This window comes from Coregonus lavaretus, assembly GCF_964263955.1.
Source record: "Coregonus lavaretus genome assembly, chromosome: 10".
NCBI lineage: Eukaryota > Metazoa > Chordata > Actinopteri > Salmoniformes > Salmonidae > Coregonus > Coregonus lavaretus.
In genome coordinates this window covers 15,566,442-15,638,530 of record NC_139997.1, presented here as the reverse complement: position 1 = coordinate 15,638,530, position 72,089 = coordinate 15,566,442, and positions in this window count along the sequence as shown.

The following is a 72,089-nucleotide window of genomic DNA, read 5'->3' as shown; positions in this document are numbered from 1 at the left end:
GGTAGGTTTATTTGAACAGTGAGAGACAGAATAACAACAAAATAATCCAGAAAAACGCATGTCAAAAATGTTATAAATTGATTTGCATTTCAGTGTGCCTGTTTGGACTGTGTTGACGCTTTATTGCATAACTGTGTTCCGGAATAAATCCTGTTATTCTGTGATTTACCCTCCTGCGCCTGACTCCTTTAAATCACCTCATCACAATTCTACAATGTAGAAAATAGGCAAAATAAAGAAAAACCTTTGAATGAGTAGGTGTTCAAAACTTTTGACCGGTAGTGTATAGTATCACCGGGTTATTTTCCCCGTGTGCCTTCCTGGTTTCAGTGCGCCTGTTTTGCGCAAAGGACTGTATTGACGCTTTATTGCGTAACTGTGTTCCGGAATAAATCCTGTTATTCTGTGATTTACCCCCCTGCGCCTGACTCCTTCAAAGTTTTAGGTGTTCTAAAACTTTTGACCGGTAGTGTATATGCATTGATAACGAATTAAACACAGGTGGTTTGGACATAACAAATAACCTACTAAAGGCTCCAATATTTCCAAAGATTATAGGGATCATGTAATCTCTTAGTGCTAAAGCTATAAGCTTGTTCTACCACACAATTCAACTCCAGATTCAGTGACATATTATCGCATTACCAGGTGTGGTTTAGGTGAGTGGATTTACTATTTTATCCCTTGCTGTACACAGTTGGTCATGGTCACCAATCTCACATTGGATCGATCTAACATTTGATTGTGCTTCCAGCCCCAAACTCACTTTCTCATAACAATAGAGATCTGTATACTGCACAGTAGGTTCTACTTTTGTCAAATGCTTGTGACTAAACTGGAATATGTTTGCTTTGTCAAACTAGAACAGGGGTGACTGAATAATTTAATTACAAACTGTTTGCATTCATTTGTTGATTTTCTAGGGCACAATCTCACATAATAATTGAATGAAGAGTTTATAATGAATGTACTGCCCTTTATTAACACAAACTTGTTATCAATGTCAAGCTATTCTTTTTCATAGACAAAGTCAAAACATTATCTCCCATTTAAGGGAGGATAATTACACAAATCTTGATTGCGCTGCTTAATACAAATAATGTATGATCATGGCTGAATCTGGACCAGATGGGCTCGCTTACTCCCTTGATGCTCTAACTCATTATGACCCAATTGTGAGTAGCTGTAAAACTGATGAGTGCGCTTCCAAAAATCCCCATATCTGACATTGAGATTGAAATGAAGAATGAGCCCTGTTCCATCCCAAAGTCCTACCCTCAAGGTGGAGTCATTAATTCAATTATATAATTAGGAGGTGATGGCTCTGACTCCTGGCCTGACACAAAACGCGACTCAACTCGACTCAGGTTGCTCTGTCATCGTCACTGTCAGCTATGCGTCCCTGGGTGGTGTGTGCAAATTGTAACCAAGAGGGTAAAATCTAAATTATGAATATAGATTGCTGGGACAGTGAAGCTTGCGATATGTTTAGGGCAATGTGGTGTATTTGGTGTTGCACACAAAAGGCCCTCTGACTTCACACGGCGATTCAAAATGAACACAGTGAAAAACATCTGGAAGAACGACAGCAACCAGCAGAGCCATTGGCAAAGATAAATAAATAATGCCGATCCTTTGTTTTATTGCACACTGTTCAAATGCACGCCATCTTTTGCAATGATATCTACTGCTGATGGACTTGCGCATTCCAGAATGTATTCGATGCTTGAAACCTATTACTTAAACATTTCACAAACCTCTCCATCACACACTATTAGTGTTAAATATTTATCTTTGATCAAAAATATATATTTTTTAAATCATATTTTTTTGTGTTATGCCATAATAGTCTTTCATTACTATGAATATCTGAAATAGGATGTTGTGAACAACTGCAGACTTCAGAAAAGGAAGAATCTTCCCCTGGACATGTGTTTCCTAAACAAGCCATGTGGATGATATGAGAGTGGGTTGGAGGAGTGTAACTTTACAGGGAAAGGTGAGGGGAGATCGCTTGCAGACAGGCCTTGGGAAAACAAAAAAATTTACACACTACAGAGGCAAGAAGCTCTCTCTACACAGCTAAGATAACACTGAAACGTTCACAAGGTGATGGGGCATTGTCAATCTTGTATGAAAAAGTGTCTTTATAATGAAATTGGTGGATTTAGCCCAATGGCAGTTGCCAAAATCCTTTGATCGCCTGCCGCAAAGGTCCTGGGAGAGTTGATAAGAGAAGGTGGGCTGAGGTATGGCCATGGGCCAGAAGATGCAGGGTTTCATGATTAAAGAACATGGCTGGCTGGCACTGGCTGTGACCATGGCAATGTCATTTCAGCCATTTGTTGCCTCTCACTACTGAGAGGAACCCCAGATTCTCAGGTTGCATTCCAAATGACATCCTATTCCCTATATACTGCATTACTTCTGACCAGGACACATTAGGCTCTGGTGAAAAGTAATGAAATATGTAGGGAATAGGGTGCCATTAAGGAGGCACCTCTTATTCGCTCTAAAGGTGCATTTTGTATTAGTATTTGAACTGGGCCCTTGTTCTGCTCGTGGATGAGATCATTTATATGGACTGTAATCACTCCATTGGATCATGCTGTGATGACCGACAGAGCTGCCAATAACCAATAGGCATGACTCCCGACGAGAGCAGCACTCCTCATTGGCCCACAGGCTCTACTCAGACACTTTCTCATCAAGAGGGTAATCAAGAGGATAAAAAAATTAAAAACGTAAAAGTTGCAGTTTCACATGTTGAGCTTAAATATCACACATTAAACCATATTTTCACATGTATCAAATTCAGAGTTCACATGTTAACCCCATCTTTTCACATGTGAATTTCAGTTTCACATGTTAACTTTTACATGTGAAAATTGGATATGCAGTTTCACATGTGAAAAACATTTGAGTATTCAGACCCCTTGACTTTTTCCAAATGTTGTTACATTACAGCCTTATTCTAAAAACAGGTTTTTAGAAATGTTTGCAAATGTATTAAAAATTAAAAACAAATACCTTATTTACATAAGTATTCAGACCCTTTGCAATGAGACTCAAAATTGAGCTCAGGTACATCCTGTTTCCATTGTTTCTACAACTTGATTGGAGTCCACCTGTGGTAAATTCAATTGATTGGACATGATTTGGAAAGGCACACACCTGTCTATGTAAGGTCCCACAGTTGACAGTGCATGTCAGAGCAAAAACAAAGCCATGAGGTTGAAGGAATTGTCTGTAGAGCTCTGAGACAGGATTGTGTCAAGCCACAGATCTGGGGAAGGGTACCAGAAAATGTCTGCAGCATTGAAGGCCCCCAAGAACACAGTGGCCTCCATCATTCTTAAATGGAAGAAGTTTGGAACCACCAAGACTCTTCCTAGAGCTGGCCGCCTGGCCAAACTAAGCAATCGGGGGAGAAGGGCCTTGGTCAGGGAGGTGACCAAGAACCCGATGGTCACTCTGATAGCTCTAGAGTTCCTCTGTGGAGATGGGAGAACCTTCCAGAAGGACAACCATCTCTGCAGCACTCCACCAATCAGGCCTTTATGGTAGTATGTGTGAAAAACATTCACATGTGAAAATCACATTTGCAGTTTCATATGTGAAAAACTCCCACATATGACTGTATTTTCACACGTGAAAATGTTTCACATATGAAACTTAAAATTCGATTTTTTTTTTTACATGTGATTGTTTTTAACATGTGAACTTGCAATTCCACATGTGATAGTTACAATTCAATATGCAGTTTCACATGTAAGAAAACTCCAACTGTGAAAATCTCACTATCACATGTGGAATTGCATATTCACATGTGGGGTTGAAATAATGTTATTGTCCTCACAAGTAAAAAGATGGTGTTAACATGTTGCAGTAGCAATGTTTCCACCGGTGGAATTAGGGTGACCACATCTAAAAAGCCCAAATGCGGGACAAGGGAAAGATTTTGCGGGACATTCACGGAACAGTGGACGGAATAAGTGTTTTGGGGCAGGTTAATGGATCACGTTCAAATGGCGACATAGTTCTGCTGTGTGAAGGTCACTGCCTGTTAAAGGGGCAATCCTTAGTTGCTACATCAATTTTTTGACTTATTAATAATGACATGCACCCATTTATTCTTGAATAATATAATGTAGAAATGCCTCATGAGCTTAGTTCAGCTGTCGTACCCCATCAGAACTCAAAATATAAGCTTGTTTTTACTCCAAAGTAAATGTTAACAATCACTGTATAGCCTAAAAACATGGTTAAAACTATCATTTTGATATGGATGGTCAGTCCTTGCATCCATAGTGTAGTCTATGGATTTGAGAGTCCTTGCATTTCTCCAGCCCCATCCCTCAGCTTTTTATTGAAACTGTAGCAGGGAGACCACTTTGTTAATGTTTCAATTAAGGATTGCCGCTTTAAACACCTTAAATAGAGCAATAGTGTTATTATATGGTGCAATCCTCTACTGAGTGAGTTACTTTTGTGCCATTAAAATCAAGAAAAACTTCTGAAGTCGAGAACAAAATATTGCAAACAAAAATAATGATATTGAAAGCAAAACATAAACCCAAAAGTATTGATAGTAAAACAAAATATTGCAAGGGAATAATTTCGAAATGCGAGAACAATTGATTTGTAAATGGATGCAAATAAATAGTTTTCAGTTCATTTTTTAAAATGATAACGCAATTAAATAAAATGCCTCCCTCTTTGGTTATATTACCCTGGCCTTTTTCCAGTTGCAAGTTTTAGTACATTCATTCCAGCAACAAAGCACCCTGCATCCCACTGCTGGTTTGCCTCTGAAGCTAATCAAGGTCGGTCCTAGTCAGTCCCCGGATGGGAGACAAGATGTAAGGGTAATCATTTGAGATACAATTATTTTTGGTTGTGATATAGTCACAACCAAAAATAGAAGATAAGAGAGGATCTCATGTTAAATACTGTTGAAGTAATATGGCTACAGGTTCATCTGCCTCACCTGAAGCCCATTCTGGTGGGAAGCTGCTATAGACCACCTAGTGCTAACAGTCAGTATCTGGATAACGTGTGAAATGCATGTGATATCAATAGAGAGGTATACTTTCTGGGTGATTTCTGCTTTCATCAGGCTGCCCACTCAAGAGAAAGCTTCAGATTGTAACCAGCGCCTGTAACCTGGTTCAGGTTTTCAGTCAACCTACCAGGGTAGTTACAAACAGTACAGGAATTAAATCATCAACATGTATTGATCATATCTTTACTAATGCTGCAGAGATTTGATTGAAAGCAGTATCCAAATCCATTGGATGTAGTGATCACAATATAGTAGCCATATCTAGGAAAACCAAAGTTCCAAAGGCTGGGCCTAATACTGTGTATAAGAGGTCATACAATACATTTTGTAGTGATTCCTATGTTGTTGATATAAAGAATATATGTTGGTCCATGGTGTGTAATGAGGAGCAAACAGACAAAGCACTTGACACATTTATGAAATTGCTTATTCCAGTTACTAATAAGCATGCACCCATTAAGAAAATGACTGTAAAAATGATTAAATCCCCATGGATTGATGAGGAATTAAAAAATGGTATCTGTTGAGAGGGATAGGCAAACGGAATGGCAAATAAGTCTGGCTGCACAACCGATTGGCAAACGCATTGCAAACTGAGAAATCATGTGACTAAACTCAAAATACAGTGGGGAAAAAAAGTATTTAGTCAGCCACCAATTGTGCAAGTTCTCCCACTTAAAAAGATGAGAGGCCTGTAATTTTCATCATAGGTACACGTCAACTATGACAGACAAAATGATTTTAAAAAATCCAGAAAATCACATTGTAGGATTTTTAATGAATTTATTTGCCAATTATGGTGGAAAATAAGTATTTGGTCACCTACAAACAAGCAAGATTTCTGGCTCTCACAGACCTGTAACTTCTTCTTTAAGAGGCTCCTCTGTCCTCCACTCGTTACCTGTATTAATGGCACCTGTTTGAACTTGTTATCAGTATAAAAGACACCTGTCCACAACCTCAAACAGTCACACTCCAAACTCCACTATGGCCAAGACCAAAGAGCTGTCAAAGGACACAAGAAACAAAATTGTAGACCTGCACCAGGCTGGGAAGACTGAATCTGCAATAGGTAAGCAGCTTGGTATGAAGAAATCAACTGTGGGAGCAATTATTAGGAAATGGAAGACATACAAGACCACTGATAATCTCCCTCGATCTGGGGCTCCACGCAAGATCTCACCCCGTGGGGTCAAAATGATCACAAGAACGGTGAGCAAAAATCCCAGAACCACACGGGGGGACCTAGTGAATGACCTGCAGAGAGCTGGGACCAAAGTAACAAAGCCTACCATCAGTAACACACTACGCTGCCAGGGACTCAAATCCTGCAGTGCCAGACGTGTCCCCCTGCTTAAGCCAGTACATGTCCAGGCCCGTCTGAAGTTTGCTAGAGTGCATTTGGATGATCCAGAAGAGGATTGGGAGAATGTCATATGGTCAGATGAAACCAAAATAGAATTTTTTGGTAAAAACTCAACTCGTCGTGTTTGGAGGACAAAGAATACTGAGTTGCATCCAAAGAACACCATACCTACTGTGAAGCATGGGGGTGGAAACATCATGCTTTGGGGCTGTTTTTCTGCAAAGGTACCAGGACGACTGATCCGTGTAATGGAAAGAATGAATGGGGCCATGTATCGTGAGATTTTGAGTGTAAACCTCCTTCCATCAGCAAGGGCATTGAAGATGAAACGTGGCTGGGTCTTTCAGCATGACAATGATCCCAAACACACCGCCCGGGCAACGAAGGAGTGGCTTCGTAAGAAGCATTTCAAGGTCCTGGAGTGGCCTAGCCAGTCTCCAGATCTCAACCCCATAGAAAATCTTTGGAGGGAGTTGAAAGTCCGTGTTGCCCAGCGACAGCCCCAAAACATCACTGCTCTAGAGGAGATCTGCATGAAGGAATGGGCCAAAATACCAGCAACAGTGTGTGAAAACCTTGTGAAGACTTACAGAAAACGTTTGACCTGTGTCATTGCCAACAAAGGGTATATAACAAAGTATTAAGAAACTTTTGTTATTGAACAAATACTTATTTTCCACCATAATTTGCAAATAAATTCATTATAAATCCTACAATGTGAATTTCTGGACTTTTCTTCTCATTTTGTCTGTCATAGTTGACGTGTACCTATGATGGAAATTACAGGCCTCTCTCATCTTTTTAAGTGGGAGAACTTGCACAATTGGTGAATAACTAAATACTTTTTTCCCCCACTGTAAATAAGAAGAAACTACACTATATGTTGGTCCGTGGTGTGTAAAGTGCTCCCGAGTGGCGGAGCGGTCTAAGGCACTGCATCTCAGTGCTTGAGGCGTCATTACAGACCCCCTGGTTAGATTCCAGGCTGTATCACAACCGGCCGTGATTGGGAGTCCCATAGGGCGGCGCACAATTGGCCCAGCATCGTCCGGGTTTGGCCGGTGTAGGCCGTCATTGTAAATAAGAATTTGTTCTTAACTGACTTGCCTAGTTAAATAAAGGTTAAATAAAAAATTAAAATACAACTATGAAACAAAGATAAATGACATAAAGAATGACAGTAAAAAGCTTTGGAGCACCTTAAATGACATTTTGGGGAAAAAGGCAAACTCAGCTCCATCATTCATTGAATCAGATGGCTCATTCATCACAAAACCAACTGATATTGCCAACTACTTTAATTATTTTTTCATTGGCAAGATTAGCAAATTTAGGCATGACATGCCAGCAACAATTGCTGATACTACACATCCAAGTATATCTGACCAAATTATGAAAGACAAGCATTGTAATATTGAATTCCATAAAGTGAGTGGGGAAGAGGTGAAAAAAGTATTGTTGTCTATCAACAATGACAAGCCACCGGGGTCTGACAACTTGGATGGAAAATTACTGACGATAATAGCGGACAATATTGCCACTCCTATTTGCCATATTTTCAATTTAAGCCTACTAGAATGTGTGTGCCCCCAGGCTTGGAGGGAAGCAAAAGTAATTCCGCTACCTAAGAATAGTAAAGCCCCCTTTACTGGCTCAAATAGCCGACCAATTAGCCTGTTACCAACCCTTAGTAAACTATTGGATTTTTTTTTTGACCAGATACAATGTTATTTTACAGTAAACAAATTGACAACTTTCAGCATGCTTATAGAGAAGGACATTCAACAAGCACAGCACTTACACAAATGACTGATGATTGGCTGAGAGAAATTGATGATAAAAAGATTGTGGGGGCTTTGTTAGACTTCAGTGCGGCTTTTGACATTATCGATCATAGTGTGCTGCTGGAAAAACGTATGTGTTATGGCTTTACTCCACCTGCTATATTATGGATACACAGTTACCTGTCTAACAGAACACAGTCTGTGTTCTTTAATGGAAGCCTCTCTAACATAATCCAGGTAGAATCAGGAATTCCCCAGGGCAGCTGTCTAGGCCCATTACTTTTTTCTATCTTTACTAATGACATGCCACTAGCTTTGAGTAAAGCCAGAGTGTCTATGTATGCGGATGACTCAACACTATACATGTCAGCTACTACAGCGACTGAAATGACTGCAACACTTAACAAAGAGTTGCAATTAGTTTCAGAGTGGGTGGCAAGGAATAAGTTAGTCCTAAATATTTCTAAAACTAAAAGCATTGTATTTGGGACAAATCATTCACTAAACACTAAACCTCAACTAAATATTGTAATAAATAATGTGGAAATTGAGCAAGTTTAGGTGACTAAACTGCTTGGAGTAACCCTGGATTGTAAACTGTCATGGTTAAAATATATTGATACAACAGTAGCTAAGATGGGGAGAAGTATGTCCATAATCAAGCGCTGCTCTACCTTCTTAACAGCACTATCAACAAGGCAGGTCCTACTGGCCCTAGTTTTGTCACACCTGGACTACTGTTCAGTCGTGTGGTCAGGTGCCACAAAAAGGACTTAGGAAAATTGCAATTGGCTCAGAACAGGGCAGCACGGCTGGCCCTTGGATGTACACAGAGAGGTAATATTAATAATATGCATGTCAATCTCTCCTGGCTCAAAGTGGAGGAGAGATTGACTTCATCACTACTTGTATTTATGAGAGGTATTGACATGTTGAATGCACCGAGCTGTCTGTTTGAACTACTGGCGCACAGCTCGGTCACCCCACAAGACATGCCACCAGAGGTCTCTTCACAGTCCCCAAATCCAGAACAAACTATGGGAGGTGCACAGTACTACATAGAGCCATGACTACACAGAACTCTATTCCACATCAAGTAACTGATGCAAGTCGTAAAATTAGATTTAAAAAACACCTCATGGAACAGCGGGACTGTGAAGCAAAACAAACATAGGTGCAGACACATGCATACACACACGATAACATACGCACTACACACACATGTACACATGGATTTTGTACTGTAGATATGTGGTAGTGATGGAGTAAGGGCCTGACGGCACACAGTGTGTTGTGAAATCTGTGAACGTATTGTAACGTTTTTAAAATTGTATGAACTGCCTTAATTTTGCTGGACCCCAGGAAGAGTTGCTGCTGCCTTGGGGATCCATAATAAATACAAATACAAACACAGATGCTGATGCAATGCTTGGTGTTTAAAGGTCTGAGATCAATGAAGACTTGAAAGGGAAATATGACCGCAAATTCTCTGGAGTGCTTGGCAACAATAGTTAATTAATCCTCAGCCTCGACTGCAAAACCAACGTCTGACTGTCTCGATAAGACCGCCAACACTATCAATCACCTCCATCAAATTTGTAAAGCTTTTTTTTACTCCTCAACTCCATCTGAATAAATCACTTGTCTAGTAACGCTCAGTACTGTCATTCAAATAGTTTTATACGGGGAGTAAGTGCACTTTCTTGCTGGATGGAGGGGTTGAAGTGTGTTGTTGTTGTTGTTTGTCACCCAATTCTTGCTTGACCTTTGTGGCCATGCGCTGAACACATACCAAGACTCTCATCACATCATAATTTCATGAGAACATTTTTCTCCCGGCCACTTTATGTCTTATAATAGTAGCAGGGACAGGAATCTCTGGGTTATCTCTGTGGCTCAGGATTGGTTTCCGGATTGGTTTGAACCAAACAATGTCCTGACAGTGTTTGTTTGTTTATTAAATGGACATTCTTGTTTTTTGTTGATACCCGACTCAACCATATGCATGATTATACCAAGAAATATTTGGAGATACTGCACGTCTAAGATAGAGAAGAATCCTATTTTGTACAAAGAAGAGGTACCACTTCACTATGTTTGCCAGCAGCATACCACCCTGCATCCCACTGCTGGCTTGCCACTGAAGCTAAGCAGCGTTGTTCCCTGGATGGGAGACCAGATGCTCCTGAAAGTAGTGTTGGAGGTCCAGTAGGAGGCACTCTTTCCTTGGCCCTAAATAAAATATCCCAGTTCCCTAGGGCAGTGATTGGGGACATTGCCCTGTGTAGGCTGCTGTCTTTTGGATGGGACGTTAAACGGGTGTCCTGACTCACTGTGGTCACTAAAAGAGCCTATGGCACTTATCGTAAGAGTAGGGGTGTTAACCCCGGTGTCCTGGCTAAATTCCCAATCTGGCCCTCAAACTGTCATTGCCAGCTTCCAATTGGCTCATTCATCACTGTAACTATTCCTCAGGTTGTTGCTGTAAAGGAGAATGTGTTCTCAGTCAACTTACCTGGTAAAATAAATACAAAAATGTATTGTTGCTAAAACATATAATAATATTTGCCACTTAGCAGATGCTTTTATCAATAGCGACATACAGTCATGCCTGCATAGATTTTTACATAAGGGTGGCCCCGGGAATAAAACCCACAACCTTGTTACACATTGTTACATCCAACTGTTATACCACAGAACCAAACACAGATGCTACGAATACAGGGGAGCGTAGCATCATGGATAGCCCAAGCTCTGTTGGTCTGATGAGGGGGTTAGCTACCATCCCTCCAAAATGATAGAAGAGGGCTGTATTGCAAATGTCCCCCTATTCCACATATATACTGAAAAAAAATAGAAATGCAACATATAAAGTGTTGGTCCCATGTTTCATGAGCTGAAATAAAAGATCCCAGAAATTGTCCATACGCACAAAAAAAACTCTGTTAGTGAGCATGTGTCCTTTGTCAAGATAATCCATCCACATGACAGGTGTGTTATACTGGACATATTGGCACTGGCAATATATCATATGACAAATGGACACTGTCCATTTCCAATATGTTTCAACAGGGATTTACCATCACCAAATTGACAGGCTGAAATCAACACCAATGAGCAAGGGAGAGGGACCACTATCACTGCTAGGCCATTCGGAGTTCAACGAGCCAGACAATTTGGCATTTCAGCAATGTAACAGCATGTCCAATTCATGATGGTAAATGCCCATTGTAATATATTGCTAATGGACAGTGTCCATTATACACAATACATTGCCAGTCTTAACATGTTATGATGGACACTGTCAATTTCCAATATATTTAAGCAGTGAATTACCATCACCAAATGGACAGGCTGAAATTAACACCCAAGAGTGAAGAAGAGGAAACACTATGTCTGTTTGACTCATACTTTAGTCCATTGGCAATAAATGACTCTGCTAATTGGACAGTGCATGTGTCATTGCTCAGAATCATCATAAACAATGCAAGGACAGCACAGATAGAGTGTACGTGCAAACTGTCCATTTCCAATATGTTTAAGCAATGATTTACCATCACCAAATGGACAGATTGAAATCAACACCAACGAGTGAGGGAGAGGAACCACTATCACTGCTAGGCCATCCCGAGTTCAACGAGCCTGACAATTGGGCTTTTCAACAATGTAACAGCATGTTACAGCATGTCCAATTCGTGATGGTAAATGCCCATTGTAATGTATTGTTAAGGGACAGTGTCCATTACACATAATACATTGCCAGTCTTAACATGTTATGATGGACACTGTCAATTTCCAATATATTTAAGCAGTGATTTACCATCACCAAATGGACAGGCTGAACTCAACACCAACGAGTGAGGGAGAGGAACCACTATGTCTGTTTGACTCATACTGTATATTGCTAATGGACTTTTGTCCATTGGCAATAAATTACTCTGCTAATTGGACAGTCCATTACACATAATACATTGCCAGTCTTGGATGGTGTCCATTGCCAATGTATATCAATAAGGACTTCCCATTACGAAATGGACATGCTGAAATTAACACCAACAAGAAATTCTGATTTCCTATGACTTCCTATGATCAAACATGACAAATAGACCTTATTGGTTGATTCAGGACTTAACATACTGATATATACCATTTGGTAATTATACAGGCCATTTGGACATGGTTCACTGACTTTTGGGTTCAGAACCCGACTTCCTTTGATCATATATGGCAAATGGACATAACATCCTGCTTTAGTACTTTCAATACTTACATATGCCATTTGGACATTTCATATGCCATTAGGACATTATACATGCCATTTGGACATGGCTCTGTGACTTTCGGGTTCGGAACACAACTTTCTATGATCAAATGTGACAAGTGGACACTTTGCCCATTTGGAGTATAATATGCCTGATATGGACATAACATAGGCCTTGTGGACAAACTCGCATAAAATAAAACATCTATATCCATACGGTTCTTTAATAATGTATAATTGGTCATTTTACCCTTGAGATTTGACTTTGGTGTCCATATGCAGTATACTGTCCGACAGTGGAGCACACTCGCCCTCCTTAGGATTTTTGAATTATTACACTGGCATTTGCCATATACAGTGCCTTGCAAAAGTATTCATCCCCCTTGGCATTTTTCCTATTTTGTTGCATTACAACCTGTAATTTAAATAGATTTTTATTTGGATTGCATGTAATGGACATACACAAAATAGTCCAAATTGGGGAAGTGAAATGAAAAAAATTACGTGTTTCAAAGCATTCTAAAAAATAATTTTCTAAGAAGCCCCTAAATAATTGGTTGCACCACATCTTACCTTCAGAAGTCACATCATTAGTGTGCAATCTAAGTGTTGCATGATCTGTCACATGATCTCAGTATATCTACATCTGTTCTGAAAGGCCCCAGAGTCTGCAACGCCACTAAGCAAGGGGCACCACCAAGCAAGCGGCACCATGAAGATAAGGAGCTCTCCAAACAGGTCAGGGACAAAGTTGTGGAGAAGTACAGATCAGGGTTGGGTTATAAAAAAATATCAGAAACTTTGAACATCCCATGGAGCACCATTAAATCCATTATTAAAAAATTGAAAGAATATGGCACCACAACAAACCTGCCAAGAGAGGGCCGCCCACCAAAACTAGGCAAGGAGGGCATTAATCAGAGGCAACAAAGAGACCAAAGATAACCCTGAAGGAGCTGCAAAGCTCCACAGCGGAGATTGGAGTATCTGTCCATAGGACCACTTTAAGACATACACTCCACAGAGCTGGGCTTTGCTTAAATAAAAAAATAAGCAAACAAGTTTGGCGTTCGCCAAAAGGCATGTGGGAGACTCCCCAAACATATGGAAGAAGGTACTCTGGTCAGATGAGACTAAAATTGAGCTTTTTGACCATCAAGGAAAATGCTATGTCCTCGGCAAACCCAACACCTCTTATCACTCTGAGAACACCATCCCCACAAGGAAGCATGGTGGTGGCAGCATCATGCTGTGGAGATCTTTTTCATTGGCAGGGACTGAGAAACTGGTCAGAATTTAAGGAATGATGGATGGCTCTAAATACAGGGAGATAGTCATGCACGCTCAAGTTCAGTTTTTTGTCTTATTTCTTGTTTGTTTCACAATAAAACATATTTTGCATCTTCAAAGTGGTAGGCATGTTGTGTAAATCAAATTATACAAACCCCCCCAAACAATCCATTTTAATTACAGATTGTACGGCAACAAAATAGGAAAAATGCCAAGGGGGGTGAATACTTTCGCAAGTCACTGTATCTCTCAAGGCAACTGGAGCACTGGGCCAGCCACTCTTAAATATCACATGGGCCAGCACAGGTGAAACACCTTCTGACTAACGAGATGGACAAGCCAGCACAGGTGTAACACATACTAACGAGGCGACACCAATCTGTGCGCCCCACATGCTAACGTGCTAACGTACAACCTCAAAATATAAATGGAAAAACCAAAGTCTGTAACACACCCAACTCTACTGATTCAGTATTCAATTATTCCTCTCTCTCTCTCTTTCCTTCTCTCGCTCTCTCTCTCTCTCTCTATCTCTCCCCACAACATGATTCTGCTCATATATCTGGGGCCGTATAATCCCAACATACTGCAACACCACCAATGTTCTTCCTGTGGCCTTTGAGTGGTTACAAGTCCGCCTCCTACTGTGGTGAGCTGGAGATACAATTTTCAAAGTGCTTCATGTGTTATTAAAAGCAAAAGTGAATGGCCAAAATCTTGACTATGGATATTGGCGGTAGTGTATTAGATATTAAGAATACACTCTGTTAAATGTTTTTGCGATTTAATTAATGGAACATGGGATTTCCACTTGTACCGCAATCTGCCTTGCACAGGCAGTCCTTCCTTACAGATTTAACTCTTGGAGATTACTTCTGGTTCTGCCCTTGCTGTAGGTCTCTGGACCATCTCTTTATTTATTTATCATAAGAATGAAGTGGCTCTGATTAAAATTGTATCCGTTGGCTGTCATTTGACTTTGCTGTCCCAGCAGAATGCAGAATTCTCCGACTGCATGTGTTAGTTAGAAACTGTCAGTACAAGACAAGTAACCAGCTACAGTGAGTTGGCCACTTCTATACTGTAGGTTTTACATGCCAGAAACCACAGGCTGAAATAACAATTTTGCATCTACAATTGTTTTGTATTTTTGTCCATTAGTATGAGTCACCCCGAGAACCCCATCCCTCACTGTTTTGTTTTTCATCGGCAGGGACTGGGAAACTGGTCAGAATTGAAGGAATGATGGATAGCTCATAATAGTTATGCACGCTCAAGTTTTCTGTTTGTTTCACAAGTTTTTTTATTTTGCATCTTCAAAGTGGTAGGCATGTTGTGTAAATCAAATGATACAACCCCCCAAAAAATCCGTTTTAATTCCAGGTTGTAAGGCAACAAAATAGGAAAAATGCCAAAGGGGGTGAATACTTTCGCAAGTCACTGTACCATTTGCAATTTGTTTTGCACCATTTGGCATCCATTTGAGTGGTATTTTAAATTGTGTATATGTTTTGTCCAATTGCAATAAGCTGCCATTAATTTTTGTCCATTATGCATATACTTTCCTTTACCGAGTTACAGTATTTCATTCATTACATTTTTAATGACATCACAGAATAACAAACAAAATGACCTTAGTCATAGATCGCCTCTGACCATTCCCCACGTTCTATGTTAGAAATATTGTTCCAGTATTCACTTTTGAACGTGTTAGAGTTTCAGCGGGAAAAAGTCTGTAGAAACAAAGAACATTCCTTTGGTGAATCTTGAGAGGGAGAGCCTGGATCGTCTCCCTTGATTTACAACAGGACGTGAGTTTTTAATACCCAGAAGTTCTTTCCTTCCACCTCTACGGGTGAGAGGGGGTCTGATTGTAGTTATTAATTGCAAACCTGATCTGACCTGTTTGGATTCTCATGGACAGTCATGACAATAACGAACATGAAACGATACAAAACAAGAGAAGCGTCTGACATGGAAACACAAACAATACTACCTGATGACTGACAAAACAGAGTGCTCAATAAATAGTAAGTAATGAAGGTGGTAATGAAGTCCAAGTGTGACTGATGATAGGGCGCAGGTGTGCGTAATGATGGTTGCCAGGTGTACGTAATGATGGATGCCAGGACCGGTGGTTAGTAGATCGGTGACATCAAGCGCTGGAGCGGGAGAGTGAGAGTAGACGTAAAAAGTGTAGTAAGTAGTCTTGTCTGAGCCGGAACGTCCCATAGGGCAGGAGCCTGTTTATGTAGGGTAAGGCAGCTTGATGGACAAGTAAACCCCCTGGATAGGATTCTAGTATATCATAGGGCCTTAATCCCAAACCTTCTGCTTAATCCTGAGTACCAAGCAGAGACGTTTCGGGTCCAATTTGAGTCTTTCGTATTAATCGATTAGGGATTGAACCCCCAAACTTCTCATCTCAGGGTGGGCGGTCTAACGACAAGGCCACAGAGCTGGTTAAACAGCTCTAGTCAAAAGTAGTACATTATATAGAGAATAGGGTGCGATTTGGGACATAACCTACAAGAGGAGCAGTCAATCACGCATGTTGTGTTGGGATATTTCTTTTTGAAGGTATCGGGCATGGTGGCATAGATAGTTTCCCTTGGGAGCCATGAAACAAGCATTACACATTTCTCTGCCATAACATCTATCCAGAAAGCAATTACCTTGCTTACCACACCCTGTGACACCTTGAAATGGCGGGCTAGATCGTCTAAGACAAGATTTGGTTTTAGTTTCATCAGTGTCATTAAGATCCGGTCAACCACACTCACGGTTACTGAATCACATTTCAAAGGCTCCAAACAGGAATCCAGAGTCTTGAACTTCAAGAGGGAAAGTACTGTGTAGAGCAGTGAATCAGATTAATCTGTCAACATGGTGGAAGCTGCTGGTATAATACTGTCGTCATATTGTGATGCTGTGTCTGTGGTGGTGTTCTCAGGACCATTCTTTGCATAAGAGTAGTCTGCCAAGGTTGGATGATTTTTTGTATTTATTTTATTTCACGTTTATTTAACCAGGTAAGCCAGTTGAGAACAAGTTCTCATTTACAACTGCGACCTGGCCAATATAAAGCAAAGCAGTGCGGGAAAAACAACAACACAGAGTTACATATGGAATAAACAAAACGTACAGTCAATAACACAATAGAAAATCTATATACAGTGTGTGCAAATGTAGTAAGTTATGGAGGTAAGGCAATAAATAGGCCATAGTGCAAAATAATTACAATTATAATTTAGTATTAACACTGGAGTGATAGAAGCAGTGCAGAAGATGATGTGCAAATAGAGATACTGGGGTGCAAATTAGCAAAATAAATAACAATGTAAATAACAATATGGGGATGAGGTAGTTGGGTGGGCTAATTACAGATGGACTGTGTACAGGTGCAGTGATCGGTAAGCTTCTCTGACAACTGATGCTTAAAGATAGTGAGGGAGATAAGTGTCTCCAGCTTCATAGATTTTTGCAGTTCGTTCCAGTCATTTGCAGCAGAGAACTGGAAGGAATGGCGACCAAAGGAGGTGTTGGCTTTGGGGATGACCAGTGAGATATACCTGCTGGAACGCATACTACGGGGTGGATGTTGCTATGGTGACCAATGAGCTAAGATAAGGCGGGGATTTGCCTAGAAGGGATTTATAGATGACCTGGAGCCAGTGGGTTTGGCGACGAATATGTAATGATGGCCAGCCAACGAGAGCGTACAGGTCACAATGGTGGGTAGTATATGGGGCTTTGGTGACAAAACGGATGGCACTGTGATAGACTACATCCAATTTGCTGAGTAGAGTGTTGGAAGCTATTTTGTAAATGACATCACCGAAGTCAAGGATCGGTAGGATAGTCAGTTTTACGATTGCATGTTTAGCAGCATGAGTGAAGGAGGCTTTGTTTGCGAAATAGGAAGCCGATTCTAGATTTGACTTTGGATAGGAGATGCTTAATGTGAGTCTGGAAGGAAAGTTTACAGTCTAACCAGACACCTGATCATTTAGAATCCCACCGTACCTTCTCCGCTATGCGGAGGCACCGATTGAGCAGGTCTCCGCGTGTGTGGGGGGTGGGACAAAGGATCTATCTGAGACAGGTTGAGCAGGACTGGGGGTTCTACATTAAAAAAGTACAGTTAGAACTAACCGAAACAGCAATAGGCAAGGCATATTGACATGGGAGATAGGCATAAAGCAGTCACAGGTGTTATTCGAGAGAGCTAAGACAACAGCTGGTAATGGCGACGAAAGTTTGAGCTGAGGCTAAACAGATAAACAGGATGGGGTACCATTTAAAGGAACAGCCCAGCAGGCATCAGCTGTGTAGCTGAGTGATCATAAGGTCCAGTGAACAGCAATAAGTAAGTCCGGGAGCAGTTCAGTGGCTGCTACGCTACAGGCGAGCTGGAGGCACGGCTGTTGATTGAGTGTGCTAGCGGGCCGGGGCTAGCAGATGGATCTTCGTGGTCGTCGCAACAGGAAGCCTGTTGAAACCAAATCAGACGATTACGTCGGTAGACCAGTGCTAATGACACTGATGAAGGCTGAAACGTTAGTCTATCTACCCACCTACCCCTGAATTAAATAAATAGTGAAAATAATTATATCACATAGTGGTCGACGCATCTGTTCTGAGCGCAGTGGTCACACAAACTAACGTTAGCTATAACATAACTACAATTACCTGTTGATCCCGATTCTGCTGGACAGACTATAAAGTTTCTGCCTCTTCTTCACAACGAGTTGTTCGTACCCAAGGTACAATTCAAGGTAGGGGTGTTCCATGGTGGGTTGCTTGTTGAGGAAGTAAAATGAGCAAACAAACAAATGTTTTGGTGGCTTCCGCAGATATAAATCCTTCAGCCATTTTGTTTTGTCGACTTCAGTCACAGGCATCTTGTGCAAAGTAAACCACTGTGTACATGAACATTGTTCCTTGGGCTTTGGCTTGTGGTTGAGACATTCCTGTCTCGATTACTCCTGTAGTTTCTTCCAGGAGATGTGGCACCCACGAACTGCACGTCTTTCCCAAAAACCCTGGGGGCATAGCTAGCTAGCTAACTACTGGCTAACACACAACTGACGTTATTATCACATCAGAACTACTAGTAGCTAACGTTAGTGGACTTGAAATAAATATACAATTATACTTATACATTTATACACTACATGACCAAAAGTATGTGGACACCTGCTCGTTGAACATCTCATTCAAAAATCATGGGTATTAATATGGAGTTGGTCCCCACTTTGCTGCTATAACAGCCTCCACTCTTCTGGGAAGGCTTTCCACTAGATGTTGGAACATTGCTGCGGTGACTTGCTTGGCTTGCAGTCGGCATTCCAATTAATCCCAAAGGTGTTTGATGGGGTTGAGGTCAGGGCTCTGTGTAGGCCAGTCAAGTTCTTCCACACCGATCTCGACAAACCATTTTGGTATGGCCCTCGCTTTGTGCATGGGGGCATTGTAATGCTGAAACAGGAAAGGGCCTCCCCCAAACTGTTGCCATAAAGTTGGAAGCACAGAATCGTCTAGAATGTCATTGTATGCTGTAGCATTAAGATTTCCCTTCACTGGAACTAAGGGGCCTAGCTCCAACCATGAAAAACAGCCCCAGATCATTATTCCTCCTTCACCAAACTTTACAGTTGGCACTATGCATTGGGGCAGGTAGTGTTCTCCTGGCATCCGCCAAACCCAGTTTCGTCTGTCGGACTGCCAGATAGTGAAGCGTGATTCTTCACTCCAGAGAATGCGTTTCCACTGCTCTAGAGTCCAATGGCAGCAAGCTTTACACCACCCCAGCCGACGCTTGGCATTGCGCATGTTGATCTTAGGCTTGGCCATGGAAATCCATTTAATGAAGGTCCCAACAAACAGTTCTTGTGCTGACGTTGTTTGCAGAGGCAGTTTGGAACTCGTTAGTGAGTGTTGCAACTGAGGACAGACGTTTTTTTACGCGCTATGTGCTTCAGCACTCGGCGGTGCCGTTCTGTGAGCTTGTGTGGCCTACCACTTCGCCAGCCGTGGTTGCTCCTAGACGTTTCCACTTCACAATAACAGCACTTACAGTTGACCGGGGCAGCTCTAGCAGGGCAGAAATTTGATGAACTGAATTATTGGAACAGTGGCATCCTATGACGGTGCCACGTTGAAAGTAACTGAGCTCTTCAGTAAGGCCATTCTACTTGCCAGTGTTTGTCTATGGAGATTGCATGGGTGTGTGCTTGATTTTATACACCTGTCAGCAACGGGTGTGGCTAAAATGGCAAAATCTACACATTTGAAGGGGTGTCCACATACTTTTGTATATATATATAGTGTACTTGTTAACTCTGGCGCGCTGCAGTAGGGAGGTTAAGTGGAAGTCGAATCACTTCCGTTTCGCTGTGCCCATAGCAACTTTAGAAAATGAGGTGGATAAGGTACATACAAAGGCATTTATTGCACACAGTGATCTAATACATCTCAACTTTAGTCTTACATTTTACATACAGTACAAACTGACTTAAAGCTTGATCTCAATCTATGCCTACTCACATAGTGCATTCGGAAATATTCAGACCCCTTGACTTTTTCCAAATTCTATTACGGCCTTATTCTAAAATGGATTCAATTAATTTTTTTCCTCATCAATCTACATACAATACCCCATAATGACGAAGCAAAAACAGGTTTTTAGAAATGTTTGCACATTTATATAAAAAAACTGAAATATAACATTTACATAAGTTAAAAAAAATAAAAAATATATATATATATATATATATATATATTCAGACCATTTACTCAGTACTTGGTTGAAGCACTTTTGGCAGCGATTACAGCCTCAAGTTCTCTTGGGTATGACGCTACAATCAAATCAATTCATAAAGCCCTTTTTACATCAGCAGATGTCACAAAGTGCTATACAGAAACCCAGCCTAAAACCCCATACAGCAAGCAATGCAGATGTAGAAGCAAGGTGGCTAGGAAAAACTCCCTAAAAAGGCAGGAACCTAGAGGAACCAGGCTCTGGGGGGTGGACAGTCCTCTTCTGGCTGTGCCGGGTGAAGATTATAAGAGTACATGGCCATTTAAGGCCAGATTGTTCTTCAAGAAGTTCAAACGTTCATAGATGACCAGCAGGGTCAAATAATAATCACAGTGGTTGTAGAGGGTGCAACAGGTCAGTACCTCAGGAGTTAATGTCAGTTGGCTTTTCATAGCCGAGCATTCAGAGGTAGAGACAGCAGTTGCGGTAGAGAGAGAGAGAGTTGAAAACAGCAGGTCCGGGACAAGGTAGCACGTCCGGTGAACAGGTCAGGGTTGCCTAGCCGCAGGCAGAACTGTTGAAACTGGGGCAGAAGCACGACCAGGTGGACAGGGGACAGCCAGGAGTCATCAGGCCAGGTAGTCCTGAGGAATGATCCTAGGGCTCAGGTCCTCCGGGAGGAGAGGGAGAATTAGAGGGAGCATACTTAAATTCACACAGAACACCAGATAAGACAGGAAAATTACACCAGATATAACAGACTGACCCAAGCCCCCCGGCACATAGACTATTGCAGCATAGATACTGGAGACACACCTGTATTTGGCACACCTGTATTTGGGGTGTTTCTCCCATTCTTCTCTGCAGATCCTCTCAAGCTCTGTCAGGTTGGATGGGGAGTGTGGCTGCACAGCTATTTTCAGATCTCTCCAGCGATGTTCGATCTGGTTCAAGTCCGGGCTCTGGCTGGGCCACTGAAGTACATTCAGATACTTTTCACGAAGCCACTTCTGTGTTGTCTTGGCTGTGTGCTTAGGGTCATTGTCCTGTTGGAAGGTGAACCTTCACCCCAGTCTGAGGTCCTGAGCGCTCTGGAGCAGATTTTCATCAAGGATCTCTCTGTACCTTGCTCCGTTCATCTTTCCCTCGATCCTGACTAGTCTCCCAGTCCCTGCCGCTGAAAAATATCCCCACAGCATGATGCTGCCACCACCATGCTTCACCATAGGGATGTTGCCAGGTTTCCTCCAGACGTGATGCTCGGCATTCAGGCCAAAGAGTACAATCTTGGTTTCATCAGACCAGAGAATCTTGTTTCTAATGGGCCCTGTGTAGCTCAGTTGGTAGAGCATGGCGCTTGCAACCCCAGGGTTGTGGGTTCGATTCCCACGGGGGGCCAGTATGAAAACAAATAAAATAATGTATGCACTCACTAACTGTAAGTTACTCTGGATAAGAGCGTCTGTAAAATGGTCTGAGAGTCCTTTAGGTTCCTTTTGGCAAACTCCAAGCGGGCTGTCATGTGCCTTTTACTGAGGAGTGGCTTCCGTCTGGCCACTCTACCATAAAGGCCTGATTGATGGAGTGCTGCAGAGATGGTTGTCCTTCTGGAAGGTTCTCCCATCTCCACAGAGGAACTCTGGAGCTCTGTCAGAGTGACCATCGGGTTCTTGGTCACCTCCCTGACCAAGGCCCTTCTCCCCCGATTGCTCAGTTTGGCCAGGCGGCCAGCTCTAGGAAGAGTCTTGGTGGTTCCAAACTTCTTCCATTTAAAAATGATGGAGGCCACTATGTTCTTGGGGACCTTCAATGCTGCAGACATTTTTTGGTAACCTTCCGCATATCTGTGCCTCGACACAATCCAGTCTCAGAGCTCTACGAACAATTCTTGTCTGACATGAACTGTGGGGCCTTTTATAGACAGGTGTGTGCCTTTCCAAATCATGTCCAATCAATTGAATTGACCATAGGTGGACTCCAATCAAGTTGTAGAAACATCTCAAGGATGATCAATGGAAACAGGATGCACCTGAGCTCAATTTCGAGTCTCATAGCAAAGGTTCTGAATACTTACAGTTGATGTCAGAAGTTTACATACACCTTAACCAAATACATTTAAACTCAGTTTTCACAATTCCTGACATTTAATCCTAGTAAAGATTCCCTGTCCTACGTCAGTTAGGATCACCAGTTTATTTTAAGAATGTGAAATGTCAGAATAATAGTAGAGAGAATGATTTATTTCAGCTTTTTATTTCTTTCATCACTTTCCCAGTTGGTCAGAAGTTTACATACACTCAATTCGTTTTTTGGTAGCATTGCCTTTAAATTGTTTAACTTGGGTCAAACATTTCCGGTAGCCTTCCACAAGCTTCCCACAATAAGTTGGGTGAATTTTGGCCAATTCCTCCTGACAGAGCTGAGTCAGGTTTGTAGGCCTCCTTGCTCGCACACACTTTTTCTGTTCTGCCCACACATTTTCTTGAGGTCTACAAGGTCTATTGAGGTCAGGGCTTTGTGATGGCCACTCCAATACCTTGACTTTGTTGTTCTTAAGTCATTTTGCCACAACTTTGGAAGTATGATTGGGGTCATTGTCCATTTGGAAGACCCATTTGCGACCAAGCTTTAACTTCCTGACTGATGTCTTGAGATGTTACTTCAATATATCCACATAATTTTCCTTCCTCATGATGCCATCTATTTTGTGCACCAGTCCCTCCTGCAGCAAAGCACCCCCACAGCATGATGCTGCCACCCCCCGGCTTCACGGTTGTGATGGTGTTCTTCAGCTTGCAAGCCTCCCCTTTTTCCTCCAAACATAATGATGGTCATTATGGCCAAACAGTTCTAGTTTTGTTTCTTCAGACCAGAGGACATTTCTCCAAAAAGTACTATCTTTGTCCCCATGTGCAGTTGCAAACCGTAGTCTGTCTTGTTTATGGCGGTTTTGGAGCAGTGGCTTCTTCCTTGCTGAGCGGCCTTTCAGATTATGTCGATATAGGACTCGTTTTACTGTGGATATAGATACTTTTGTACCTGTTTCCTCCAGAATCTTCACAAGGTCCTTTGCTGTTGTTCTGGGATTGATTTGCACTTTTCGCACCAAAGTACGTTCATCTCTAGGAGACAGAACGGGTCTCCTTCCTGAGCGGTATGATAGCTGCGTGTTCCCGTGGGGTTTATACTTGCGTACTATTGTTTGTACAGATGAACGTGGTACCTTCAGGCATTTGTAAATTGCTCCCAAGGATGAACAAGACTTGTCGAGGTCTAAAAATAATTTTCTGAGGTCTTGGCTGATTTCTTTTGATTTTCCCATGATGTCAAGCAAAGAGGCACTGAGTTTGAAGGTAGGCCTTGAAATACATCCACAGGTACACCTCGAATTGACTCAAATTATGTCAATTAGCCTATCAGAAGCTTCTAACGCCATGACATCATTTTCTGGAATTTTCCAAGCTGTTTTAAAGCACAGTCAACTTAGTGTATGTAAACTTCTGACCCACTGGAATTGTGATACATTGAATTATAAATGAAAGAATCTGTCTGTAAACAATTGTTGGAAAAAGTATTTGTGTCATGCACAAAGTAGATGTCCTAACCGACTTACCAAAACTATAGTTTGTTAACAAGAAATGTGTGGAGTGGTTGAAAAACGAGTTTTAATGACTCCAACCTAAGTGCGTGTAAACTTCCGACTTCAACTGTATGTAAATAAGGTATTTCTGTTTTTTATTTTGAATACATTTGCAAAATGTCTAAAAAAATGTTTAACTTTGTCATCATGGGGTATTGTGTGCAGATTAAAATCAATTTTAGAATAAGGCTGTAACGAAACAAAATGTGAAAAAAACTTACTGTAAGTTAGCTACATAGATGTTCCTGAGCTCACGTCACTCTAAACTTTAACAAAGGATGTCCTGAGTGCTTACATATTCCTCTACACCCCCTGGTAAGATCACAGTGTAGCCTTAATTGCAACCGGGGTGGCACAAAATGGATGTTACAAATAATAATCATTTATTCAACTTCTATAGTGCTTTCGTTACAGAAAGAATCTCAAAGCGCTTGAAAAGGAAAAATAAACAACAATCAAATAAAACTGCTTCATGACAGAGTATGTTTCGGCAACAGTTAACATTTTTGTTATTTCAAGCCTCCAACAGATGGAGCGACAGTCAAGCGGGAACCAGAGGGAGGAGGTGGTCAACGTGGGGAGATGAGTAGGTCCTCCAGAGGCAGGCAGGCAGCACAGTTCACTCTTCATTTAAGGCATCTCACCGGCGCCTCGCCATCTGACTGTGTCTTCTCTGTAGCCATTAACTCTCTATGGTCTTGTAGAACTAGATGAAGTACATTTTGAGCTCCCCACTCACTCAGAAAAAATTGCCCGCTCATAACTTAAGAGGAAACCTCCTTAGTGATGAAATCGTCACTGTCAGCTCGCCATGCATTGTAGTCTTCCTCAATGGGTCAGGAGACTGTAGAAACCACATAAATACTAATAGGCTGGTGTAATCAAATTAAAATACACTAGCTAGCTTAGTAGCATCGCTAGCTAGCTATCTTGAGAAAGCTGATTTGTGAATTAACGGGCAGGAAACAAATATATGTAATCCAGGCTTCATCTATACATATTTGAAAGTGAGTCAAACAAAAAACACTTAAAAATTAAGAAATGTAAAGAGGGCTCTCTGTCTAGGTGACCTCACGGTGACATTTTAGTAATTTAGCAGATGCTCTTATCCAGAGCAACTTACAGTTAGTAAGCACATACATTTTCATACTGGCCCCCCGCAGGAAACGAACCCACAACCCTGGCTTTGCAAGCGCCATGCTCTACCAACTGAGCTACAGGGGACCTCACATGGCAACCACAGAACAAAGGTATGACGTTACTAAGCGAGAGAGCATTATTGTGAAAGCATCCAGAAGACTCATCAAGTGCATGTACCTGGGGCTAAGGATTGTGATTGTGATTTCAATGGTTTTTCTACATAGCTAACAATATCACACTGATTGCAAGTTTGGCATTATCAAATAACAACAAGCTTAATGTTCAGTCAATACTTTCACATGTAATAGAATGAAAATGTAAGAAATTGTATGGGTGCCGAGTGGCGCAGTGGTCTAAGGCACTGCATCGCAGTGCTAGCTGTGCCACTAGAGATCCTGGTTCGAATACAGGCTCTGTCGTAGCCGGCCGTGACCGGGAGACCCATGGGCCGGCGCACAATTGGCCCAGGGTAGGAGAGGGAATGGCCGGCAGGGATGTAGCTCGCCAGGGTTGTGGGTTCGATTCCCACGGGGGGCCAGTATGAAAAATAAAAAAAATATGTGCACTCACTAACTGTAAGTTGCTCTGGATAAGAGTGTCTGCTAAGTAATGTAATTGTGTATGTTTTAGAGAGCTATTTTTATAATTACAGGCATAAAACAAGCTTTTCAGAATGCCAATCAACAAACTATTCTTCCCAGGATAATTTAATTCAAGAGATAGGTAAACACTTCACAGGACAACCTGGGATGGAAGGCTCTTCTATATCCTTGAAATTAAACCATGGTTGAAACAAATCAGATAAACCTTAAGATCCAATTATTTCAGCAGAGTAGTTTATGAATTAAACTTGATTAGACAAAAAACCTTGTTTAAGAGCTCTTAATGGGGAAAGGCATTGAAAAAGAATTATAGAAATGAATGGATGAAAATGTTAGACTTCCTCAGTTTCATCGGCCCATCCAACTAGTAATACCATAACACTGTTAGTGTGTTACATGAATAATCAGGCGTAGTCTCTTTATATGACTTGTATTCACACTGTTCAGTGGTGTAGTGCTATTTCCTTAGATCACATACACCGGATAGCTGCAGTGAAATGTGTTGTTTTACAGGGTCAGCCATAGTATATAGCGCCCCTGGAGCAAATTAGGGTAAAATGCCTTGCTCAAGAGTGCATCGACAGATTTTCAACATGTCGGCTTGGATATTCAAACCAGGGACCTTCCAGTTACTGGCCCAACACTCTAAAAGCTAGGCTACCTGCCACCCAAAATTGTCGTTACAATACATTACAAGTGAACTTTCAATTCATATCATTTATTTGCACAGATTAAATATGCTATCAAATCAATTGCCCAAGTAGTGAACATAAATCACTACTATATAGAATTGCAGGAAATTATTTTAAAAACAGACATAAAATCAAGCTTTTGGTGTGGTGTATTCATGCATCTAGGTAAACTATAATCTAAATGCATTCTTACCTCCAACTTGGCCCAATTCACATTTCCAATTGCGCACCCTGACATACCAATCTAGAATGGGCTCTGCGTCTCAACCAACAGCCAACATAGACTAAATATCCCAAGCAGGGCTATAGCAACTTCCAGAGAGGGTCAGGCTCCTTGGGCTTTGTGGTAGCCACTCTGGTTTGGGTGTCCTCGACAGAACAGAGTCGCCGTAACCAAGTGGTCCCATATCATTCTGGTTTCCACTGCGCAAGAGGGGGTCCATAGAGTTTTGTAAACGACAAGGCAGACACAGTGAATTGGATCCTAGATCTCATTGGTGTGATGATAGGGTTCATGTGGCTAAACCCCCCCCCCCCCCCTGACACTCCACCGGTGCTAAACGTGCATGCTGCAAAGGGACGTAATGATGACGCAAATCTAAGGATTCTTTGTTTGGCCAAAGTGGTCAAGCCTCTGACGGGCTTCCGCAGTGCACACACGTAGCCTACAGTTCTTCACAATTATTTCCACTGCCAGAGAGAAGACAGGGAAGAAACCACCATTTACCTACCTCTAGGCTGCTATACATATTTATTTGGTTTGTCATTCTATCATTTCTCATGGAATTTTAGTGGTAATAGGCCACCGACACTGCAGTTTGGTTTCGTAGTGGAAAGAGATTCACATGTTTGGAGTACAAGCCCATAACAACCAACACATAGCAGTTACCTTTCCTGGAACGTGGCAGCTCTATGATGTTGGCAACAATCATCTGGAAGGGTTACGAAGGTGAGATCGGGACCTAGGGTGACTGCTGGCGTGGCACAGGGGACCGTCTTGACTGACAAAGGGGGCACTGTTGACAAAAGGCAGATATATCAGCTGACATATGGGGCCAGTAGAAGGACAGGACGGCCCGATCATGTATGTTAAAGTACTCATAATGTCCTACTGATGGGTGACCATGAACATATTCTAGAACAAGTGGGATTATCCCTTGTGGGACCACAACCTGAAGCTGAATATTATGTGTGCATCTGTGACGAAACCTGCGCCAAAGGAGGCCATCCTCAATAACAAGTTGAGTGAACTGAGTCCATAACTTACTGTATCTAAGAGCAAGCATTGCGAATCTCCCTATTAGATGGTTTCTGTCCATCTGTTAGCCACTGGAAAACACTCAGTAGCTCAGGATATGCCTGTTGTGCTTCCCGTAGGCCCCAGTCATCAGCTTGGATATGGATGAGGTTTGATGTAATCAGTGGTGTACGTTCCTCCACAGCGAGGTTGCCATGGCTGTTGGAGGAGCCCTCGGTAGGGTGCTGCAACGTTGAGGAGGGGACAGGAGCCAACTCAGTAGAGCTCTGCTACCTGACCCAAGCCCGACGGGCCCCAACATTATACATTGGTTAGGGCCGGGTAGGGCCTGTTTTTTCATCAATAACTAAGGTACGGGCAGGGCTCGGTATCACTAAATTGATCACAACATTTTGAAGCTGAGCCATTTGCGCGTGCTCTGCTGCGCAGTACAGTCATATCTGACTAAGATCATAACATGGTATCAGAAGTGCTTCAACCTCGTCAAATATAAAACAAGGGAGATTATTTCACAGAAATTAATAATGTTCCTTGAGTTTTGTCTGAGTTTAGAGTGACGAAAAGTATCTAACAGTTAACTGCTCTCTCATGTCTCTTCATTGTGCAGAGCAGCCCAAGCGGAACCATTGCTATGGATACTCACATACTCAAAGCGCCATAAGCAGAGCGCATGCAGAGCAAGCTGCGTGCAGGGAGCAAGTGACAGACAGAGAGGAGCAGCTAATGGGTTTACTAACGGAATAAGTTATTTCTGATTTTGGGTTTTGGGCAGGGCCTTCAATTTGACAGAAGCAATCAGGCCTGGGTAGGGTAGTGCCTTATCAGTCTCTGGTTGTGTCACGATCGTCTGACGAATGAGACCAAAGCGCAGCGCGTTGAGTGAACATGACTTTATTAAATTAAAGTACTCAATGCCAAAACAACAAACAATGACGATACGTGAAGTCCACAGTGACAAAGACTGAATACGGAACAAAAACCCACAACACTAAGGTGAACACTGACAGTTTAAATATGGCTCCCAATCAGAGACAACGAGCCGACAGCTGACACTCGTTACCACTGATTAGGAGTCACACGACCAAACAAGGAAACACAACCAAAACCAAACCAAACACAACAAAACGAACACACCCTGGCTCAACATACAAAGTCCCGGAGCCAGAGCGTGACAGTACCCCCCCCTAAAGGCGCGGACTGCGACCGCGCCTCAAAAACCCCAAACAGGGGAGGGCTGGGTGGGCATTACTCCTCGGAGGCGGCTCCGGCTCCGGGCTTGACCACCACCCTTCTTCAATCCCCCCGTAGCGCCCCCGGTCCGATCTGACCCAGCTGGTAGGATCTGGACTGACGACGCGCACCCCTGGCTTGGCGCGTGAGGCAGGAACGGACCGGACCTGGCTGACGATACGCACCCTAGGCTTGATGCGTGGAGCCGGACCGGGCCTCACCAGGCTGACGACTCGCATCCCTGGCTTGGTGCGAGTAGTAGGAATGGGCTGGATCAGGCTGACGGCTCGCACCCTTGGCTTGGTGCGAGTAGCAGGGACGAGCTGAACCAGGCTGACGACTCGCACCCTTGGCTTGGTGCGAGTAACAGGAACGGGCTGGACCAGGCCGACGACTCGTACCCCTGGCTTGGTGCGAGTAGCAGGAACGGGCTGGACCAGGCTGACGACTCGCACCCTTGGCTTGGTGCGAGTAGCAGGAACGGGCTGGACCAGGCCGACGACTCGTACCCCTGGCTTGGTGCGAGTAGCAGGAACGGGCTGGACCAGGCTGACGACTCGCACCCTTGGCTTGGTGCGAGTAGCAGGAACGGGCTGGGCTGGGCTGGCGACGCACACCGTAGGTCTGGTACGTGGAGCAGGAACAGGCCGGGCAGGGCTGTCGACGCACACCGTAGGCTTTGTGCGTGGAGCAGGAACAGGCCGGGCTGGGCTGGCGACGCACACCGTGGACTTGGTGCGTGGAGTAGGAACAGGCCGGTCCATACTGGGAACACACACCACTGGCCTTAACCGGGGATCAGGAACGGGCCGGACCGGACTGGTAACACACCTCAGTCTCTCACGCCGTGCCTCAACTACTTCCCTCCCTCTACTCGCCAATGGCTCCCGTAATCCGGTAGCCTTCTCTCCACGTCTCCCTGTGGCAGCCTCCTGCTGCCCAGCCGCCCAAGCCATGTGCCCCCCCCAAAAAACTTTTTGGGGTTGCCTCTCGTCCTTCCGACGATGACCCTGCTGACGCCGTTGCTCCTCTCCATCCTGGGTCTCCCCCTTCATCGCCCTCCGGTACCGGACGGCCTCCTCCTTCGTAATATGCCCCCAGCCGAGGAGGACATCCACCAGCGTTACCTCCTGCGTGTGTTCCTGGACACGCTGCTTGGTCCTGGTACGGTGGGTTTTTCTGTCACGATCGTCTGACGAATGAGACCAAAGCGCAGCGCGTTGAGTGAACATGACTTTATTAAATTAAAGTACTCAATGCCAAAACAACAAACAATGACGATACGTGAAGTCCACAGTGACAAAGACTGAATACGGAACAAAAACCCACAACACTAAGGTGAACACTGACAGTTTAAATATGGCTCCCAATCAGAGACAACGAGCCGACAGCTGACACTCGTTACCACTGATTGGGAGTCACACGACCAAACAAGGAAACACAACCAAAACCAAACCAAACACAACAAAACGAACACACCCTGGCTCAACATACAAAGTCCCGGAGCCAGAGCGTGACAGGTTGCCGTGACTAGGCATCTGCATTTAGGTGCTTAGAGCCATCTTTGTGAACGATGCACCAGTCGTATACATCCAACTCCACAGCCCAGCTTGCGCAGCGACCAGTGGGGTCATCGTCCAGGGGCATCCATTTCAACCCCCCAGGGGCTTGTGGTCAGTGATTATCATGAAGGAATGAAAAGCCAAGAAATAACAAAAGTGTCTCACTGACCAAACAACTGCATAAAGTTCCCTGTCAACCATAGACCATTTGCGATCTGTTGCATTGAGTGTGTGACTGACTCTTTCCCCACTGTATTAACCTCACACTGCAGACGTGAAGTGTTAGTTTCTCATCGTTCTGCCCTGCCTGAAGACATTTGATGTCCCTCAGATCAGATGTTATGTCTGATATGGCTGCTGACAATTCAGTGAATTGAGGTAGGGGCGGGGCAGATTGCATCATGTGGGGGGAAGTGGGAGTCAAAGACATAAGGGGGCTGGGCGAGGTTATGATGATTGTTAGCTGGGCACGTTCACATTGAGATACAATTTTTCATGCAGCCTCCACTGTTGGTGCACCATGTTCATGTACCTTAAGCTCCATGGCTGAATCTAGACCAGCAACAAATCTCCTGAAAAGTTCACATTGTTTTGCGTCATTACCATAACTGGTGAAAACCTCTGTTACTACATTTTACATTTTAGTCATTTAGCAGACGCTCTTATCCAGAGCGACTTACAGTTTGTGAGTGCATACATTTGCCAAAACTGAGAGTGTCCAAAAACGGCGCCAAGACAATCCTTTGTTTGGTTATAATCCATCTTTGGTAGTGTCTGAAAGGCTCTGCCACTAGGCAAATGCAGGGCCGGACAATTTAGCTGGCAAAATTGTAGCTTTATCTATGTTAGGTGAGGATACAACCAAGGCTACTTCAAACCTGAGAATCCATGACGAAAAAATATGAATTACCGTCCCCAGTAAAGGGGGAGGATAGCTCCACTCGAAACGGCATGTATCTCACAGGCAGTGGGTGTTGCATAATGGGCAGAGCATTTTCTTCTCTGGCTGCTGTTACTCAACAGACATTATATCAGGTAAATGTTGCTATCAATTGGTTACAAGTCCAATATCCAATGATAGTGTCACGAATTCCACCGAGACTGCTCCTCCTCCTTGTTCGGGCAGGCTTCGGCGTTCGTCGTCCCCGGAGTACTAGCTACTACCGCTTGATGTCTCGATGTTTGTTTGGTCTTGTCTTGTTAGTGCACCTGTTTCATGTTATGTATTGATTAGGTCACCTATAAGTTTCCTTTAGTTTTGTTTGCAGTTGTGTGTGATTGTCCGCCTGTCCGTTGGTGTCTCTGTACGTTCTTATTGTGGAACGAGTATTTTACGCACTGTGTTGCGTAATCGTTTTGCCTCCTGTGTTTTCGAGGCCGTTTGATTTTGTTCTCTATTCAGTCTGAGTAAAGTCGTTTTGACTGAGCCTCTGTGTCCTGCGCCTGACTCCTACACCGCATCCACATCAACTATTGTGACAGAATCACACACCAATACCATGGAGTCAGCAGGAGCAGCGGCGGCGACCGAGTCGCTGGAGGATTGGGTCAGCTGCCAGGACGCCAGGATCCAGCAACTCGGCTCCGCCATGCAGGAGGTGATGAACACCCTGCGCCGATGGGAACGGGGAGGCGTGCCCACACCTCCTCCTACATTACCATCACCATCGGCCAGCCCCACCAGACCAGCTCCGGAATCCAGTGGGATTCGGCTCTCGCTCCCGAGGGCGTATGATGGCACCGCAGCCGGGTGTCAGGGGTTCCTCCTTCAGCTGGAACTCTACCTGGCCACCATACACCCGGCGCCCTCAAGATACGAGAGCGTTTCCGCCCTCATCTCCTGTCTCTCCGGCAAGGCGTTGGAGTGGGCCAACGCCGAATGGAGGGGAATAGACGCCGCCACCATCAGCTACGCGGAGTTCTCCCGCCGCTTCAGGGCTGTTTTCGATCACCCTCCTGAGGGTAAAGCGGCGGGGGAGCGTCTGTTCCACCTCCGACAGGGGAAGAGGAGCGCACAGGAGTTCGCCCTGGATTTCCGGACTCTAGCGGCTGATGCGGGGTGGAATGAGAGAGCCCTCATCGACCACTATCGGTGTAGCCTGCGTGAGGACGTTCGTCGAGAGCTGGCCTGCAGGGACACCAATCTGTCCTTCGACCAGCTAGTGGACATGTCCATCCGTCTGGATACCCTGCTGGCCACCCGCGGACGTCCCGAGTTGGGGCCGTCCATTCCATCCCCCAGCACCTCCGAGCCGAGCCCTATGGAGCTCGGGGGTGCTGGCGCTAGAGAGAGAAGGAGAGAGAACCCGAGGGGGGCCGTCCCCTGCACCAGCTGTGGCCGTGGAGGACACACTGCGGCCAGGTGCTGGGGAGGGTCTCCAGGGAATCGGGGCAACAGGTCGCGCACTGGGGAGTCATTTCGGGTGAGTAGGCGCCCCACTCACCCAGAGCTCTCTGTTGTTCACTTTGTGTATACCTGTGGTATTTCCTCAGGTTGCATCTCATTTCCAGCATAAGGCGCTAGTCGATTCAGGCGCAGCTGGGAATTTCAATGATCGGAAATGTTGTACTGAGTTAGGGATTCCCCTCTTGCCTGTTGATGTACCCTTTCCTGTCCATGCCCTAGATAGCCGCCCGTTGGGATCTGGGTTGATTAGGGAGGTCACAGCGCCACTAAAGATGATGACGCAGGGGGGGTCATGAGGAGATTATTCAGTTGTACCTGATTGACTCTCCTGCGTATCCCGTGGTGCTGGGGCTTCCTTGGTTAATCACCCATGACCCCACCATTTCGTGGCAACAGAGGGCTCTCAAGGAATGGTCTGACCAGTGTGTTGGGCGATGTTTAGGTGTTTCCGTTGGGGCGACCACGGTGGAGAGTCCGAACCAAGTGCCCGCAATGCACATTCCCCCTGAGTATGAGGATTTGGCACTCGTGTTCAGCAAGACGAGGGCGACGCGATTGCCACCTCATAGACAGGGAGATTGTGCGATAAACCTCCAGACAGGTGCGGCACTCCCGCGGAGCCATGTGTATCCTCTGTCTCAAGAGGAGACGGCGGCTATGGAGACATACATAGCAGAGTCCCTGAGACAAGGATACATACGGTCCTCCACTTCCCCAGCGTCCTTGAGTTTCTTTTTTGTGAAGAAGAAGGATGGAGGGTTGCGCCCGTGTATTGATTACCGTAGTCTCAATCAGATCACTGTGAAATACAGTTACCCTCTACCTCTGATTGCGAGTATGACTGAATCATTACGCGGAGCGCGTTTCTTCACAAAACTGGATCTCAGGAGCGCCTATAACTTGGTGCGCATTAGGGAGGGAGATGAATGGAAGACGGCATTTAGTATCACCTCAGGTCATTATGAGTATCTTGTCATGCGATACGGGTTAATGAATGCTCCTTCAGTCTTCCAATCATTTGTGGACGAGATCTTCCGGGACCTGCATGGGCAGGGAGTGGTAGTGAACATTGACGACATCCTAGTGTACTCTGCCACACGAGCCGAGCATGTAGCCCTGGTGCGCCGAGTGTTAGGTAGGCTGTTGGAGCATGACTTGTATGTCAAGGCAGAGAAATGTCTGTTTTTCCAGGAGTCCATCTCCTTCTTGGGTCATCGGTTGTCCGCGTCAGGGGTGAAGATGGAGATTGACCGTGTGTCAGCCGTGCGTAACTGGCAAACCCCAACCACTGTTAAAGAGGTGCAGCAGTTTTGGGGTTTTGCCAATTACTACCGGAGGTTTATCCGGGGTTTTGGACAGGTGGCAGCTCCCATTACTTCCCTGCTGAAGGGGGGCCCGGTGCGTTTGCAGTGGTCGGCTGAAGCGGACAGGGCGTTTTGTAAACTGAAGGACCTGTTCACTTCGGCTCCGGTGCTGGCGCACCCGGACCCCGCTTTAGCGTTCCAGGTAGAGGTGGACGCGTCAGAGGCCGGTATTGGGGCAGTACTGTCGCAACGCTCCGGCACGCCTCCTAAGCTCCGTCCCTGCGCTTTTTATTCTAAAAAGCTCAGCCCGGCGGAACGTAATTATGACGTAGGGGACAGGGAGCTGTTAGCCATGGTTCAAGCCCTAAAGGTGTGGAGGCATTGGCTTGAGGGGGCTCAACACCCTTTTCTCATTCTGACTGACCATCGTAACCTGGAGTACATCCGGGCAGCTAGGAGATTGAACCCTCGTCAGGCTAGGTGGAACATGTTTCTGACCCGGTTCGTTTTTAAGATCACTTACATCCCAGGGTCCCAGAACGGTAAGGCAGACGCTCTGTCCCGGCGGTATGACACAGAGGAGAGGTCCATTGAGCCCACTCCCATACTGCCGGAGTCTTGTCTGGTGGCACCGGTGGTATGGGAGGTCGATGCGGAAATTGAGCGGGCGTTACGCACCGACCCTACTCCCCCAGAGTGTCCAGTGGTTCGGACGTACGTGCCGCTCGAGGTCCGTGATCGTCTCATTTATTGGGCTCATACGTCACCCTCCTCTGGACATCCAGGTATTGGCCGGACAGTGCACTGCCTTAGTGTTAAGTACTGGTGGCCAACATTGGCTAGGGACGTGAGGGTTTATGTCTCCTCCTGCTCGGTGTGCGCTCAGTGTAAGGCGCCTAGACACCTTCCCAGGGGGAAGTTACAACCCCTGCCCGTTCCACAACGGCCGTGGTCTCACCCCTCGGTGGACTTTGTCACGGACCTTCCCCCCCTCTCAGGGGAATACCACTATTCTGGTCGTTGTGGATCGGTTCTCTAAGGCCTGTCATCTCATTCCAATGCCGGGTCTCCCTACTGCCCTACAGACCGCTGAAGCTTTGTTCACCCACGTCTTCCGGCACTACGGGGTTCCCGAGGATATAGTGTCTGATCGGGGTCCCCAATTCACCTCTAGAGTCTGGAGGGCGTTCATGGAACGCTTGGGGGTCTCGGTTAGCCTTACTTCGGGTTTCCACCCTGAGAGTAATGGGCAGGTGGAGAGAGTGAACCAGGATGTGGGTAGGTTTCTGAGATCATATTGCCAGGGCCGGCAGGAGGAGTGGTCGGGGTATATCCCCTGGGCAGAGATGGCTCAGAACTCTCTTCGCCACTCCTCTACTAACCTGACCCCTTTCCAGTGCGTGTTAGGGTATCAGCCGGTTCTGGCACCATGGCATCAGAGCCAGATCGAGGCTTCTGCGGTGGATGAGTGGTTTCGGTGCTCGGAGGAGACGTGGAACGCTGCACACATACATCTGCAGCGGGCCATCCGCAGGCAGAAGGCGAGCGCCGATCTTCACCGCAGTGAGGGTCCAGTATACGCCCCTGGAGATCGAGTCTGGCTCTCGACTCGAAACCTGCCCCTTCGCCTGTTCTGCCGGAAGCTTGGCCGGCGGTTTGTGGGGCCATTTAAAGTCCTGAGGAGATTGAACGAGGTGTGTTACAAGTTGCAAGTGCCTAATGACTATCACATTAACCCCTCGTTCCATGTGTCTCTCCTCAGGCCGGTGGTAGCTGGTCCACTCCAGGACAGTGAGATAAGAGAGACCCCTCCGCCCCCACTGGACATCGAGGGGGCTCCGGTCCATCGTGGATTCGAGACGTCGGATGGGGGGTCTACAATATCTCGTGGAGTGGGAGGGGTATGGTCCGGAGGAACGGTGCTGGGTGCCTAGGAGGGACATTTTAGATCCATCTCTCCTGACTGAGTTCCACCGTAGTCATCCCACGCGCCCAGCTCCGCGTCCTCCTGGTCATCCCCGAGCCCGGGGTCAGCGCACGGCTGGAGCCGCGCGTCAAGGGGGGGGTACTGTCACGAATTCCGCCGAGACTGCTCCTCCTCCTTGTTCGGGCAGGCTTCGGCGTTCGTCGTCCCCGGAGTACTAGCTACTACCGCTTGATGTCTCGATGTTTGTTTGGTCTTGTCTTGTTAGTGCACCTGTTTCATGTTATGTATTGATTAGGTCACCTATAAGTTTCCTTTAGTTTTGTTTGCAGTTGTGTGTGATTGTCCGCCTGTCCGTTGGTGTCTCTGTACGTTCTTATTATGGAACGAGTATTTTACGCACTGTGTTGCGTAATCGTTTTGCCTCCTGTGTTTTCGAGGCCGTTTGATTTTGTTCTCTATTCAGTCTGAGTAAAGTCGTTTTGACTGAGCTTCTGTGTCCTGCGCCTGACTCCTACACCGCATCCACATCAGCTATTGTGACAGATAGTCCAATTGTGAAGGTTATGATCCAAAACCGGTGGAGGTACTCACAACTATACATTCCATTGTAATAAAATTGCGGGAGCTAGCTTAGATAGCAAGTAAATGATCAGACTTTTTCCTTTGTTTCTTTTTTTTCCAAACATCTGTAGTCCAAACACTGTCGCCACCAGTATAAATAACCCTGTTAGTGTTACATGAATAATCAGGTGTAGTCTCTGTATATGACTTGTATTCACAATGTTCTTCAATACAACTTCAATCACAACAATTATATCCCATGTCGAGTGCACAAGTTAACAGCTAGCCAGATGGATAACTACAACACTTGAACTTGGAACTACTGTTTTTCTTCATTTCCTGTCTTAACCCGTTAGCTATTTCTCTAGTTGGCAGTACTTTCATTTTGTCCTCCTAAGGCGCCGCTGTTCAATTATTTCAGTCTGAGCGATAATTCTGTGTACAGAAATAATAGGATTAGCCAAATTGAAACTAAAAGGCCCCTTATGCATCACGCAGAGAAAAGGACCAGAATATCACCTACTTTATACCACAGCATTGTTGAATACTCATTTTTTACATTTTTTGTCATTTAGCAGACGCTCTTCTCCAGAGCGACTTACAGGAGCAATTAGGGTTAAGTGCCTTGCTCAAGGGCACATCGACAGATTTTTCACCTAGACCTTTCGGTTACTGGCACAACGCTCTTAACCACTAAGCTACCTGCCGCCCTACTAGTTTCTGATTGGCTAGAAGGGCATTCTAGAATGGACATTAAAACCAGATAATAGGACAGTTGGAAAAGATATCTGGACAGTTGGAAAATATATCGGGACACCTTGCAATCATGATGCAATATGCACCTACACATGCAGACCGTACTTGCTACAAAGTTACAGAGAGCTAAACCAACAACCACACAAACCAAAATTGGATACATTGTAAATGCAGGTCATTCAAGGACAAACGTAGCTAGCTTGCTAGCATTGATTTGTTATTGCTGAGACATATTTTTTTGGATCATCTGATGACCTAACATAGTGAGTGATGAACATGAATTTCTCTGGTCCCTACTGTTGCAGTGGCACTATGCTGAGTGGTGATCTGAGATTAGAGGACCATCGGCGACGTCGCCAAGCCGTGTTCCAGGACATGTAGCTGTGCTGTTCTGGATATCGCCAGACAGACATTATTTTTGTGGGGATATGGTTTTCGTTGGGCCCTAGAAATCGAGAACCTATCCCCACCCTCTCTATATGTTGTCTTGTTTGGCTTTCCCCCTCCCTATTTTGTCCCATAGCAGTAGAGCCCTTCAGAGGGGTTGGCAGAGTAGAGTAGAGACAAGGGTGAGTCCCATATTATGTGGTGCACCAGAGTGAGATTGTAGTGCCTTTCACCATATTGTTGCAGTGCCATATCAGAATATATCGGTGTTGCAGTGTCACTTATGCATGCCCGATACTTACCTGAGGGAGTAAGGGGGAGGGGAGGCTCTTGTGTCGACACAGTCCGCGAAATTGTCCGGTCTGCTGTGGGAGGTGGGGAAACAGGGTCCGATCCACGTTAACCCATGACTTGAAAATAAAACTTACCTTGAGCATAATTACCTGTCCTGGTCATCTGTGTTGGTTGTGTGCTGGAGAACATCAAATCCTGTGTTGGGTGGAGTTAAAAGGGGTTCACGCTAAACTGACATGTCCTGATGAGAAGGTTAACTTTTCTAGCTATGCCAGGCAAAATCGGCCATCAGTTCATTGTCATGGATGTATCCAAAAATGTAAATAGAAAAGAGCTTAAGCAAATGCAGCTACTTTGCTGTTCTGGCTGTAGAGGTCGTGACTGTGCTGGCCGTAGATAGTTGGCTAGCAAGCAAGGGACGAGTGCCAGCGAGCATGAAAATGGAACATATAGAATGAACTGGGTCACGTCCATAAATATTGAACAACTGCGAGAAACCAGATTCTCTGGTCTGATGAAACCAAGATTGAACTCTTTGGCCTGAATGCCAAGCGTCACGTCTGGAGGAGACCTGGTACCATCTCTACAGTGAAGTGTGGTGGCAGCATCATGCTGTGGAGTTGTTTCTCAGTGACAGAGACTGGGAGACTAGTCAGGATCAAGGGAAAGATGAACGGCGCAAAGTACAGAGATCCTTGACAACCTGCTACAGAGCACTCAGGACCTCCGACTGGGGGTGACGGTTCACCTTCCAACAGGACAACGACCCTAAGCACACAGCCAAGACAACGCAGGAGTGGTTTTGGGACAAGTCTCAATATCCTTGAGTGGCCCGGACTTGAACCCGATCGAACATCTCTGGAGAGACCTAAAAATAGCTGTGCAGCGACGCTCCCCATCCAACCTTACCGAGCTTGAGAGGATCTGCAGAGAAGAATGGGAGAAACTCCCAAAATACATGTGTGCCACGCTTGTAGCGTCATACCCAAGAAGACTCGAGGCTGTAATCGCTGCCAAAGGTTCTTCAAAGTACTGAGTAATTATTTGTTTTATACATTTGTTTTTGCTTTGTCATTATGGGGTAAAAAAGGGAACCTATTTCAATCAATTTTAGAATAAAGCTGTAACATTACAAAATGTGGAAAAAGTCAAGGGGTCTGAATATTTTCCGAATGCACTGTATATGGAAAATCATTAGGTTTGAAAGCTCAGGAAATATTTTAGTTATTTGATCCACGGGCCTATGAAAGGGGGGCCGCCACCAAAAAAGCTGCCAGTTGCCCATCCCTTGTACAGCTCCTTTTGTTCTGATATCTTTCATTTACGGTTAAACTGACATGGTAGGAGTCGCACACCATGCGACCTGTTGAGGACAAGGTTATCTCAGGGTTGTTTGATCAAAAGGACCGAACAAAATAAAGAGATTCAATGAAGCCTCTTAGAGATGCAACCTTGGTGTCAGATGTCAACCAATCATTTATGCAGGTCACTAAACACACACCATGTAACAATGTTTTTGAACTAGAACCAAGAGGGAACTGGACAGACATTCAGAGGCTTTTGGTGGTTTGAATGAGCTCAAATTAGTTGTTTGGGCATAGGAAATTAGCCCAACCAACTGACCTTACCAGAAAGAGTGTGATACATTTCCTTTTTGGGGTACAGCAAGTTAATTTTTTTTGTAACGGTATGCGTTGGATTGGAAACCTTACTCGGCAGCTTGACATGTCTCCACCCGCATTATTGAACTGCTAGCTGTTCTGTAGCGTAACTGGCTAAGACGTCAAGCGGATGGTGTCGTGTTTGTGAAGGAGAGGACCAAGATCAAGGACCGTTAAGGACCTGTGAGCGAGGAAGCTATACTGTTTGGCAAGCATAGTGACGCCTGTTACATATGTGTATATACATTTTAACGCTGTGAATTACACAACCCATCTGAATGCACCTGTTGATGCGTTTCCTTGGTGCTACTCTGTGACCACCCACACATTACATGTGGTCTCCAACAAATGATGCCCTCAATCCAGTTGTTTACCTCAGGGTAAGTGTGAGCAGTATATTGCAAGGAGAAGAATCTCCAATTAGTGTGAATCTATAACTCCAACATACATGGTGTCACTGACCCCCTTATTGTTCCTTATGTTGAGCTGTGAGCTAAAATATGCTTGTGGTGTGCTTTCCACATCACATTATGGTTGGGTATTTTCACCCTTGCTCAGTAGAGCATAGGAATCAACCAAAACCTGGGTTCAATTAATATTTGTTTACTTTCTAATCCTTTTAATGTTTGTTTGAGCCTGTCTGGAGTGCCAGATGGGTGGGGTTTGCTCTTTTGGGACTACACCATTGCTTCCATTATGCCAGACAAGCCAAGGCAGCTAAAGTCAACACCACAATTCCTCAAAATATAAATTTATACAGTGCATTCAGATAGTATTCATACTCCTTGACTTATTCCACATTTTCTGTTACAGCCTGAATTCAAAATGGCTTAAATTAATTTTTTTTCTTACCCATCTATACACACATCCATCAAGACCATAATGAATGAAAACATGTTTTGAGACATTTTTGTAAATGTTTTGAAAATGAAATACAGAAATCTCATTTACATAGAATCACCTTTGGCAGCGATTACAGCTTTGAGTCTTTCTGGGTAAGTCTCTAAGAGCTTTGCACACCTGGGTTATACAATATTTACACATTATTATTTTCAAAATTCTTCAAGCTCTGTGAAATTGGTTGTTGATCATTGCTAGACAATCATTTTCAAGTCTTGCCATATATTTTCAAGCAGATTTGGAAAGTATTCAGACCCCTTGACTTTTTCCACATTTTGTTAAGTTTCAGCCTTATTCTAAAATGGATTCAATTGTATTTTTTCCTCATTGGTTGTCCTGTCTCTGAGCTCTACAGACAATTTCTTTGACATCATGGCTTGGTTTCTACTCTGACATGCAGTGTCAACTGTGGGGCCTTATATAGACAGGTGTGTGCCTTTCCAAATCATATCCAATCAATTGAATTTACCACAGGTGGACTCCAATCAAGTTGTAGAAACATCTCACGGATGATCAATGGAAACAGGATGCACCTGAGCTCATTTTCGAGTCTCATAGCAAAGGATCTCAATACTTATGTAAATAAGGTATTTTTTTATAAATTTGCAAAGAAATCTAAAAACCTGTTTTCGCTTTGTCATTATTGGGTATTGTGTGTAGATTGATGAGAAAAACATAATATTTAATCCATTTTAGAATAAGGCTGTAATGTAACAACATTTGGAAAAAGTCAAGGGGTCTGAATACTTTCCGAGTGCACTGTAAGTCAAACTGTAACTCGGCCATTCAGGCAACTCCAGTGTAAATTTGGCATTGTTTTAGGTTATTGTCCTGCTGAAAGGTGAATTCATCTCCCAGTGTCTAGTGGACAGCAGACTGAATCAGGTTTTCTTCTAGGATTTTGCCTGTGCTTAGCTCCATTCCATTTTCTTTTTTTATCCTGAAAACTCCCCAGTCGTTAATGATTACAAGCGTACCCATAACATGAGCAGCCACCACTATGCTTGAAAATGAAAATATGGCGAGTGGTACTCAGTAATGTGTTGTATTTGATTTGCCCCAAACATAACACTTTGTTTTCAGGAAAAAAAAGTTAATTGCTTTGCCAAATTATTTGCAGTGATACTTTAGTGCCTTGTTGCAAACAGGATGCATGTTTTGGAATATTTGTATTCTGTACAGGCTTCCTTCTTTTCACTCTGTCAATTAGGTTAGTATTGTGGAGTAACTACAATGTTGTTGAGCCATCCTCAGTTTTCTCCTATCGCAGCCATTAAACTCAATAAATGTTTTTTAAAGTCACCATTGGAATCATGGTGAAATCCCTGAAGGGTTTCCTTCCTCTCCGGCAACTGAGTTAGGATGGACGCATGCATCTTTGTAGTGACTGGGTGTATTGATACACCATCCAAAGTGTAATTAAGAACTTCACCATCCTCTAAGGGATATTGAATGACTGCATTTTTTAATATTTACCAATCTACTTATATGTGCCCATCTTTGCGAGGCATTGGACAACCTCCCTGGTCTTTGTGGTTGAATCTACAGTATGTTTGAAATTCGCTGCTCGACTGCGGGACCTTACAGATAACTGTATGTTTGGGGTACAGAGACGAGGTAGTCATTCAAAAATCATGTTAAACACTATTATTGCACACAGAGTGAGTCCATGCAACTTATTATGCGACTTGTTAAGCAAATTTTGACTCCTGAACGTATTTATGCTTGCCATAACATTGGGGGTTGAATACTTATTGACTCAAGACATTTCAGCTTTGAAAAACATGATTCAACTTTGACATTATGGATTTTGTGTGTAGGCCAGTGACAAAAAAATCTAAATGTAATCAATTTTAAATTCAGGCTGTAACACAACAAAAAGGGTAAAAAGTCAAGGGTTGTGAATACTTTCTGAAGGCACTATGTGTTTCCATCCCATTTTTAACTCTGTCTATGGTTTTGCCACGAAAATGATAAACAGCAAATGTTCCCACTCTGGTGTTACAGAGCAAAGGGTCCTTGATGAGATTATGGATAAGATTGTTATTGTTATTTGTCAATTGGCAGCTAAGCACTGATCATCATGTCCCCAGCATGCCAATTAAGACCCTCGATCTTCAGCACCGTGCACTTTCACCACACCGAGAAGTTCATCAGAATTTATTTCATTTGTAGCCTAGTAAACTGTTTATGCTTTTACAAGTCGTATTGGTAGGACCACACAAACTAGTCGCATATAGTATTGGCCTAAAAATAAACATTCCACCCTCCAAACCTCTATACAACACTTGAACCTTCAAGGATCTCTCACTCTTCATCATCTTCCTACCCCTCCAGTTTCTGATTGCTATGATCATGTCAAATGGGAAGATTTTCTTTGCTTATTGCTCTCTCCAGTGAAGCAGTTCAAGGCTCAATTTCTATTACATCTCCCCTTTGTCCTGAGCTCTCTTGTCGCTTTCATGAAGATCATGAACGCCTGGGTATTCCACTTCTCAGATTTATAGTTTTCTGCTGGATTCCAACATGAAGGTTAAGAGTTCATAAAGTTCGTAATTCTCTCGAAAGTATACTCCTAAAGCTATGGCTAGGGATACTTTATTTATTTTTTACTTAAGATAAGCAATTTTCCTTCTCTTCTACTGTTGTAAAGGTTCTCATTGCAATCATTGCGTTCTGTGTTTGAGTTTGGAGTTTGAGTCATAAACTAGTGATGCATGAAAAGATCATTACTGAAATCTCATTAAAGGTCCTTGCAACCACTTTTCTATTACATATTAAGTGTTCATTAAGCCACAATATAAAGGATTTGACTTACTTTCCCAAATATATAAACATAAAATCAATCAAATCTGTCTTTTTATCTAAAAATGAGTGTAAATATAGTAAGATATTGCTTGCAGGCGCAACATGTCCGTTGTGTTGTATCACGTGGTGCAATCTAAGGCATTACAACTACCGTGAGGATCGGGTTTATATTTCACCTTCAACCTCTCTTTCCCCATGCTTTTGAATGACACCATTCAACACTAGCATCGTTACATACCCCAAAAATGGTAGCCAGGAGATTCTAACGTAGCTAAACTAACTTACCTAAATAACCATCTAACAAATTCTAAAAACTGTTGGGAACTATCAATTTAACTCTTCTCATGTTATTCACATCTTATGGACAGATGCACTTAAAGGGATACTTTGGGATTTTGGCAATGAGGCCCTTTCCCTATCCCTTTAAGCATGCTAGCATATACCCATAGACTTCCAGTCATTGCACTAACGCTAGTAAGCATTGGCTCACAAAACTACTTTTAACTATATTCATACTGGTCACGGAGACTTAAAAATGGTATCCACAAGTTCATCTGACTCTGGGGAAGTAGATAAAGGGCCTCATTGCCAAAATGCCGAAGTATCCCTTTAAGGACAAACCCCTTTATGTATAACAGGCGATGTAGACCTTAGATCCAGTACATTTTATCTCAAGGCCATTGCACAGAACTGGAACTCTTTCTATGCATATTCTGTAGCAGTTGTCAAGTTTGTCCACACATTGTCAATTCGGCCTGCTCACTGCCCATCCACTTAAGTCAACGCCTCCCTGTGTTTGTTTGAGTGCCAACAACTCTGTATCTGCCATTCTCTTCTGCTCACATATAGGTCCATGATCACTGTCACGATGTAGTACACATACTAAAGCGTCAACAATGTTAATTGCATATCTGAGTGATGGGAAGAAATGTAGATGAGGCAATGTTCCACTGTGTTTCTGAGGTTGTTGCTTCTGTTCAGGGAAATATGCACTGTGTACCTAATCACACTTCCATTTCAATTTGGTAGAGCACTGAGTGTGACTGGGAGGAAAGACTGAGATAACCATCATGGGAATGGTTCTAGTGCTGCAGAGTAATATTTTTCCAAGGGGAATGGACCACCACATGAACAATTTGAATACAATTATCCAAATGTAGCCTACACTGAATGGCACAGTGATGTATCTACTTTCTAATATACTGTATCTAGCTAGTGCTGTAATCTATGTTGTCAGTGTAGAGTAATAATATAATTTTTAGAACACTAACCAAACATCATATGTATTTTTTATTTTTTTATTTTAGGTGGTAGATCAGCTTTGATATTGCAGAGATATTGTAACTTCCATCAATGTAATTGTCTGCATCATTTCCAATCCCCCATATATATATTTTTGTTATATACATATACATACACATACACATACATACATATAAATACATATATATATATATATATATATATAAGTCCTTTATTACTTTCCAACCCCACCACCCCTTCCCTAATTGGAGTAAACTAGTGAACAACAACGCTTAGGCCTCTACTTCCAGCTTATACATACTATATACATTTTATGGACATAGTCAATTTTACAATAGTTCTATTTTGTTTGTTTTCACTCCTGAACTTCCTTTACCCTCAACCTCACCGATCATTTTCATGATGTCCATCCGGTTTGCTTCTATATGCCATATCTTTCAAACTGTACTCTTTCACAAATAACCTATATACTTATTATGGACACAGTATGTTTTACATTAGTTATCTTGTTGTTATTAGTTGTTATTAGTCCCAACCTTCAGCTCCATTCAACCCCTCCCATCTATCTCTTAACACCATCCATATTGGATTTCTATTTGCCATATATTTTTCAACTGTACTGTGATGTTTCACAAAAGTTCTGAATCCTCTATTCTCATTGTTTCTACAGATTGTACATTGAAAATAAACATTTTTGCTAAAAGTATTATTATATTATTGATCGATTTACTATAACTTTTCAGAACACCCAATAGTGCTATCTGCAGGGTTAGCTCCAGGTAAATATTGCAATCCTTCAGCCATTCCTGGACCTGTGACCAAAAACAAGCTACACATGGACAGTACCAACACAAATGATCTAATGATTCTGTCTCTTCGCAGCAAAATCTGCAGAGCTGGGAAGATTGTATCCCCAATATAAATAACATTCTATTGGTAGCAAGAATTTTGTATAATAATTTAAATTGAAAAATTATATGTTTTGAATCTGGTGTCGTTTTGCATATCAGTTCATAAACCATTTGCCATGGAATTGGTACGTCAAAAATCTCTTCCCAACTATTTTGCAATCTATATGGGACCTTTGGTCCTTAAATGAAACTGGTATACTTTTTTTATTTATCACAATTTTCTTTAACCAATTATGGTCTTTAATGCAGGGCCGACAGACAAGTTCCTTACTTTTTCCCCCTTCCATTTCCTCTTCCATCTTTGCGGTAATGCTGCAATTATTTGGTTGTAATTTTGGGTAGAGCAGACATTTCCATATGTTTTTGCTAGCTAGATGTGCGACATAACTCCACCGGTCCTAGCTATGACATACCTTTTTTAAACATTCTTTCAAAAAATAATGTTTTTTTAACAATTAGTATATTTGAGTTTAACCACAATATTTGTTGCATTATTTGTTCTGTTGTTTCTGGAGGATTAAATTGAAATTGCAACCAACTTTCTATGGCTTGTTTTAGAAATAGTGATATTTGGGAGATTATTTCCTTTCCAAATAACTGAAAGTGAGAGGTTGTAATCTGAATAAAGGGGAAATGGCCATTCTTGAACATGTGGTGAGACAATCTTACTAATTTGCTAGAGAATCAATTCGTATTGAAGTATAAGTTTTGTATGACTGAAGCTTTTAGTGATAGGTCTAATGCTTTAATATTTAATAATTTCTGTCCTCCGAATTCATATTAATTATATATTTTGGCCCATTTAATTTTGTCTGGCTTGCCGTTCCAAATAAAATGGAATATTTTTTTTCTCATATAATTTCAAAAACTATTCGCTAGGCATAGGCAAGACCATAAGCAAATAGGTAAACTGGAATAATACTAAAGAGTTAATCAGGGTGATTTTTCCACAAATAGACAGGTATTTACCTTTTCAATGGTCGCAAGTTCTTATCTATTTTTGATATCTTTCTATTAAAATGTATTGGAGTGAGATTATTTATTTATTTTGGGATATGTATACCGAGTATATCCACATCAGACCATTTTATTGGTAAACTACACGGTTGTCACGAATGTGGTAGGCCAGAGTCAAGCGCAGGACACAGAATGAGATGAAGAACCACTTTACTGAGTAGTAAATCAATACAAGGAAAATCCTCCAAAACAACAAAGGAGGAGAAAAAAACCCGCTCACAATAATGACACTCGTACATTCAAACAGTGGACGTGAACAGGTTAAATAGGCAGACAAACTAACATAATGGGGAACAGGTGTGCGACAACAGACAACAACCAAGTGACAATAGAAACATATAACATAGAGCGGCAGCAGCTAGTACTCCGGTGACAACGAACGGCGAAGCCTGCCCGAGCCAGAAGGAAGGGCAGTTCCGGCAGAATCCGTGACAGTACCCCCCCCCCCCCACCCCACCCGAAGCGCGGCTGCCGCCGTGCGTCGACACCAGCCTCGGGAACGGCCAGGAGGACGCGGCGCGGGGCGAGTGGGATTGTTCTGGTGGAATTCTCTCAACAAGGAGGGATCAAGGATATCCCTCCTAGGAACCCAGCACAGGCTCCTCCGGACCGTACCCCTCCCACTCCACGAGATACTGCAGGCCCCCCGCCCGACGCCTCGAATCCAGGATGGAACGGACCGAGTACGCCGGTGCCCCCTCGATGTCCAGTGGGGGCGGAGGAACCTCCCGTATCTCCGATTCCTGGAGTGGACCAGCTAGCACCGGCCTGAGGAGAGACACATGGAACGAGGGGTTAATGCGATAATTAACAGGAAGTTGTAATCTATAACATACCTCATTCAATCTCCTCAGGACTTTAAATGGGCCCACAAACCACCTACCCAACTTCCGGCAGGGCAGGCGAAGGGGCAGGTTTCGGGTCGAGAGCCAGACCCGGTCCCCCGGTGCATACACCGGAGCTTCACTGCGGTAGCGGTTGGCACTCGCCTTCTGATGCCTGCTGGCCCGCTTCAGGCGTTCATGTGTAGCGTCCCAGGTCTCCTGCGAGCGCCGAACCCACTCGTCCACCGCAGGTACCTCGATCTGGCTCTGATGCCACGGTGCAAGGGCCGGCTGATAACCTAACACACACAGGAATGGTGTGAGGTCAGTTGAGGAGTGGGGGATGGAGTTTATAGCCATCTCTGCCCAGGGTAGGAAAACCGACCACTCCCCTCGCCGGTCCTGGCAATACGACCTCAGAAACCTACCCACCTCCTGGTTAATTCTCTCCACCTGCCCGTTATTCTCGGGGTGAAAACCTGAGGTAAGGCTAACCGAGATCCCCAACCATTCCATGAACGCCCTCCACACCCTTGAGGTGAACTGGGGACCCCGATCAGAAACTATATCCTCAGGCACCCCGTAGTGCCGGAAGACGTGTGTAAACAGGGCCTCTGCAGTTTGTAGGGCCGTAGGGAGTCCGGACAGAGGAAGAAGGTGACAGGACTTAGAAAACCGATCCACAACGACCAGGATGGTTGTGTTCCCCCTAGAGGGAGGAAGATCAGTCATAAAATCCACCGATAGGTGGGACCACGGTAGTTGTGGAACGGGTAGGGGTTGTAATTTCCCTCTAGGCAGATGTCTAGGAGCCTTACACTGGGCGCACACCGAGCAGGAGGAAACATAAACCCTCACGTCCTTGGCTAAGGTGGGCCACTAGTACTTCCCACTAAGTCAGGTCACTGTCCGACCGATGCCAGGATGACCAGAGGAGGGTGACGTGTGAGCCCAATAGATCAAACGGTCGCGGACCTCTAGCGGTACGTACTTACGACCCTCTGGACACTGGGGAGGAGAGGGTTCGCTACGTAACACCCGCTCGATATCCGCGTCAACCTCCCACACCACCGGTGCCACCAGACACGACGCCAGAAGTATGGGAGTGGGCTCCACGGAACTCTCCTCTGTGTCATACAGTCGGGACAGAGCATCTGCCTTAGCATTCTGGGAGCCCGGCCTGTAAGAAAGGGTGAAAACAAAACGGGTTAGAAACATGGACCACCTTGCCTGGCGAGGGTTTAACTTCTTCGCCGTTCGGATGTACTCCAGATTGCAGTGGTCAGTCAAAATGAGAAAAGGGTGTTTAACCCCCTCAAGCCAATGTCTCCACGCCTTCAGGGCTTTGACCACCGCCAACAACTCCCGGTCCCCCACATCATAGTTGCCATCCGCCGGGCTGAGCTTCTTCGAAAAGAAAGCACAGGGGCGGAGCTTGGGTGGCGTGCCCGAGCGCTGAGAAAGTACAGCGCCTATCCCAGCCTCGGATGCGTCCACTTCAACCGTGAAGGCCAAGGAGGGATCCGAATGAGCCAGCACTGGAGCCGAGGTAAACAGCTCCTTCAGGCGACTAAAAGCCCTGTCCGCCTCAGCTGACCACCACAGACGCACCGGTCCCCCCGTCAGCAACGAGGTAATGGGAGCCGCTACCTGACCAAAGCCCCGGATAAACCTCCGGTAGTAGTTGGCAAACCCCAAGAAACGCTGCACCTCCTTTACCATGGTTGGAGTCGCCCAATTACGCATGGCCGAAACGCGGTCACTCTCCATCTTCACCCCAGACGCGGACATGTGGTACCTCAGGAAGGAGATGGACTCCTGAAAGAACAGGCATTTCTCTGCCTTAGCATACAGGTCATGCTCTAACAGTCTTTCAAGCACTTTACGCACCAGGGACACAAGCGCAGGACACAGAATGAGATGAAGAACCACTTTACTGAGTAGTAAAGAAATACAAGGAAAATCCTTCAAAACAACAAAGGAGGAGCAAAACCTGCTCACAATAATGACACTCGTACATTCAATAAACACGCACACCAAACAGTGGACGTGAACAGGTTAAATAGGCAGACAAACTAACATAATGGGGAACAGGTGTGCGACAACAGACAACAATCAAGTGAACATAGAAACATATAACATAGAGCGGCAGCAGCTAGTACTCCGGTGACGATGAACGCCGAAGCCTGCCCGAGCCAGAAGGAAGGGCAGTCTCGGCAGAATCCGTGACAATGGTAATGTAAATTTTTCCAATACGTAATATAGTAAATTTATCACAATTTGGTTGTAATCCAGAGAAGTTAGAAAATGTATCTAGATCCTCTATAAGGCTGTGGAGGGATTCAAGTTGTGGATTTAAAAGAAAACATGAATCATCAGCGTGCAATGACACCTTTGTTTTTAAGACCTGGATTTCTAATCCCTTGATATTATTGTTGGATCTGAATTTAATAGTTAACATTTCGATGGCCAAAATAAATAGATATGGCGATAGTGAACAACCTTGTTTTACTCCTCTTGACAGTTTAAAACTCTCTGAGAAATAGCCATTATTTACTTTACATGATTTTAACCAATCTTATAAGAGATTCCCCAAAATTGAAATGCTCTAGGCATTTATATATAAACTCCAGTCGTACTTTATCAAAAGCCTTTTCAAAGTCAGCTATGAATAGCAGGTCTGGTTTCCCAGATTTTTCATAGTGTTCTATTGTTTCAAGTACTTGCCTTATATTATCTCCAATGTATCGTCCATGTAAAAAACCTGTCTAATTTGAATGAATAATGTCGCTCTGGATAAGAGCGTCTGCTAAATGACTAAAATTAATGTATTATTAATTATATGCGCTATACATTTTGCTAGAATTTTAGCATCACAACACTGAAGTAAGGGGCCTCCAATCTTTTTAATGGACTGGATCTTTATATTTCCCACTTGTATCCTATTTCAGTAATAACTAAATCAGACCTTCTTCTTGAGTGTCTGATAATCTGCCATTTACATAGGAGTGCAGTCCTGTGTAGCTCAGTTGGTAGAGCATGGCGCTTGCAACGCCAGGGTTGTGGGTTCGTTTCCGACGGGGGCCAGTATGAAAATGTATGCACTCACTAACCTTTTGTCGCTCTGGATAAGAGCGTCTGCTAAATGACGTAAATGTAAAATGAGTGGTTAAAACATGCTAATAAAGGTTTGGTATACCTCAACTGGTATGCAATCTATTGGGTATTTTTCAGTAGAGTATATATTAAACATAGTAAATGTTTTCTAGTTTTCAGTAGACTATATCTTAAACATAGTAAATCTTGTCAGACTATAAATCAAGCACATTTCTCAGTAGACTATTGACTATGACTATATGTTAAACATAGTTAAATATTTTTAGACTATAAAGTTAAAACATAGTTAATCACAAAGACAAGCAGTACGACTAAGTGAATACAAAGTGTGGTACAGAGTGTGGTACAGAGTGGTACAGAAGGAGGGAGCCTGAGCCAGAGTCAGGACATGGCTCTTGGAAATGGGCCTGCTCATTCTTACTATGTGTGGGACCTGCCATGTTTAAACCATATTTAAGTATGGATTTATATGTTTTAGAATAAATAGAGCAGAGCCAGGAGATGGCTCTGTAATTTTTTACATGAGAAAGCTTGGTTCTGCCACTATTGTTTCCAAACTAGATACATAGAAGGAGGAGACTGAATACATAGGAGGAGGAGAAGTCAGATTTCGCCACTATCATAAATGAAGAGAGTGGGCAGAGCTGTCAAAAGATGAAGGCTTGGAAACAATGGGGGAGGAACTAAACAGGGAGGACTTAAGCTCAAAAGTATGTAAAATGAGCAGGAATAGAATTGTATATAATCTGAGGGCTGAGTGTTGGGAAGGCAGATGCTCTGCAGACCAGCTCGGCTTGTGTTGCTTTGTGTAATAAAGTCTATCTTGATTCAACAAAAACTCGGGAAGAACTTTGATTTTTAATAAGTATAGTGATACATTTCTATGACATATTTGGCAACCACGAAGGGACTGGGAAAGAGACCACACAGGTGCTGCGCCATCTGGAGGAGGCTGAATGAATCACACACTAAATACAGTGGCCACTGTTAATAGAGGTAAGCGACGTTCTTACTTTTAACATAGAAATTGTGTGATTCGCTCAAGCTGATTCTGAAGGTCAGGTACCGCGGGTCTCTCCAGTATTAAGGGCTAAATTTAGAAAAAGTACAGAGTTTTTGTTGGAATGAGAAATAAGCATGCATGCAATGTTGTTGATTATTGATTAGTAGACAAGCAGGCTGGCAGCCTGGCAGGTCAGTAGACAAGCAGGCTGGCAGACAGGCAAGCCAGTAGACAAGCAGGCTAGCAGACAGGCAGGTTAGTAGACAAGCAGGCTAACAGACACGCAGGCTAGTAGAGAAGATGCAATAATTAGACAGGGCCAATCAGGTAAAGAAGTAGGACATCCTGAGTAGGTGATATAATAATTAGAAGTAGCACTGGTCATCCAGAGTAGGTGAACATTTGTGAAATAGCCACCAGGGCTTCATAATATAGAGAAAGCGTTAAATAGAGTAGGTCTGCTCTTCTCGTGCGGGTGAATGGTTTGCTTGAGCGACTGTGATTCATTCAGTTTTTATTAAGTTGGATGTTTCATCTGTCTCATTCAGGTTGCTCATTTGATCAGCTTGATCAATTTGTTTGATTAAATTGTTCTGTCTGACTCGTTTTGTACAAGACTGGTTTATTGGACCTGCTTAAGTTTGCGAAAGCAACTCTTTCATCTTGGTCAACTGGTCTGACTCAATTCGTGCATTCAATTCGTCGAAGTCATTCGATTGTTCATCTGGTATATTTGTTCAATTCGGCTAATTCATTTATTCGTCCTGCTGGTCGTTCTGTCTGATTCATTTAAGCACGGGCGACTACTCATCTGTGTGGGTGATCAGAAAATAACAAGAAATCCTGCAAATAATAGCCTTTTCTGTGTTGAGGAAGTGTCAGGAAAGGGACTATATTTGAGGTCGCTTATTGATTCTGTCTCTGGTGGGGAGAGGGCGTGCCCAATCTCGCATTAGGAGGAGAAGAATAAATGGTGCGTGGATATTCATTGACCAACAGAGTGTGGAAAATTCACGTTACCAGGAGAGGTATGATAAATCCTGTTGGAGGAACAGGTCACGTGTACCGGTGTGGTTGTATGATGTCTACACATTGTAATTCGGCCAATGTTTTAGGGTATGTTTCGGACATTATATTTGGAAAATGTAGAGGTAATGTAGGATTATGGTCAAATTGACCATGGTAAAATGATACATGTGATAGGGTTAACATTCCAAATTTGGGCCCTTTTATAGAAGAAAATATTCCTGCAGGTTATACAAATAGTGATTAAGCGTGTTTGGGAACAACATTGTGTGAATGTGATATGAGAGTGGTATGAATGTGAAAAAGCATGGAACCCAGTATCCCATTTTTGTAAAGAGGACACATTTACATTTACGTTTACATTTACGTCATTTAGCAGACGCTCTTATCCAGAGCGACTTACAAATAGGTGCATTCACCTTATAGCCAGTGGGATAACCACTTTACAATGTTTTTATTATTATTATTTTTTTTTTGGGGGGGGGGGCGGTTGGAGTAAAGGGGGGGGGGGGGGGTAGAAGGATTACTTTATCCTATCCCAGGTATTCCTTAAAGAGGTGGGGTTTCAAATGTCTCCGGAAGGTGGTGAGTGACTCCGCTGTCCTGGCGTCGTGAGGGAGCTTGTTCCACCATTGGGGTGCCAGAGCAGCGAACAGTTTTGACTGGGCTGAGCGGGAACTATGCTTCCGCAGAGGTAGGGGAGCCAGCAGGCCAGAGGTGGATGAACGCAGTGCCCTCGTTTGGGTGTAGGGACTGATCAGAGCCTGAAGGTACGGAGGTGCCGTTCCCCTCACAGCTCCGTAGGCAAGCACCATGGTCTTGTAGCAGATGCAAGCTTCAACTGGAAGCCAGTGGAGTGTGCGGAGGAGCGGGGTGACGTGAGAGAACTTGGGAAGGTTGAACACCAGACGGGCTGCGGCATTCTGGATGAGTTGTAGGGGTTTAATGGCACAGGCAGGGAGCCCAGCCAACAGCGAGTTGCAGTAATCCAGACGGGAGATGACAAGTGCCTGGATTAGGACCTGTGCCGCTTCCTGTGTAAGGCAGGGTCGTACTCTCCGAATGTTGTAGAGCATGAACCTACAGGATCGGGTCACCGCCTTGATGTTAGCGGAGAACGACAGGGTGTTGTCCAGGGTCACGTCAAGGCTCTTCGCACTCTGGGAGGAGGACACAACGGAGTTGTCAACCGTGATGGCGAGATCATGGAACGGGCAGTCCTTCCCCGGGAGGAAGAGCAGCTCCGTCTTGCCGAGGTTCAGCTTGAGGTGGTGATCCGTCATCCATACTGATATGTCTGCCAGACATGCAGAGATGCGATTCGCCACCTGGTTATCAGAAGGGGGAAAGGAGAAGATTAGTTGTGTGTCGTCAGCGTAGCAATGATAGGAGAGGCCATGTGAGGATATGACAGAGCCAAGTGACTTGGTGTATAGCGAGAATAGGAGAGGGCCTAGAACTGAGCCCTGGGGGACACCAGTGGTGAGAGCACGTGGTGCAGAGACAGCTTCTCGCCACGCCACTTGGTAGGAGCGACGGGTCAGGTAGGACGCAATCCAAGAGTGAGCCGCGCCGGAGATGTCCAGCTCGGAGAGGGTGGAGAGGAGGATCTGATGGTTCACAGTATCAAAGGCAGCAGACAGGTCTAGAAGGACAAGAGCAGAGGAGAGAGAGTTAGCTTTAGCAGTGCGGAGAGCCTCTGTGACACAGAGAAGAGCAGTCTCAGTTGAATGACCAGTCTTGAAACCTGACTGGTTTGGATCAAGAAGGTCATTCTGAGAGAGATAGCAAGAGAGTTGGCTAAAGACGGCACGCTCAATACTTTTGGAGAGAAAAGAAAGAAGGGATACTGGTCTGTAGTTGTTGACATCAGAGGGATCGAGTGTTGGTTTTTTGAGAAGGGGTGCAACTCTCGCTCTCTTGAAGACAGAAGGGACATAGCCAGCGGTCAAGGATGAGTTGATCAGCGAGGTGAGGTAAGGGAGAAGGTCACCGGAGATGGTCTGGAGAAGAGAGGAGGGGATAGGGTCAAGCGGGCAGGTTGTTGGGCGGCCTGCCATCACAAGTCGCAAGATTTTATCTGGAGAGAGAGGGGAGAAAGAAGTCAAAGCATAGGGTAGGGCAGTGTGAGCAGGACCAGCAGTGTCATTTGACTTAACAAACGAGGATCGGATGTCGTCAACCTTCTTTTCAAAATGGTTGACGAAGTCATCCACAGAGAGGGAGGAGGGGGGGGAGGGGGGGGATTCAGCAGGGAGGAGAATGTGGCAAAGAGCTTCCTAGGGTTAGAGGCGGATGCTTGGAATTTAGAGTGGTAGAAAGTGGCCTTAGCAGCAGAAACAGATGAAGAAAATGTAGAGAGGAGGGAGTGAAAAGATGCCAGGTCTGCAGGGAGTCTAGTTTTCTTCCATTTCCGCTCAGCTGCCCGGAGCTCTGTTCTGTGAGCTCGCAATGAGTCATCAAGCCACGGAGCTGGAGGGGAGGACCGAGCCGGCCGGGAGGATAGGGGACATAGAGAGTCAAAGGATGCAGAAAGGGAGGAGAGGAGGGTTGAGGAGGCAGAATCAGGAGATTGGAGGGAGAAGGATTGAGCAGAGGGAAGAGATGATAGGATGGAAGAGGAGAGAGTAGCGGGAGAGAGAGAGCGAAGGTTGCGACGGCGCATTACCATCTGTGTAGGGGCAGAGTGTGTAGTGTTGGAGGAGAGGGAGAGAGAAAAGGATACAAAGTAGTGGTCGGAGACTTGGAGGGGAGTTGCAGTGAGATTAGTAGAAGAACAGCATCTAGTAAAGATGAGGTCAAGCGTATTGCCTGCCTTGTGAGTAGGGGGGGACGGTGAGAGGGTGAGGTCAAAAGAGGAGAGGAGTGGAAAGAAGGAGGCAGAGAGAAATGAGTCAAATGTAGACGTAGGGAGGTTGAAATCCCCCAGAACTGTGAGGGGTGAGCCATCCTCAGGAAAGGAACTTATCAAGGGTTCACTATGTGCCCTGGGGATCACAGGACCAGGAAGGCCTGGTGAATAGACTGAAAAACATACATGAAGGAGCAGGAAAATGAATTAGAACATTTGAAGAACAAACAACGGAGAAGCTACTGGCGGTGGGAGATTTGAAGGCATTGCTGGCCAGGGTGGTGGGTGTGGCCAAAATGGAGGACCTGTTACAGGCGGGTGGCCTCATACAGGCGGTGCAGAGGACGTTACTGGATGGAGTGGCCTTTGACAACTATATGCCAGGACTATGGCACACTCTGAGAATGGAGTATCCAGCCAAAATAGTCTGCTGGGGGTGTCATCAATCAGGACATATAAGAAGGAATTGTCCTACCAACCCATGGTTGCCCAAGCAACCACAACAGGGTAATTGGCAAATAAATGACACCAGCTCGGATGCATGGTGTCAAGAGTGCTGTAGGTGGGTGTAGTGGTGGAATCAAACGCAGGACACCGAAGTATAGTCCAAAAGACTTTAGTTCAATTTCCAACAAGGAAAATACGAACACACTTGCCCGAAGGCGAAACTACGCACGAAGGTGACAAAAATAAAGGCGCACTAAACATGTGCGTAAATGCTCCAACGCAGTGGAGTGAAGCTCAACCGAGCGAATATGCGAATGACAAGCACAACACACGACAGACATAAATCAATCACACACAACACTAGACAAACACAACGAGAAACTTATAGGACACTAATTACGCTAAACGAGAACAGGTGTCACAACAAACAGACAAAAGCAAACGAACATGAAACATACAACGGTGGCAGCTAGTATTCCGGAGACAACGAACGCCGAAGCCTGCCCGAACAAGGAAGAGAGGCAGCCTCGGCCGAAACCGTGACAGTACCCCCCCACTTGACGCGCGGCTCCAGACGTGCGCCGACTCCGGCCTCGGGGACGACCCGGAGGACGCGGAGCAGGGTGCGTCGGGGTCCCACGATGGAATTCCGTCAGGAGAGACAGGTCCAAAATGTCTCTCCTCGGCACCCAGCACCGTTCCTCCGGACCGTACCCCTCCCACTCCACTAGATATTGGAGACCCCCCATCCGACGTCTCGAATCCAAGATGGACCTCACGGAGTACGCCGGTGCCCCCTCGATGTCCAATGGGGGCGGAGGAGTCTCCCTGATCTCACTTTCTTGGAGTGGGCCAGCTACCACCGGCCTGAGAATGGACACATGGAACGAGGGGTTAATACTTTTATATTCAACAGGTAGTTGTAATTTGTAACACACCTCGTTCAACCTTCTCAGGACTTTAAATGGCCCTACAAACCGCCGACCCAGTTTCCGACAGGGCAGGCGGAGGGGCAGGTTTCTGGTAGAGAGCCAGACTCGATCACCAGGTGCGTACACCGGTCCCTCACTGCGGTGGAGATCGGCGCTCGCCTTATGACGTCGGAGTGCCCGCTGCAGGTGGACGTGTGCAGCGTTCCACGTCTCCTCCGAGCGCCGCGCCCACTCATCCACCGCAGGAGCCTCGATCTGGCTCTGCTGCCAAGGTGCCAGAACCGGCTGGTAACCTAACACACATTGGAAAGGGGTTAGGTTAGTGGAGGAATGGCGTAGGGAATTCTGGGCCATCTCGGCCCAGGGAACGTACCTTGCCCACTCCTCCGGCCGGTCCTGGCAGTATGTTCTAAGAAACCTACCCACATCCTGGTTCACGCGTTCCACCTGCCCATTACTCTCCGGGTGGTAACCCGAGGTGAGGCTCACCGAGACCCCCAACCGCTCCATAAAGGCTCTCCAGACCATGGAGGTAAATTGGGGACCTCGATCAGACACAATATCCTCGGGTACCCCGTAGTGCCGGAACACATGGGTGAATAGTGCTTCGGCAGTTTGCAGGGCGGTAGGAAGGCCCGGCATGGGGAGCAAACGACAGGCCTTAGAAAACCGGTCCACAACGACCAGTATAGTGGTATTCCCCTGTGAAGGAGGAAGGTCAGTAAGGAAATGAGACCATGGTCGTTGTGGAACGGGCAGGGGTAGTAACTTACCCCTAGGCAGATGTCTAGGCGCCTTACACTGGGCGCACACCGAGCAGGAGGAAACATAAACCCTCACATCCCTTGCCAACGTGGGCCACCAGTACTTGGCACTAAGACAGTGCACTGTCCGGCCGATACCAGGGTGTCCAGAGGAGGGTGACGTGTGAGCCCAATAGATCAATCGATCCCGAACCTCGAGCGGAACGTACTTCCGACCCTCCGGGCATTGCGGTGGACTAGGGTCGGTGCGTAACGCCCGCTCGAGCTCAGCATCGACCTCCCACACTACCGGTGCCACCAGACACGACTCCGGCAGTATGGGAGTGGGCTCCACGGAACTCTCCTCCGTGTCATACCGCCGAGACAGTGCATCTGCCTTACCGTTCTGTGACCCAGGGATGTACGTGATCTTAAATGTAAACTGGGTCAAAAACATATTCCATCTTGCCTGACGAGGGTTCAGCCTCCTCGCTGCCCGGATGTACTCCAGGTTACGGTGGTCCGTCAAAATGAGGAAAGGGTGTTGAGCCCCCTCAAGCCAGTGCCTCCACACCTTTAGGGCCTGTACCACGGCTAACAGCTCCCTGTCCCCTACGTCATAGTTTCGCTCCGCCGGACTGAGCTTCTTAGAATAAAAGGCACAGGGGCGGAGTTTAGATGGCGCGCCTGACCATTGTGAAAGCACGGCTCCTATACCGGCCTCAGACGCGTCCACCTCTACCTGAAATGGCAAAGAGGGATCCGGATGCGCCAGCACCGGGGCCGAGGTAAACAGGTCCTTCAGCCTCCCAAATGCCCTGTCCGCCTCGGCAGACCACTGCAGACGCACCGGACCCCCCTTCAAAAGAGACGTGATGGGAGCTGCCACCTGTCCAAAACCCCGGATAAACCTCCGGTAGTAATTCGCAAACCCCAAAAACTGCTGCACCTCCTTCACAGTGGTTGGTGTTTGCCAATTACGCACGGCTGACACCCGGTCTACCTCCATCTTCACCCCTGACGCAGACAACTGATACCCCAAAAAGGAGACCGACTCCTGGAAAAACAGACACTTCTCTGCCTTAACATACAGGTCGTGCTCCACCAGCCTCCGCAACACTCTGCGCACCAGGGCCACATGCTCGACACGGGTAGGCGAGTACACGAGAATGTCATCTATGTACACAACCACCCCCTGCCCCTGCATGTCCCTGAAGATCTCATCCACGAATGATTGGAAAACTGACGGAGCGTTCATCAACCCGTATGGCATGACAAGATACTCGTAATGGCCCGAGGTGGTACTAAAGGCTGTCTTCCATTCATCGCCCTCCCTGATGCGCACCAAGTTGTACGCGCTCCTGAGATCTAATTTAGTGAAGAAACGCGCCCCATGCAATGACTCAGTCATGGTCGCAATCAGCGGGAGTGGATAACTGTACTTCACCGTGATCTGATTGAGACCACGGTAATCGATGCACGGGCGTAAACCACCATCCTTTTTCTTCACAAAAAAGAAACTCGAGGACGCAGGGGAAGTGGAAGGCCGTATGTATCCTTGTCTCAGAGATTCGTCTATGTAAGTCTCCATAGCTTTCTTCTCCTCCTGAGACAGAGGATACACATGGCTCCGTGGGAGCGCAGCTCCTGCCTGGAGGTCTATCGCACAATCTCCCTGCCTATGGGGCGGCAACCGCGTCGCCCTCGACTTACTAAATGCAATAGCCAAATCCCCATACTCAGGGGGAACGTGCAGTGCGGGCACCTGGTTTGGACTCTCCACCGAGGTAGCCCCTACGGAAACGCCCAAACATCGACCCACACATTGGGCAGACCACTCCATCAGAGCCCTCTCCTGCCACGAAATAGATGGGTTATGGGTACTCAACCAGGGCATGCCCAGCACCACCGGATACGCAGGCGAGTCAATCAGAAATAGCTGAATCATCTCCTGATGACCCCCCTGCGCACACATCCTAAGTGGCGCAGTGACCTCCCTGATTAAGCCCGCACCCAACGGACGGCTATCTAGGGCATGAACGGGGAAAGGGACATCAACAGGAAGAAGGGGAATCCCTAAGGCTAAACAAAACTTCTTATCAACAAAAAAGCTCTGGGTGAGTGGGGCGCCTACTCACCTGGAAGGAATCCCCAGTGCGGGACCTGTCGTCCTCTCCCCTAGGAGGCCATCCCCAGCACCTAGCCGCGGTGTGTCCTCCCCGACCACAGTTGGTGCAGGAGATGGACCCCCTCGTAAGCCGACCCCTCCTCTCTCTAGCGCCAGCGCCCCCGAGCTCCATGGGGCACGGCTCGGAGGCGCTGGAGGGTGAAATGGACGGACCCCCCTCGGAACGTCCGCGGGTAGCTAGCAGGTTATCCAGCCTGATGGACATGTCGACCAACTGGTCGAACGAGAGGCTGGTGTCCCTACAGGCCAGCTCCCGACGGACGTCCTCGCGAAGACTACATCTGTAGTGATCGATGAGAGCCCGCTCATTCCACCCTGCATCTGCCGCTAGAGTACGGAATTCGAGGGCGAACTCCTGGGCACTCCTCCTCCCCTGCCGGAGGAAGACCAGACGCTCCCCCGCCGCTTTCCCCTCCGGGGGATGGTCAAACACCGCCCTGAAGCGGCGGGAGAACTCGTCGTAGGTGATGGTATCCGCGTCGATCCTCCTCCACTCCGCGTTGGCCCATTCCAACGCCTTCCCGGAAAGGCAGGAGATCAGGGCGGACACGCTCTCATGTCCCGAGGGCGCCGGGTGCACGGTGGCCAGGTACAGCTCCACCTGGAGAAGAAATCCCTGACACCCGGCCGCGGTCCCATCATAGGCCCTCGGGAGCGAGAGTCGAACTCCTCGGGGTTCCGGAGCAGGAATGGGCTGACTGGCCGATGGTTCTGGCAGGGAGGATGGCGGTGGAGGAGTCCCCCAGCCTCGGATGGTGGTGATCACCTCCTGCAGAGCGGACCCCATCTGCCGGATCTGGTCACCTTGTTCACGAACCTTGTCCTCCAGCGTCGCCTGGGCTGCTGCGGCTCCTGCTGATTCCATTCTTGAAGGTGTGTGATTCTGTCAAGAGTGCTGTAGGTGGGTGTAGTGGTGGAATCAAACGCAGGACACCGAAGTATAGTCCAAAAGACTTTAGTTCAATTTCCAACAAGGAAAATACGAACACACTTGCCCGAAGGCGAAACTACGCACGAAGGCGACAAAAATAAAGGCGCACTAAACATGTGCGTAAATGCTCCAACGCAGTGGAGTGAAGCTCAACCGAGCGAATATGCGAATGACAAGCACAACACACGACAGACATAAATCAATCACACACAACACTAGACAAACACAATGAGAAACTTATAGGACACTAATTATGCTAAATGAGAACAGGTGTCACAACAAACAGACAAAAGCAAACGAACATGAAACATACAACGGTGGCAGCTAGTATTCCGGAGACAACGAACGCCAAAGCCTGCCCGAACAAGGAAGAGAGGCAGCCTCGGCCGAAACCGTGACACATGGCGGCAGTCTCAGACACAGGCTCCACAGGGCCCAGTGAACCCGTGGGGAGGACCAAATCAGGGATACTAGAGATGCCCAGAGAATCCTAAAGGGGAGGGTCAGCTAGTGGCAGTAACTATGCAGGCTGATGAAGAACCTATGCTGCAGGTTCAGGTGAATAATAGAGGCACACCCATGATGATAGATACTGGAGCAACTTACTCATGTGTAAGTCCAAATTATGCCTCTCACCTCCCCATGTCAGGCAAATATGCAAAGACAGTAGGATTTTCAGGACAAATGTAGCTAATACCGATGACAGTTCCAGTAAAAATAGAAGCAGGGGAAAAAGCTACCTGCATATCTATATTAGTATCAGAACAAACTCCAGTTAATCTATTAGGGAGAGATGCACTGTGTAGAATGGGCATCCAAATTAAATGCATATCAGAGGGACTAATAATAAAGCAGGAAGGTGTACGTCCACAGATTATGATGGCTATGGATAAAACGGCAAATGTATACTGGATAGGGAACATAGGATCACCAGTACAAGGGGTACTAAAGAAGTGGGGAAAATGTATCAGGGCTCAAGTTCCAGAAATGAAGTTACCAAAATTAGGCTGTCATTGTACACTTCAATATGACCCATATCAAAATCATTTGTTAGAACAACTATGGTTGAGGAAGGCATGGGGTAAACCGGCCTCCATTAGATCACAATATTTTATAATAGGGATACAAGGGGCAGAAATGGAAGCACAAGATGCTCCAGGATCTGATATCATACAGACCTGGTTTGAAATACCAGGAACAGGGAAAGACCTAGGACCAATGATGAAGAAGGCTAAAAATACACAGTGGGTAAAAACAGAGAATCCATTAATTTTTCAGTCTGTTGACAAAAACCTCATTAAAATCCTATGCTTTGCAGAACTGATGGGGGAACCACAGGAAGTGGAAATAAATGGGGAAAGACAGATGCCAGTAGTTAAGGAAGAAACAAAACAAGAAAAGCTAAGGAACCAAATGGAAAGTATGATCACAGAAGACTTATGGGCAAAACATGATACAGGTGTGGGTTTGGTAAAATCAGCTAATACAGTTTGCATTAAAGCAAAGGCAGACACAAGACCCCCATGGAAACAGCAATACCCAATGAAACCTAAAGCAGAGGCAGGAATTCAAGCTACGATAGAGGGACTGATAGAAGCAGGAGTACTGGTTAAAACTCAGTGACTGTAACACGCCACTGCTACCAGTACTAAAAACAGACAAAACAGAAGTGGAGACTGGTCCATGACCTGAGAGCAGTGAATGAAGACGTTCAAGACTACCAAGCAGAGGTGCCCAATCCACACACACTGTTAACAAACATTCCACCAGATGCAAAATGGTTCTCAGTAATAGACTTATGTGGAGCATTCTTTAGTGTACCTTTAGCATAAGAAAGTTTGTTTGCATTTACTTACGAAGGACAGCAATTTATATACACAGGGAATTAGATTGAAACAGACGATTACTAATTTGATGGGAGTACAGTGTAATATCTTCATGTTTTGGTTGTAGTTAAAACATTTGGGGGGCTGAGTAAGATGTACTATAGTGAATGATAACAAATTGTACACTTTCTTTTCCAGGAGAATGGGTGTTTCATTATCTCTCTTTAGAATATTTTCAGAGTCTGTGAGCTGAGGAGAGCAGTTAGTAAAATGTGGCAGTCTTATAATTAGAATTTAAGAGGGAGTTACCTAATTAAATAATACCTGGTCATTGGTTTGTTTTTGCCCTACGTTTTACCACACACACCAGCACACACAACCCACCTATTATGAATATTTGTTAGCTGTGTGGGTTTTTATTTTTGGTTTAGTGGATTTTTTACAGGTTAGAAATAATACACCTTAAAGGGCACATAAATTACATTTTCTGAAGTTTCTATTGCCAGAGTTTTGATTGCACACATGTACATTCTCCTGATAATAAATGTACTGAAAAACCCAATGTAAACCTGGTACATAAAATGTTTGAAATGTTTGAAATATCGTTAAATAATATCTGAGGTAAAGGGGAAGAAAAGGGAAAGAGACACTCACTTAAATGGGGTTGAATGACCTCTGACCTCTGTTCTGACTTTCTGGTGAGGCCTGATCACCCTCACTAGAAAGCCTAGAGACATTGTGTGAGATTTAAGTGTAGAATGTAAACACTAATGATTAGGAATAAGTTTCTAATTTAGCAATAGGCCTATGTGTGTTTTGGACCATGACAGGGACAGAGAGAGAGAGCGCTAGCCCTGAATGAGGGACACCTGTCACTAGTCAATTTCAATATTCCTTGAATTACCTTATGGGATACAATTAAGTTAAGATGTTATCAAGGGTTGCCATTCTAATTTGATTTGTTATTTTGATTTAACAGATAGTGTTGTTTTGTTTTTTAGGCCTCAACTCTGGCACTAATGAGCTATCGCATGCAAGCTAACAGAATAACGCATCTAACACCGCATGAAATGCTTACGGGTCGACTCATGCCAGTGCCGGTGCTTAGGGGACCATATGAGGGTCCGCCTCTAGAGAAATTGGAAAGGGAATTAGAAGCGTATATCAAGCAACTAACTGTTATACAGTGAGGGAAAAAAGTATTTGATCCCCTGCTGATTTTGTACGTTTGCCCACTGACAAAGACATGATCAGTCTATAGTTTTAATGGTAGGTTTATTTGACCAGTGAGAGACAGAATAACAACAACAAAATTTAGAAAAACGCATGTCAAAAAAAATATGATTTGATTTGCATTTTAATGAGGGAAATAAGTATTTGACCCCTCTGCAAAACATGACATAGTACTTGGTGGCAAAACCCTTGTTGGCAATCACAGAGGTCAGACGTTTCTTGTAGTTGGCCACCAGGTTTGCACACATCTCAGGAGGGATTTTGTCCCACTCCTCTTTGCAGATCTTCTCCAAGTCATTAAAGTTTTGAGGCTGACGTTTGGCAACTCGAAACTTCAGCTCCCTCCACAGATTTTCTATGGGATTAAGGTCTGGAGACTGGCTAGGCCACTCCAGGACCTTAATGTGCTTCTTCTTGAGCCACTCCTTTGTTGCCTTGGCCGTGTGTTTTGGGTCATTGTCATGCTGGAATACCCATCCACGACCCATTTTCAATGCCCTGGCTGAGGGAAGGAGGTTCTCACCCAAGATTTGACGGTACATGGCCCCGTCCATCGTCCCTTTGATGTGTTGAAGTTGTCCTGTCCCCTTAGCAGAAAAACACCCCCAAAGCATAATGTTTCCACCTCCATGTTTGACGGTGGGGATGGTGTTCTTGGGGTCATAGGCAGCGTTCCTCCTCCTCCAAACACGGCGAGTTGAGTTGATGCCAAAGAGCTTGATTTTGGTCTCATCTGACCACAACACTTTCACCCAGTTCTCCTCTGAATCATTCAGATGTTCATTGGCAAACTTCAGACAGGCCTGTATATGTGCTTTCTTGAGCAGGGGGACCTTGCGGGCGCTGCATGATTTCAGTCCTTCACGGCGTAGTGTGTTACCAATTGTTTTCTTGGTGACTATGGTCCCAGCTGCCTTGAGATCATTGACAAGATCCTCCCGTGTAGTTCTGGGCTGATTCCTCACCGTTCTCATTATCATTGCAACTCCACAAGGTGAGATCTTGCATGGAGCCCCAGGCCGAGGGAGATTGACAGTTATTTTGTGTTTCTTCCATTTGCGAATAATCGCACCAACTGTTGTCACCTTCTCACCAAGCTGCTTGGCGATGGTCTTGTAGCCCATTCCAGCCTTGTGTAGGTCTACAATCTTGTCCCTGACATCCTTGGAGAGCTCTTTGGTCTTGGCCATGGTGGAGAGTTTGGAATCTGATTGATTGATTGCTTCTGTGGACAGGTGTCTTTTATACAGGTAACAAACTGAGATTAGGAGCACTGCCTTTAAGAGTGTGCTCCTAATCTCAGCTCGTTACTTGTATAAAAGACACCTGGGAGCCATAAATCGTTCTGATTGAGAGGGGGTCAAATACTTATTTCCCTCATTAAAATGCAAATCAATTTATAACATTTTTGACATGCGTTTTTCTGGATTTTTTTGTTGTTATTCTGTCTCTCACTGTTCAAATAAACATACCATTAAAATTATAGACTGATCATTTCTTTGTCAGTGGGCAAACGTACAAAATCAGCAGGGGATCAAATACTTTTTTACCTCACTGTACATGAAGTTATATACCAACAGGAGAGAAGCAGAGTTCTCAGAGTTCTAGGGTGGCAGGTAGCTTAGTGGTTAAGAGCGTTGTGCCAGTAACCGAAAGGTTGCTGGTTCTAATCCCCGAGCCGACTAGGTGAAAAATCTGTCGATGTGCCCTTGAGCAAGGCACTTAACCCTAATTGCTCCTGTAAGTCGCTCTGGATAAGAGCGTTTGCTAAATGACTAAAATGTAAAATGTAAATTAAGCTGGTTGAGAGAATGCCAAGAGTGTGCAAAGCTGTCATCAAGACAAAGCGTGGCTATTTGAAGAATCTCAAATATAAAATTGATTACTACATGATTCCATGTGTTATTTCATAGATTTGATGTATTCACTAATATTCTACAATGTAGAAAATAGTAAAAATAAAGAAAAACCCTTGAATGAGTATGTGTGTTCAAACTTTTGACTGGTACTGTATCTATATATATTTTTTTACCTGGTACCTTTATGCACATGGTTTGGGAATGCTTAACCCTAATTGCTCCTGTAAATCGCTCTCGATAAGAGCATCTGCTAAATGACTCTGCTAAAATAAAAATGTAAAAATGTAAAATGTAAAACCAGAGGCGAATCCACCACGACCAGTGGTCCCGGGGGAGAAGGTCTACGTCAGAGGGATTTATGCTTTCTGAAACCTTCCTAAAAATATATATCACTGACAAAGACATTGGCATTGATGGTAAAAATGTTTACGGTGGTGGTGTTGCTATATACAGTAAATAAAATACACGTTTTCGGCGACCATTCTGACCTCTTTTACCAAACCCAAGCAATTTGAATATATGTCTTCGAATATGTATCTCTGTGCATCATGAATCTTGCTTTCTCCTATTGTTATAGAACCCCATCTGTTATTGCTGGTCCTCAAGATTGTATTTTTAATTTATTATCACAGACTGTCAAAATAGAATTTGTGCTTATGGGTGACCTGAACCTAGACTGGTTGACATCCAACTCTGACCAACTCAAGAATCTATGTAATACCTTTAATCTTTCTCAGATTGTTAACAATGTAACAAGGTTGAATGCAAAGTGCCCTCTAAAATCCTCTTTGATTGATCTTATTTTAACCAACACTCCACATCGTTTGAATGCTTCTGGTGTTTTTGCAAGTGATCACTGTGCTGTTGCCTGTGTAAGGGATTCCTAAACTACCTCAACGTATCATCATGAAAATGAACTGGAAGCAGTTTGATACTAAGGGTTTTTACATTATGTTTTTAAGATTGCCTGGAATAGAGTTTAATTAATCCATCAAGTTGAATTAGCCTTTTCTTACTTCCATAAAGCATTCCAGGATGTATGCAACAAGCCCCTTTCAAACAATACATTTTTTTTTTTTTACAGAAACAGATCTTGTCTCTCTAGTGAGCAGGAAGCTGATTGTGCAGTCAACCTTTCTACCTGTTCTTGATGGTGATACTATTTATCAAAGTGCAGCTGCCTCTACTTTTAACCCTTTGACACGTACAAACACACAGGTGTGATCATTTTACAGTGGTCACTGCAGCGTATGATCAAACCGGTGTGATTAGAACACTTATTTAGATTGACGCAACAGTCAGCGTTTGAGCTGGCAACACTGTTTTTTCACAGAAACATTTTGCACAAACACAGTCTTTACAACGTTATGTCCTCAATGTGAGCAGTTTATTTTTGGATACAATGTTCAGACATTCACAGAAGTCTCATCCAAACCGGAAAATGTAGGCTACATTAGTTGTAGCACTAACTGAGGAAAGAGACCTAACTCAAGTGGTCATATTTTGCTAACTGTCGGCTGGCAGAAACCATAATAGGAATTAGCTAATAGCAATTACTATTGATAATTCATCACATCAAAGGTGAGCTCACCAGTGATCGAAATAATTGAGTAAAACACTTCCTAAAAATCGAAAGTAATCCAACGATGGGCAGTTTGTGTGTGCTGCCAAGTTTGTTTGTTCGCGTCAACCAAAAGAAAAGAGGTTACAAGATGAGTTGGGTCTATTTGCACTATGCATGTTGAAGGTGGTGTGTCATCTACCATCATTCACTTCCATTATTCGCTCCCTAGGTTTATTAATTCTATGTGAATTAATGAGGAAGAACACACTTTAATTCAAACTGTTGTTAGAAAATAAAACTTGTTAGAAAATCATTTGAAATTGACAAGTTGAAACAGCCTATAGATAATTAGTAGGCAGAGTGCTTTGGTTTGAGGGCAGCGTGGGTAAACTGTCCTGACATCACACACATTTAAAAAACTCAGGTTGGGGCGACCGTAAACCCTTGGATGCTTTTCATAGCACCCTTCGTTTTATCACAGGAGCTGCACAAATGTGTTGGAGGAAGCACCGTTCAACAGCCTGCAGGCGCCACAAGAGTGTAACGAGCCAAATAAAGCCACCCCCCGCCAAACCTGCCCCAGAATGACACTGGGCCAATTGTGCACTGCCTGATCATGACACAGCCTGGGATTGAACCCAGGTCTGTAGTGATGCCTCTAGCACTGTGATGCAGTGCCTTAGACCGCTGCACCACTCAGGAGGCCCTGGAGCCTCCTTTGGTCTAACTTGTTGGGAAAGTGGTCAAAATGTCAGTTGTTTATAAAAAGTTACAGAAAATGTTGTTGATGCGGTAACGTTTGATCGGTACCAGATATTTCTGTTATTATTTCAGATTTGAACAGCAGAGAAGGATAGGAAGATGTCATACCCTGTAAGTGTTTGGCAAAGTGGTCAAAGTAGCTGATTTGTGTCAAAAGTTGCATTGTTGCATTTACAGTGAATGGAAGTTGGAAGTGATGATGGGGAGCTTTAGAATGTTGAAAAAAAGTCACCTTAAACTGAATGAAGATGGACAAAAAGAAAGACCAAAAAAGTATTGTTTAAAAAGTATCAATAATATCAGAAAGTGATATTCAAGCACATTAATCCAGACCAGTCTGCACATTTAAAGTTTGAATGGCCTTTCTAGGTTAAACGGTGTAAGAGTAGTAGCGTGCAGAATAATAACAAGAAGAAGTATGACGTAGATTTAAAGTCGCAACTTTTGCTTCGCAAGTCCCACCTAATAATAATTATGACAGAGATTTAAAGTTGGGACTTTTGAATCGCAAGTCCCATTTAATAAGTCAGAAGTATGTCGAAGATTTAAAGTGGGGACTCTTGCTTTGCAAGTCCATTAATTATTTAGTGATTAAAACACATCACCCTGTTACCAAATCGGTAACAGAGTGACCAAAAAAACAGTAACAGAATGACTGCAATTGAATTGGCATCAATGGGAAATCATAGTAGTCACAAACCACAGTTGCGGTAGAGCACAATACAGCACATTGCAGCACAGTACAGTATAGCACAGCAGAGTACAGTACAGAACAGTAAAGTAAAGAAGAGTATAGTAGAGTATAGTTCATTACCGTAGAGTAGAGCACACATGAGTAGAGTACAGTATAATGTAATATGTGACCGTTACAGAAAACTGGGCGTATGACGCACATCACTACTTCACAGGAGAGGCATTTAAAAGTTTAAAACGTTTTTTTTTTCATCAAATTTGGTTGAGAAAATGAGGGGGCTGGGACATTCATAATAAAGAGAGTCCATTCTGTCACTCAAGACACCTGTGTCAAATGGCATATCCAGTGTTGTCCTGAATACAGCTGCTGGTATTGACACAGCTCTGTCTGTTTCAGTCTGCCGTGAATCATCATAATCCATACACCGGTAAGAGTCTACAGTTAAAATGCCAAGATAGCTACATGTACATATGTTACTGTCGCAACTGTATAAAGAAGTTGTTATCATTACTAGCTATTGTTAGCTATATGGCTAGCTAGCTAGACATTTGCATACAGGTACCGTTTTATAGCTTGCTTCGTCCCGCAACAAGCAATTGTTTACAGATGGCTCGTTGCGGGACGAAGCAATGTTAAGACAGCTAGTTGAGCTAGCCAGTTGCATTCTGCTGTTAATGTTAATTGCTGATGTGCTAAGGCATGCATGACATGATGATAATCTTTTTCATGTTTGCCAGTTTGACATGTTTAACTAGCTAGCTACTGAAAATAGCCACTGTGGTGCGAATGCTATTCGATTAGCAAGCTAATCAAACCCCATGTTACGTTATCGGGACGCATGCTAAGTTGGTTAGCTAGCTAGCCACGATGAAATTATAGCTATATAGCTAGCTAGCTATTGGATTATAGATTCTGTGGTTGTTTTTTTGCATGTTCAACTAGCTGGCTAGCTAGATGAATCTATTTACATCTAGCCAGTTGGTAATTATGAAGCTAAATGTTTGCTAAATCTAGCTAGTTATCTTGTGTATTTTGCATTGAAAAGGCCAAGAACATTACATGTCCTGCTCCAAAGGGCAGGACAGAAATATACTCTCAGGCTATATTCCTTTGTTCATATCATAACATGACCTTGACCAAAGTTACTCAAAGGATCTTATGATATAGGCCTAGGTCTAGATATTGTTTTTACTTGTATGTGTTTGTGTGTTTTTCCTAATTGTAGGCTACTACCTTTAGCACTTGAAGTAAATAAAGTATTTTATTGTTTAAATATTTTCTTTGTTTTTTAAGCACTACCTCACTGCTTTAGCACATGGCCACATTCACATGTTCCAATGTAAATTATTTAAGAGATGGGTGGGTCTAAGTGTTTATAAGGTGTGAACGATGCTAAATGAGGGTAAATAAAGATCAGAACTGTAGCTGTTCAATGTGAAAGGTTATCTTTATTATACAACAATAGGCAATTAACATTGTAAATGGTTTGACTAATGAGGGAACTTGGTGAGATAATGTTCAGAGAATCCATTTAGGCAATTTGGTGAAAGTATTCCTTTTTCTAAATATACTGTATGTTTCACAAGGATTCATAGAGCAAATGTGAAAATCACAGCAAAATGTTTGAATGCCTTTTTCTCCTAAATGGGATTATAAATGTATCAACTTTTTAACCAGCATTACTTTCCCATGTTTCCTCCAACTACAATGGATTTTTGTGCCATTTTGAAGCTCTGAGTCTGTTTTTTTTTTTTTTCAACGTAAAAAAACAAAAACTTTTTTTGAACATAAGGCTGAAAAGAGACGGTGGGTCACATATACTCTACTATACTGGACTGTACTGCACTGTATTGTACTCTACTGTAGTGCAATGAACTATACTCTACTGTACTGTGCTATGCTGTTCTGTGCTGTACTCTACTGTACTCTTCTGTGCTCTACTGTGCTGTACAGTGATGTCCAGACTTGGTTGTTCGTCTTATCTCGATTGCCCACTGGAGTTTATAGTTTACCCACTACATCACTGATTACAATACTACATTACATTACTAAGAATGTGAGGGTGTGTGTGTTAGTGTGTTTGTATCTCTTCCCATTCCGTGTTGTGCCGTGAGGTGTTTTTTTCACTGCTAGCTTGAGTTACCTGAGGTGGAAGAGAGTTCCATGTAGTCATGGCTCTATATAGTATTGTGCGTTTCCTAACCTCTGTTCTGGACTTGGGGACCATTAAGAGACCTCTGGTGACATGTCTTGTAGGGTATGTACCGGTGTCTGAGCTGTATGTTAACCAATCGAACAGACAGTTTGGTGCTTTTAAATACCTCTCACAAAGACCAGTATTGATGCAGTCAATCTCTTCTCTACTTGACCATATAACTGGGCAGTAGTCCAGATAAAACCAGGGCCTGTGGGACTTGTTTGGACGATTGTGATGTCAAGAAAGCAGAGCAGCGCTTTAACACGGACAGACGTCTCCCCATTTTAACCTCTATGGGATCGGTGTACCGTATACGGGACGGTTGAGCTAACGTGCGCTAATGTGATTAGCATGACTGTTGTAAATAACAGCAAACTTTCCAGCATATAGACATGTCTTATATGGGCAGAAAGCTTAAATTATGGTTAATCTAACAGCACTGTCCAATTTACAGTAGCTATTACAGTGAAAAAATACAATGCTATTGTTTGAGGAGATTGCAAAACAACAACAAAAATGTATCACGGCAACTAGTTTGATACATTCACCTCTGAAGGTAAATAATGTACGTACATTCAGTAATCTTGCTCTGATTTGTCATCCTAAGGGTCCCAGAGATAAAAATGTTGCATAGTTTTGTTTGATAAAATCAATTTTTATATTCAAATGTAGGAACTGGGTTCTACAGTTTGAACCCCTGCTGTCTCTGGCTCCACACCCACCCCGCCCGGCCATCTAGATGTGTGAAAATTAGTGTATAAGCTAATGATCCATCATGTATGACATTCCTGGGAGTGTGTAAACTTACATTTTGTATTACCATATCATTTTTGTATGTTCTCTATAGTTATGTACTTGAAAATGTAGCAATTGACCAATTCGGCACATTTGGGCAGACATGATACAAAATAGTCTAGAATTGCAATGCTTCACTGGATCAATCTGAATCTTTGCACACACACTGATGCCATCTAGTGGCCAAAATCTAAATTGCGCGTAAACCGATTTCACTTGCTTTGGTAGCTGATGTGTATAACGTTAAG